The sequence below is a fragment of the Thalassophryne amazonica genome, chromosome 7, assembly GCF_902500255.1.
Source record: "Thalassophryne amazonica chromosome 7, fThaAma1.1, whole genome shotgun sequence".
NCBI classification, from domain to species: Eukaryota; Metazoa; Chordata; class Actinopteri; order Batrachoidiformes; family Batrachoididae; genus Thalassophryne; species Thalassophryne amazonica.
The window spans coordinates 74,494,412-74,566,500 of NC_047109.1; the positions used below are offsets into that span (position 1 = coordinate 74,494,412).

At 42.3% G+C, this 72,089-nt stretch overlaps 2 protein-coding genes and 1 long non-coding RNA gene across 4 annotated transcripts in view; all 3 read left to right on the forward strand.

Annotated features, from left to right (window-relative positions):
* Window positions 1–4,960: 4,960 nt before the first annotated feature.
* Window positions 4,961–44,658, forward strand: ptpn6 (protein tyrosine phosphatase non-receptor type 6). 2 transcript variants are annotated; one of them, XM_034174502.1, is made up of 16 exons: window positions 4,961–4,987; window positions 5,185–5,276; window positions 9,913–10,035; window positions 18,286–18,480; window positions 33,503–33,686; window positions 36,728–36,844; window positions 38,124–38,252; window positions 38,513–38,609; window positions 38,753–38,832; window positions 38,966–39,112; window positions 40,745–40,876; window positions 40,976–41,130; window positions 41,922–41,989; window positions 42,150–42,301; window positions 42,591–42,659; window positions 44,388–44,658. In XM_034174502.1, the coding sequence occupies exons 2-15, from the start codon at window positions 5,269–5,271 to the stop codon at window positions 42,657–42,659; spliced, it is 1,656 nt and encodes a 551-aa protein (XP_034030393.1). In that variant the 5' UTR covers window positions 4,961–4,987; window positions 5,185–5,268; the 3' UTR covers window positions 44,388–44,658. The 2 variants fall into 2 exon arrangements, with proteins under 2 accessions (XP_034030393.1, XP_034030392.1); XM_034174501.1 differs by having other exon boundaries at window positions 42,591–42,655.
* Window positions 20,421–28,641, forward strand: LOC117514178. The gene is made up of 2 exons (XR_004561826.1): window positions 20,421–21,193; window positions 22,312–28,641. It is a non-coding gene; the product is annotated as an uncharacterized LOC117514178 (long non-coding RNA).
* A 16,505-nt stretch (window positions 44,659–61,163) lies between the features above and the next one.
* The window catches only part of rbp5 (retinol binding protein 1a, cellular), a 14,602-nt gene continuing 3,676 nt past the window's right edge, over window positions 61,164–72,089 (forward strand). Inside the window, exons 1-3 of the mRNA XM_034174503.1 lie at window positions 61,164–61,459; window positions 69,825–70,009; window positions 71,637–71,738. Coding sequence (XP_034030394.1) covers window positions 61,384–61,459; window positions 69,825–70,009; window positions 71,637–71,738 — 363 coding nt within the window. The 5' untranslated portion in view covers window positions 61,164–61,383. The remainder of the gene's footprint in view (window positions 61,460–69,824; window positions 70,010–71,636; window positions 71,739–72,089) is intronic.

Sequence of the window (72,089 nt, forward strand, 5' to 3'; positions counted from 1 at the left end):
GAAGAACGCTCCTGGGTGAAGCGGAACTTCATCCTGGACCCGGCCCTCCTGGCCGATTTCTACCAACGACATCCCGACAAGCCCGGCGCCCGTTGAGGGGGGGGTTCCTGTTGTGGGGCCGCCCGAAGAGGAGGTCTGCTGGCCCAACACCAGAGGGCGCCCTGCCTGTAGACGGGCTTCAGGCACCAGAGGGCACAGTTCGCCGCCAGGAGCCTCAGGACCTCTGACAGCTGTCACTCATCACCTCATCATGCCATCCATAAAAGCCTGGAGAGACACCACACCCTGCCGAGAAATCGTCTGCATTATTCAGGTAGACTCTCAGCCGTCTTCATACGTGTCTCAGCTAAGCTTTGTTGTAACATACCTTTGCATCTGAGCTGGTAGCTGTGGTTCAGTGATCTTTTGAGTTTGCAGCTTTTCTATTGTAGCCGAGTCGGAGGGAGTTGATTGGAGTTGGCGTTCCCGCTCTGCACTCCAGTACTCAACAAGTGGAATTGGGGTCTGCACGGTAACACTCAGAACTTGTGAAAACAGGAGGTGGAGGTGTTTCTCCTCCTGAAGAAGAACTCTGCTGACTGTTTACTGGGTGTGTGCTCACACACCCACTCTTGACTGTTTCTGCTTCCTGCAGCAGTACCGATCTGACAGCTGGAGACGGTGGCCCCCTGGTGACTCGGGATCTTGGCGGCTCCGGTGTGTTCCAGATCCGTTGGCGGTGGAAATCGTGTGGGTCCCGACTCTTCCCTGGACAGGCGTCTCCTATCCTCGAGTCCACCCACACGACACCAACTTTCTAATTGACTGTAGTATTGAATTGTATCTGTATCCGTTGTGCACATTTCACACATTAAAAGTGTTACTTCTTATTTCCATTGACCGTCATTTACGCCCCCTGTTGTGGGTCCGTGTCATTACACTTTTCACAACATGTTTAAAACAAAACAACAGCAAAAAAAAAATCATAATAATATAACATTACAAGACAGCTCTGCAGTGTTTGCACAGGTACAGTGCTAGCGGTTGGATGCTTTGTAGCTTTTCAGCAGGAGGATAACCTCACGACGGCTGACCAGAATAACAGGTTTGATTTTCATTCGACCATACGATCGCAATCAGGAGGTGGTCGTGAGATGTTAAAGCTTGTTACTCCATGACTATACGATGCAGGAGCACGATTAACCTGAAACTCAGTCGAAAATTCCGCATGAAAAATCATCTCGCACAGTGTAAAGCACGTTTTACAACATCATAAAACGTGCGCACATTCTCTCCAAATGCAAAACATTTGCAATGACACTTCCAGGGCTCCGTAAAAATGCCTGTTTTACAAATAAAAAAAATGAACACCAACACACGACAGATGTCACATTAACGTGTTGGTTTACATAACGAATGACTGACCCAATCAGTGTTTAGCAGAGGCATTTTTACCCAGAATCCTTGCGATTTGTCTGTGTTTATTACTAACCTCAGAATTAGTGCATTATTCACATTAAAAGATATATGCTATATTTTAACTTTGTACAAATGACAGAATTGACATTAATGGAGTTATTCTATCGGTATTAATGTTATTTATAAATCAAAACCATAAGTCAGCATGACTTTATTTTTCAAGACCTCCGCCTGACCGGAGTGTTGTAATTGATAGAGAGCCGGCTTTAGGACTGCTCTCGTGCCTGTTTGGGAGCTCTGTAGGAAACAAGAGCTTCTAGCAGGGGCAGAATGTTCAAAGACAAAAATGTGGTCTCAGTGTGTGGTCTGTTGTTATTTTTAATATTAGTAGAAGTTATTGTGGCATTAAAACTTAAATTCGTTTAAATGTACCAGAGACAAATATTGGAATTTATCTGTTATCGGTTATCTGTAACTTCTGATACATTTTTGGGTGGTTTATTGTTTTATCTTAATTGAAGATAACTTTCAGTTATCTGATTATCTGTTATCAAAGTTAATTTTTTGGTTATCTGTGCCCACCACTGCATGAAGCACATGAGAAAAGCCACATCTGTAGAAAATTCCTCTGTGATTCCGGGAGTGATTGGAGGTGCTTTCATCACCCAAGCTCTGAGAGCAAATGATTAATCCACTATGAAATTATTACTTTATATAATGCAGCATCCAGTGGCACAAGGTACGGCATCCAGAGGGACAAAGCGGGTCGCATAGGCACCACGAATTGTGCGGCAGTGAGGCGGTTAAATGCATGCATGTGTCAAGGTGCCTTTACATTTTGTGACACCTGCGTTCACATTTTGGGAGATTTTTTTTTTTTTCATTATTCCCATTTTTGCAATTCACTATTTGTGGATAATTCACGATTTGCAGCTGATTCACATTTTGAGGGTGACAGCTCTCAATTATGTAGAGTTTTTTTTTGTCCTGATTTGTGGTTGTTTGCATAGAATGGCTGCTATGTGACAACTGAGGCAGTAACAGTTTGATCTGTTGCAACACATAAAGGATGAACAAATTTCTCTTTCTTAACTCTCTGAGGCCGTGAGAAGCTCAGACCTGTTGTGTCAGAAGTGCGACAAATGGCTTCATGTGTGAAACGTCGGAATCTGAGAGAGCAGAATACAAAATACTGTCGCAGGTGTTAACCATTGCTCTGAACAGAGTCAGGAGCTGCATTCCTCTGTGCACGTAGAGGAACGGGTTACACTCAAACTCATTTTTAGTTCTTTAAAATCTAACGCAAGGCACCAAGTCTGAGACAACCATCTTCAGCCTCCAAACCAAACTTACACACAGTAAACTTTGGGGTGCTGTTGGATTTATTGGGTGTTCCTATTTGTACACGGTGGAACTAATATGGATCCACATGTTAATTTGGTAAGTTTTACACTGTGTCCCCATCTTGACACAACAGCAGATGTAGTAGGAGATTGAGGAGTGAGTGGACTTTGAACCCTCAGCCTTTTTGCTGTCAAGGCAAAAGTACTACTCCTGTGCCACCGTGCACTAACAGTTATTAAAAAAACAGTTATATATAAAAAAAAAAACTCCCAGTGGTGTTGATGGCTGTGTGTGCCCTCTTTGAAGCCACATGAGGGTTGAGACTGGTGTGGTGGTGAAGGTGTCATTCTATAGAAGTGTGGTATGGGTGGAATATTTGCTCAGCGCCAGGATGGCACTTATCACCAGTGACATTCACATCGCTGGGTTCTCAGCCTCTGAAATCTTCTGCAGAACGATGAAGGTCCAAGTCTTTCCGGTCCTGGTGCTTCCTGTCTTACTGTATTATTGTGAGACTTGGACGCTAACCGGCGACCTAAGAGGGCACCTGGATGTCAAAGTCAAATTTATTTATATAGCACATTTACAGCAACTAAAGCTGCCCAAAGTGCTTCACAGATACAAAATAAAAGGGTATAAAATAGAAAATACAAGATCCAAACACTAATAAATTCAATAAAAGTTTAAAACAAAAGTGCAACTCTGCTTAAGTGTTGAAGGCCTGTGCAAAAAGATGAGTCTTTAATAATGACAAAATCATTTAAGGAAGACGCAGATCTAATATGAAAGGAAGGCTGTTACACAGCTTAAGAGCAGCTACAGAGAAGACCCCGTCTCCTCTGGTTCTCAAACATATTCTTGGCACGTTCAGAAGGAGCTGATTGGTGGACCTCATCATCCTTGGGGGAGCATAAGAGGACAACAGCTCAGATAGATAAGGTGGAGCCAAACCAATTCAAGCATTTAAATACAATGAGCAGGATTTTAAAATCAATGTGATAGTTAACTGGAAGCCAGTGCAGAGATGAGAGAACAGTCTTCAGTATTAAGTCTGCTTTGGATGATCCTTGAGAACCTTTGGAAAGACTTCATGCCAACGAGCCGTTACTTAGGGAGGCTCAGATGAAGAGTGTCAGCCACAGCAATTTGTGCTGGATCATACCGGAGAAGGGTATGATCCAGCACACAAGTGCCTGAGTGTTGAGGACACGCTTCACCTGGCTGCTGCAGACTGGTTGTCTGCCCAGGTGGTTGCCATCCAGGAGCCTGGGCGTTTCTGTGGTGCGGTATGCAGCAACACAGGAATGTAACAGTATAATGGAGCACTGAAATAACTTTTTAACTATTTTTACTCATGCGCACTCAGAGGCTGAAATCCTGCTGCCCTTTCAAAAATATTTTAATAGTAACATAAAACAAAGTACTGTTTCCAAAAACACTGTGTCTTTGTACTCACTGGGAAATGCCATTTGCAAGGTAAATGTGCACATTTACAGATGTGTGTGTGGTATTTGCAGCGTGACTGAGCCCTTCCCCATTCTTGCAGGTGTTTGTGGATTTGTGTTTTGTGGGGAAAAAAACTTTTAGTGGCAGTGCATGTGACTCTTATAGTGATGTAAGTAAAGTGAAACTGTTTGGTGTGTAGTTTTTGGCTGTGAGGTCCGATCCTGTGTTGCGTTGGAGTTCGGGAGTGGTGGCTGCCGTAGTTTGAGAGTGAAATGAGCTCAGCGAATGGTTTACAAGCTGAACTGCCAGTAAGGAAGTACAGTGTGACAGTGACCTTTGTGTACACACACGAGTAGATACCAGCAACAGGAGACAGGTGGGCAGAGAGGAAAAACTTCACCAGATGTCTGACAAAACACTCACAGAGAAGCTCAACCGATACACTGAGTGGATGTGGCTGTGGAACTACTGAAACGACGCTCAGTAATAATTCACCTGTGAATTGAAGCGCTTCAGCCTGTCTATGCACCTTTTGATTGGAATAGAAACCTGGAGGAGATGGAGCATCACTGAGCATGTTTCCAGAAGCTGTTCTGCACTTGAGATTGAATTTGTAAAAAAACAAAAAGAGAGAGAAAAGGCTGTTGGAGGAATTCCGGCCTGTCAGCTATTTTTGTTCCTGTCTTGCTTTCACTATTTTGTGAAAGAACCTATAAAAAGGAAGGAAGGGGTGAGCGAGTGAGAAAAACAGCAGAGAGGAGGGCAGAGGACACTCGAAGAAGAGCAGCTGACAAGAAGAGTAAGTGTTTACCTGCTTTCATTTTGGCACACCCCAGGGCCTGCCTGGGAAAGGGATGATGGATGGATGGATGAGGAGGAGGAGAGTTTGTGACAGACACTGGATGATGTGTGTGTGTGTGTGTGTCTGAGAGAGACAGATTCAGACAAATGAAATGAACGTTACATCTGTATTTGTCTTCTTTTACTGTGGAACAGATTGTGTGACAAAACTGTTCTAAGTTTGCACACGTGCAAGTTTTGACTTCTCCTTTTTGGCTACAGAAGAAGTGAAGCGACAACATGGTTCGGTGAGTCAAATCCCCACTGGTCACTAAATCACCATGGGTCAACTTTGGCTTTATCTTGTGTGCAAGTGGCGTATGCTACTTCTCTGTTTCCATTCCTCCTCTTTCTTCACCCAGCTGTCGTGTTGTTCCTCTATCAAGTCATCCGTAATGCCGTACTTAAAGCAGGTTAACTTTCCCACATCAAGTGCTTGTCAGTTTTTTTTTTTTTTTATATCTCAACTAAATTCCTTTCTAAGGGTAACAAGCCATACCTATTAAACAGACACGTGTGTTTACATAGTCAAAACAAGTTAGTCAGTAATTAATCCAGGCTGCTTTTATTTAACATGTATTTATTACATTATACTGCATATAAGAAGAAAAATATTTTTAGAAAGTATCTACTAAATTAGACTACAATAAAACGTGTTTTAATTTAATCTGACATCGGGGTGAATGTGAGACATTATTGTAAAGCCCTTTTAGCGTCTGATGCAGATGGAAAAGTGCTATATATAAGAGCATATTTCACCCATATTGGCTTCTCTTCATGGCTCCCTGTTAATTCCAGAATAGAATTTAAAATTCTTCTTCTTATAAGGTTTTGAATAATCAGGTCCCATCTTATCTTAGGGACCTCATAGTACCATATCACCCCAATAGAGCGCTTCGCTCTCAGACTGCAGGCTTACTTGTAGTTCCTAGGGTTTGTAAGAGTAGAATGGGAGGCAGAGCCTTCAGCTTTCAGGCTCCTCTCCTGTGGAACCAGCTCCCAATTCGGATTAGGGAGACATACACCCTCTCTACTTTTAAGATTAAGCTTAAAACTTTCCTTTTTGAAAATCTTATAGTTAGGGCTGGATCAGGTGACTCTGAACCATCCCTTAGTTATGCTGCTATAGACTTAGACTGCTGGGGGTTTCCCATGATGCACCCAGTGTACCTTTTTATTCACCTCTTTTTGCTCTGTATGCACCACTCTGCTTTTAATCATTGGTGATTGATCTCTGCTCTCTTCCACAACTGTTTGTTGTGATTTGGCGCTATATAAATAAAATTGATTTGATTTGATTTACCAATCTATATAATGTATTATTTGTGCTCTGAATCCCGAGTGGGGCATTACAGTGGATTAGTGGTTAGCACTGTTGCCTCAAATCAAGAAGGTCATGGGATCGATTCCCACCTGTGGCCTTTCTGTGTGGAGTTTGCATGTTCTCCCCGTGTTTGTGAGTTCCCTTCAGGTGCTTCAGCTTCCTCCCACATCCAAAGACATGCAGGTTAGATGGACTGGAAACTTTAAATTGTCCATGTATGTGTTTGTTTGTCTATAAATGGCCCTGTGACAGGCTGGCGTCCTGTCCAGGGTGTACCCCGCCTCACGCCCTATGACTGCTGTGTTAGGCTCCAGTGCCCCCGTCACCCTTAATTGGAGTAAACTGTTGGAAGATGAATGAGTGAGGATCTCTACATTAACTCAGACATAAGCTAATCTTAGTGACAACGCACTTTCAGATCTCAGACGAATTCTGGAAATAATAAATATCAAATATGTGTCCTGTGTTGATGTTATTTATAAGTAATTTTGCAGAGTTGTCTTTCATGACAGCGATCGACTGTCATATTTTTATGCAGCACTTTGCAAGGATTTCATTATTACTCCTGTTCTAAAAAGTCACATTAAAAGTTAAAGTTGTAAGAAAAGATGATTGTGCAGGTCTGTATGTGGAGCTTTATTGTGAAATAAGCAGAACAATGATTACTGCAAGACTCATTCGAGCCATAATTAGATCTCAACACTTGTAGGGTGTTACATGTTTCAGATATGGATTTTTTTTTTTAAGATATTTATTGTAAAAGTGATCTATCTCACTCCAGTTCAATCCAAAAGAAATTTTTACCGCTTCTTTTTTATGATAAGGAAGTTTTTTTTCCATCGGGTTTCATACAACTGGACTGGACTATTGTAATTCATTATTATCAGGTTGTCCTAAAAGTTCCCTGAAAAGCCTTCAGTTAATTCAAAATGCTGCAGCTAGAGTACTAACGGGGACTAGAAGGAGAGAGCATATCTCACCCATATTGGCCTCTCTTCATTGGCTTCCTGTTAATTCTAGAATAGAATTTAAAATTCTTCTTCTTACTTATAAGGTTTTGAATAATCAGGTCCCATCTTATCTTAGGGACCTCGTAGTACCATATCACCCCAATAGAGCGCTTCGCTCTCAGACTGCAGGCTTACTTGTAGTTCCTAGGGTTTGTAAGAGTAGAATGGGAGGCAGAGCCTTCAGCTTTCAGGCTCCTCTCCTGTGGAACCAGCTCCCAATTCAGATCAGGGAGACAGACACCCTCTCTACTTTTAAGATTAGGCTTAAAACTTTCCTTTTTGCTAAAGCTTATAGTTAGGGCTGGATCAGGTGACCCTGAACCATCCCTTAGTTATGCTGCTATAGACTTAGACTGTTGGGGGTTCCCATGATGCACTGTTTCTTTCTGTTTTTGCTCTGTATGCACCACTCTGCATTTAATCATTAGTGATTGATCTCTGCTCTCTTCCACAGCATGTCTTTTTCTTGGTTCTCTCCCTCAGCCCCAACCAGTCCCAGCAGAAGACTGCCCCTCCCTGAGCCTGGTTCTGCTGGAGGTTTCTTCCTGTTAAAAGGGAGTTTTTCCTTCCCACTGTCGCCAAGTGCTTGCTCACAGGGGGTCGTTTTGACCGTTGGGGTTTTTACGTAATTATTGTATGGCCTTGCCTTACAATATAAAGCGCCTTGGGGCAACTGTTTGTTGTGATTTGGCACTATATAAATAAAATTGATGAAATTGATGATGATACAAATTACAAGAGTGCTCCTGAGCAGTATTTTTATTATTTATTATTATTATTACGGTATATTTTAGTTCTCTGTATCGTCATTAAACGTGGTTGTGGACTGTAGCTTGCATAACAGTTTAAAAATGTAACTGCTTAGTTGAAAGACATCATTTCACTTTCAATTTATTTTCATTTATATCGCATCAGATCACAAAAAAGTTGCTTCAAGGCGCATCACGCAATTAAGTTCTAAACTTACCAGCCCCTAGAGCAATACACAGGTGACAGTGGTAAGGAAAAACTCCCTCTGTTGATTTTAGGAAGAAACCTCAAGCAGACCAGACTCAAAGGGATGACCCTCTGCTTGGGCCATGCTACTGACGCAATAGACAACACAGGAAATTATACAAGAAATTTTGGGAGATTTTGGGAGCCCATGCTGGTGCACAAGATGGGAAGCCTGCAGAAGAAAACATCCACTCCCATCTCTGGATGGAGCTGCACCTTAAACAGAGAGACAAAAACAGAATCAGGCATCAGAAAGACAACAATACAGTATAATTTATCAGCATTTAGCAACAATAAAAATGGAAGAAATAAAAAGGTGATCGCCGGCCACTAGTCCCAAACTTCACTAAAAGACTCAGAATTTAGATAAAGTTGAGGCCACGGCCTGGTCCGTTTCCTAATAAAATGAATTTAAAAGGGTAGAAAGCATAGTAAGATACTATGCCAGTATGCTAGCCATACGAAGGGAAAATAAGAAATAAGTGTGTCTAAAGTCTGGACTTGAAAGTCTCTACAGAATCTGACTGTTTTATTGATGCAGGGAGATCATTCCACAAAGCAGGTGCACGATAAGAGAAAGCTCTGTGACCTGCAGACTTTTTATTCACGCTAGGGACACAAAATAGTCCTGCACCCTGAGAACGCAGAGCCCGGGCCGGTACTTAAGGTTTAAGTAGGTCACCTAAGTAGGGACGTGCCATTCCGTGAATAATTTTATAGGTTAGTAACAGAACCTTAAAATCTGGTCTCACAGGGACAGGAAGCCAGTGAAGAGACACCAAAATGGATGTAATGTGGTCAAACTTTCTGCTTCCTGTCAAAAGTCTGGCAGCAGCATTTTGAACCAGTTGGAGACCCCTAATGCTGGACTGTGGTAAACCAGAAAATAGACAACCCAGTCTCACGGCAAGTCGTGATTCAGCAGCACAAAATATACATTAATCTATTGGTTTGTGATATTGTGACGAAAAGCGGCTCATTTTCGTCACGGCAGCACAAATTCATTCTAATTCTTTCCATGATGGCTGCACAAAATTAAAAATGAAGGCGGGGGGGGGGGTCGGGGTGGTTATGGTTAGGGTTGGGGGTAGGAGTAGGGTTAGTAATAGTGAGTTTTTAAAAAAAAAATCATGAAAATTTTACTCATTTTGTGACGGGAGCACAAAAAAAAATGTGAGACTGAGCTGAAATAGAACATTGCATTAGTCCACATAAACAAATAACAAGTGCTAATTTTACGGTCATAAATTTGCTTTTCAAGTATTTTAATTCACAATGACAAGTTAGGAAAAGTTTTTCACTTGTCTTGAATTATATAATGATTAGCATGAGGCTGGGAGCTGCATGTATCAGATTATTCTTTCTTATTCTTTCAGACAAATAAACAACACTTTGTTTACTCAGAGTGTTTCCAGAAGAAAAACAAATGACGTATGAAAGGTAGAGTTGATTGTGAGGAAATGATGAGCCGGCAGTGATGGGTGAAGGGTGTTTATGACTTTTGTGATGCTGTGTCCTGGGTGAAGTGTGTAATCTGTGTGGGTCTCGGTGCAGGTGGTTCCACAGAGACATCAGCGGCTTGGAGGCCGAGGCCATGCTGAAGTCACGCGGTATTCACGGCAGCTTTTTGGCTCGACCCAGCAAGAAGAACGTAGGAGATTTCACCCTCTCTGTCAGGTTAGAATCGGCTCTTCTTTTTCTTTTTTTTTTAAGTGGAATGTCCACCAAAAAACTATTTCACACTTCAAACATCAAAGCAGAAAAGAAATTACAATATTATGATAATGAACAAGATGCTAAAATTTTTCACATTATGCGGAATCTTTGTATTCAGAAAAGAATCGACAACATTAAGTTCTTTGCAATATTTTCCTCGCCTTATATGGCATTTTCATGTAATTCTGAAAGACAAGCTTTAATTTTTTTTGTTTATTACCCTTGATCCTAGAAGTAAGACACAGTGAGATGTTCCTGAATTTGTGGAAAGAAAGTGACATACAGATAAATAAAAAACAATTCACTACAATGTATAATTTGCCCAAGAAAACATGGGGGATAATAAATCAGTAAATGACTAATAGATCAACATCATGTGGGTGCAACATAATGGGGACTTTATCCAAAAATAATTTCATTTAGATGTGCAGATGTTTATTTCATTCGGCCTTTAAAACTGAAAATTTCTTATCTTAAAATAGCTGACATTTAGAAATTTAACTTTATTTTTTTGCAGCAGCAGCTTGTTTTGTCTTAATGCTCTCGATCTTGCAGTAAGTGAAATCATTGACATTCATTTTATTATACACAAAAACATATGAAGATAATATTTGTTTTAATAATTCTGAAACACGTACACATTAATTCAATAAAATGTGATTCCAGAAAAAACTTGCACATTTAAAATGACGTCTAGACCAAGATGCTGTACAAAAAAGACAAATGGGCACCAAGTTACACCCAATCATAGTAAATAAATAAGTTAAAATAACAATAAAACTGCAACAGGCAATAAATTATTTTAAAAAAAGTGTATATATATATATATATATATATAATATATATATATTATATATCTAAGAATAAAAACACCATATCTTAAGCATCAAGTAAAAATAAGATACCATTTTAAAACCTTTTGTCCTGTTGTATTTTTCAGGTGATGCCATAAGAGTTAAACTGATGAACATTTTTTTGCACAGTAATAACATAATCAATTGCTGCATCAATTTTTTCCAGAAACTGTAAGAGACCTCTAGGTGGACACCATTCGGAAAATTCTGTTGGCTTTCAGGACGATTTTTATGGGGATTACACAGATAGGTAGTGCTCCAGCCGGTTTAAAGACTGCCCCACAAACTGCTGAGAGCGCGCCCGCGTCCGAGCGCCGATCGACAGGCTGAATCAACCAGATCATTTCCAACGTGAAGGCTTTTGTTGATCCGGGACGTTGTCTGACTTACAACAAAAATGGCAGGAGACGTGGACATCAGTACTTTTTCGGCACATTCCACTGTACAGGAGTTTTTTTTCATGGAAAGAGGAGCGGACGGCTGCACCACCGTCCGTTCATGGCGCGGCACAAAACCACCCTCCGTGTGGTCTCACAGGACGGCTTTGAGATGGCTTTCAGACGGCTGTCAGTGGGTTTCAGGTCGTGTGACTAACCGAGAAATTGTGGATGAGCCTGACATGCCAGAAAATGTCCTGTTGAGGCTTCAATCATGGCATTGCCTTTGCGCCATGCGGCTCCCACCTCGACGCGCTTAATTCCTAAGCAAGGTCTGTCTCAATGTGTCCGAAAAACGTGCAAGATGTCCACGTCTTCCGCAATTCCTGTGCTAGTCAGAGCATGTCCCGGATAAACACAGCGTCCAGTTTGGAAATGACGGCACATTCCACTGTTACAGGAGTTTTTGGCATGGAAAGAGGAAGTGTAGGAATTACGCACGTCGCGACGGTGCCGCAATGGTGCAAAGCACCGCCGGGATGAAGCCTCACAAGACATGTTCGGGATTCCAGGCTCATCCACAATTTCTCAGTTAGTCACACGACTGAAAACCCCACCGACAGCCATCTGAAGCCATCTCAAGCCGTCCTGTAAGACCAACACGGAGGTGGGTTTTGTGGCCGCGCCATGAAGCGGCCACGGTGGCGCATCCGTCCGCTTTTCTTTCCAGAAAAACTCCTGTAACAGTGGAATATGCCGAAAAAAGTACTGATGTCCACGTCTCCTGCCATTTTTGTGTAAGGTCAGACGACGTCCCGGATCAACAAAGCCTTCACGTTGGAAATGATCTGGTTGATTCAGCCTGTCGATCGGCGCTCGGAGCGCGGCGTGCTCGGAGCGTGGCGCGCTCTCAGCAGCTGTGGGCGGTCTTTAAACCGGCTGGAGCACTCCTTAATCTGTGTAATCCCCATAAAATCGTCCCTGAAAGCCAACAGAATTTTCCGAATGGTGTCCACCTGGAGATCTCTTACAGTTTCTGGAAAAAAATTGATGCAGCAAAGCTCCAAATCGTTCAGACATTTATTCAGCAATAAAAAATCCGACGAGAGGGGTGGACCACTGCTCACACAAAGCCTGCTCACAGGCGAATGACGCAACTGACAGGCGTGAAAAAACTCACCCATGCGCACGAAGGTTCAAGCTTGGCTGATGCAATCACATGTGATTCAAATCCATATGGTTTTGAAAAAATAAAAAGGTCAGAATACTTTTCTAACAGACCTCGTATATCAATGTAGAGCAGGTGCCTGATGATGGAGATAATATCATGCAATAAAACAAAGTAGTTGGCACAAACGTGATGCAAAGTTATTTGGTTGTAAGGTTTTTGCAGTGTCCTGAAAGTTTAGCCTCAACTTGTCAGTGTAAATAAATATGTTCGTAGTTTGTTATATGGCTGGGGGGGCCTGGTCTGCCTTTTTGTTTCTGTCCTTTGTTTCTCCTTCCAGGTGCTTGCATTTGGGACTGAGTGGCTGTGTTGCTGAGGTTATCAGGACCTCACCCTGATCACCTGCGGCTCGTCAGGACTCACAGCTGAGGTGCATCTATATGGATTGGAACATGGTGGCATTTAAGACTGGAGTATACAGTGTGTATTTGCCAGAGACTCGAGACCTTGTGACCAGACGGGTGAGATCGTCGTCTCGGGAGCATCTCATCATCAGTGGATGCAGAGAACGTCCAGGGGTTGATGCACGGTCTGTGAAAGAGGAGGGGTGAGGTCTCACGCTCGTCAGCACACTTCCTGAGGTACATTAGATTTTGTGACTAACATTATACAGTCAGTAAATGTGGTGTCCCTCACACCTTTTATTGAGCTGTATGTTAGTCATGTATCGACTTCCACTGCAGTGGAGTTTTGTGAACTGGATGTTCCATGCCTGCAGGTTGGGAAGTTGATTAGTAATCAAGCCAGGAAGTGTTTGCTGTGTGTACACACCTTTAAGTGTTCTCTCTGTGTGTAGAGTGTGGACTCACATAATGGTTCCTTCTTTCACAGACTCGGTTTGTTGCGGCCACCTGGGGGGTGTCGGCGGGGTCCTTGAGTCCGAACAGCTTCTGGCTCCGGACCGTTAGCGCTGCTGGGAGCGCACCACGCCAGACCGCACTTTCTGTTATTTTGTATCAACTGTTATGTATTAAATTCAGTTAGCCTTTGTACCGTGCTCTGCTTATTTCATACTGGTCCTTCAAACGCTGGTCGGGTCTCCGAGCTTGCGTCCGACACATAACAGTAGTATTTTAAACTCATTTCCCAGTTGCATCATTTTTTCAGCATACTGCTGTATTTTTTTGACCCCTTGTTATTGTTTTTCTTGTTCCTTTTGTCATATCAGACAAGCTCAGCTACACTTTAATCCATAATTTGATGAAGGTAAATATGCTTTGACAGGTACGATTATATTGGCATCTGCTCAAAATAAAATAAAATAAATAAGCTATATTTACAGATATGTTAGTTTATTATTGTTTTTATTATTACATGTCTTTACAAATATTATTTAAATGGAGATATCTGGTGCAAAATTATGACAGAAACACCAAAGTGCATTGTTTGCATGGTAGAGTACACACAGATATGGAATACTGCAGGAACTACTTACTGTGAATATTAATTATCTTTGGAGATTTCATAAGGGAGCAAACATTACTTTTGCATCTGATGAAGTTAGGGTGGTGCAGAGCTGCTGGGCTGGTACAGCAATGATCCCACTGCACTACAAGGTTGAAGATGATCAAATCCTGTCTTTGAACTGATTCTGGGGAAAGTTCCGGTGACCGGGAAGTATGTTCTGGCTGCAGGGACAGTATTGCTGACAACTGGGAAAAACTATGCCTCTTGCTAACATAGTGCGGGGGTGGTTGGTCCTGATGACAGCATTGTTGTAACATGTCGGGGCTCCCATCGGTGGTGCAGGGCTGCTGAGGGTTGGTAGTGAGCTGAGATGGTACTACTTTGGGATCCACTGCACTGCAAGGTGTATGTAAGATATTTATTTATATAGACAAACCCCAAATAAAAAAAAGGTGGCACAATGTGAGGAAATGCAAATTAAAAAAATGTATTTGCTTTTACTTCTATGTTCATTGCAGCCAGTATGAACCAGAGTATTTACAGACCATCGATGTAAATTGATTCCCCAAAGTTCACAGCGTTGTCCGCAAAATGAAGATCAGTAAACCTTTCCCTCGCCAAAAAAAGCACCCAAGGTCACTGGTTTCCACAACCCTACCCAACACCAAGCAAATGCAAGCATTGAACAGTGTAACATCCAGAACACACACCTGATGAACACCAGTTTTCAATGGAAATCTCAGCGTCTCTGCCTCCACTCTGTACAGCACTCACAGTATCTGTGTATAGGCTCAGTATGGTGTCGCCTCTTCTTTGGGGAGCCCGCAAATTCTCAGATGTCTCAGAGCGCAGGCCAGCACCTGTATCAGATTCTTTGCAAAAATCTACACAGGCTACAGGCTACACATCTATATTCATGTGTGTGCTCCATGGGTACTCACAGGGCTAGAATGTTGTCGTCTTAAGAATGAAACCAGACTGTCCAGTCGCAGAGCAGCAAATAGCTGGATCTGAATCATATTAAGAATATCCTTGCAAACACCTTCCCCTGCACAGAAAACCAGTGTGATACCCCTAAGTTCTTCCATCCGCACGTCACCCTTTCTTTTCTAGTCTGGGACAATAAGTCATTTCTTCCTCTGTAGGGAGATACCTGTCTCCCAGATAGAAATATAGATTGTTTGCAGTGCCAGGAGAACAGCATCTCCACCCGCCTGAAGGATTTCAGCTCCAGTGCCACAAATCCCTGGAGCTTTCCCCTCCCTCAGCTGTTTCATAGCCTTTGTGATTTCACCAAGAAGACTGGAGAATCGGCTATGAAAACCCTGGTGCAAGAAATATCTAACTTCCCAGCAGATGGATCAGCCTTATGTAACTGCTCAAAGTGTCTGCCACCAGCGTGACAGGAGAGCAGATCAGTCCGTCAGGACTGACTGTCCTCTGCCATAACTGCAGTGGGATGAGGTGTAGGTTGGCGGAACAAATTGCTTTGATTCTTCTGTAAGCAGGTTGAGAGTCACTGTTTTTTTTATTTTTATGTATTATAGTAGCATATTAAAGAACTACAGTTTATATAAAATTATGTTGCTTTAACCTAATTAATTTACTTTTGCAAGTAGCATGCCATTTTCTTTTAAATAACGTTATGTATGATAGAATGGCACTTGTAAATTACACAAGCATCAGGAAATAATCATCTTAATTTTATTTATTTATTTATGGAGAACACACTACAATAGTGCACCTTTTCTAGCTTCCAACTCTGACAGTTATTTCCGTTTCCACTGTTTTCTGCACTCCCCAGCCCACTCACCTTTTGGGGCCATCATCTTATTTACAACCAACATCTTTCAACCTTTGTTCCACACAGCGCTCAAGTCATGAAACACCACAAAGATGTAGATAAACTGTGGCTTGGCAGCAACCAGACAGTAGGTTGTGGGCACATGCCTGTCAGTTCAGACTGAGTCTGATTCACAGACACACACTCTAAACCCAAATGTTTCAAATTAATTAAAAAGATTAAGTAGTGTAAACTCAAGTTTTAAAGAAGCGTTTGACTTACAACCCCATTCCAGGATGAAGTTGGACATTGTGTAAATGTAAATAAAAACAGAATGCAATGATTGCAAAATCCTCTTCAACCTTATATCAAGTGAATACACCACAAAGACAAGATATTTTTGTTCAAACTGATAACTTTATTGTTTTGTGCAAATATTGTGCACATTTTGAAATGGATGCCTGCAACACGTTTCAAAAAAGCTGGGGACAGTGGTATGTTTACCACTGTGTTACATCACCTTTCCTTCTAACAACACTCAGTAAGCGTTTGGGAACTGAGGAGACTAATTGTTGAAGCTTTGTAGGTGGAATTCTTTCCCATTCTTGCTTGATGTACAACTTCAGTTGTTCAACAGTGCGGGGTCTCCGTTGTTGTATTTTGTGCTTCATAATGCACTACACATTTTCAATAGGCGACAGGTCTGGACTGCAGGCAGGTCAGTCTAGTATCCGCACACTTTTACTACGAAGCAACGCTGTTGTAACACGTGCAGAATGTGGCTTGGCATTGTCTTGCTGAAATAAGCAGGGACGTCCCTGAAAAAGATGTTGCTTGGATGGCAGCATGTGTTGCTCCAAAACCTGGATGTACCTTTCAGCATTGATGGTGCCATCACAGATGTGTAAGTTGCCAATGCCATGGGCACTAACACACACTCCCATACCAATACTGGCTTTTGAACTTTGCGCTGGTAACAATCTGGATGGTCTTTTTCCTCTTTTGTCCGGAGGACATGACGTCCATGATTTCCAAAAAACAATTTGAAATGTGGACTCATCAGACCACAGCACACTTTTCCACTTTGCGTCGTCCATTTCAAATGAGCTCAGTCCCACAAAAGGAGGCAGCGTTTCTGGATGTTGTTGATGTATGGCTTTCGTTTTGCATGGTAGGGCTTTAATTTGCACTTGTAGATTGTAGCGACGAACTATGTTAACTGACATGGTTTCTGAAGTGTTCCTGAGCCCACGCAGTAAGATCCTTTACACATTGATGTCGGTTTTTAATGCAGTGCTGCCTGAGGGATTGAAGGTCACGGTATTCAGTGTTAGTTTTTGGGCCTTGCTGCTTACGTGTAAGAAAGTTCTCCAGATTCTCTGAATCTTCTGATTATATTATATCCTCGCCCCATCTTTGCTTGTGAATGGCTGAGACTTTTGGGGATGCTCCTTTTATAATTGCAGTTAACCTGTTCACCTGTGGAATGTTCCAAACAGGTGTTCTTTGAGCATAGGTGATGTAACACAGTGGTAAACATACCACAGTACCAGCTTTTTTGAAACGTGTTGCAGGCATCCATTTTAAAATGAGCAAATATTTGCACAAAAACAATAAAGTTTATCAGTTTGAACATTAAATATCTTGTCTTTGTGGTGTATTCAGTTGAATATAGGTTGAAGAGGATTTGCAAATCATTGTATCCTGTTATTTACATTTTACACGTCCCAACTTCATTGGAATTGGGGTTGTACTTAAATATTTCAGGTTTGTGTAACATGGTCTTGCTTTTTGAGTAATTAAGCTCAGGAAATTTTTGATTGACTTGAATTAATTGTATATTAATTATTAATTATTCTGCCAACTTGTTTGGGTTTACAGTGTACGCAAGGTGGTAAGAACAGAATTATCTGGTACGTACCTGTCATCAATCTGGTGGTAATTTTATGCACACGCTTTTATTTTATGTGGCGAGTAAGTGCATTTCAGTGCACGTATCAGTGAATGACACCAAATGTGATCATTTCCTAGTCCTACTTAAAACCGCAGTAGCTGTATTTTGAATCTTTGATGAGTTTTTGGGACTTTTATGTAATTGGCCAGAAAATAAGACATTATAGTAATCAGTTGTGAGGGACTCAAAAGCAAAATCAGCATCTCAGCATTTGCCATAGACAATGATTAGATCAAAAATTAATTTTTGGTTTTCTTCCTTCAGTAAAAATACTGTGATTAATAGTGTTGAATCCAGCGTTGACTGATAACTAAAGTAAGACTGACCTGAAATTTGCATCAGCAGGTCTTAACAAATTGACACTTTATTTAGTGTTGTTGCTTTGGAAAGATGTGTCCGAAAGTGAAATATTGTTTGTTCACGCTGTAAACAACACTCACACATCTGGATGAGAGTCCAAAATCTGAGGAAGTCGTGTGATCATGTTTGTGACCTGAATAGTGGTTTAATGTTCAAATGTCAAAACTAATGACAAATTTTCACAGGTTTAGATGTATTTTCTTTTGTGCTTTTTGCTATGGAGAATCAGTGATGTTCATTGTCTGCAGGGTGGGTGATCTGGTGACCCACATCCGGATCCAAAACACAGGCGACTACTATGACTTGTATGGAGGAGAGAAGTTTGCCACGCTGTCTGAGCTGGTGGAGTACTACACGATGGAGAATGGGATACTGCAGGACAGGGACGGCACCATCATTGAGCTCAAATACCCCTTCAACTGTTCCGACCCCACCACAGAGAGGTCTGTCCCCTTTCACCTCCACACTCATCCCAAACCCCCTCAGGTTACTGTGGCTTGCACATACTGGCTGCTGTGCACTGCCTCCGCCTACGCTCACGTTAAATGGAAGTGTTGATTAGGTGATTGAGAGCTGTGAGCTCTGTCAGTGAGTTACCTGTTAGACATAAGGGGCCCTATCTTGACAATCTGTAGTGCATGGTCTATAGTTCATGTGCATTTGGGGCTTGTCCAACAATACTGCTATTTACACAGTATAAAATGTTAGACCAAGGAAGGTGCAGGGCGCAAAGGGGTTGTATTTAATCACTTAATTAGTTTTTGCAGACACCGTGGGAATCGCTTGATGGCGTCGAGATGGTGGACCATAAGATGACTGAAAAGGCTCAGTCTTGATGCACACTGTTTCTGACGTATGCTGCATGTGGTTGCTGTGGGAAGCTTCTGCTGGTTGATGGCCTGATCCTGCTGACAATCATAGTACGCTCAAAAAAATGACTTGCAAAGGTGAACATGATAAAATTATGTAAGGTATTTTCACCCAAGTAAAATGTGTTAACTTAGTCAGAAACAATTTTCCTGAGTGACCTAAGTGAAAATTTGTTGGGCCAACATGATGAATTTACATTACTGTTACCTAATTACCATGGTTCAGGCCAAGTAGATTTGTAAGGGTAAATGTAACAAAAATAAAAAGTAGGTCCCTTCGGCTGCTCCCTTGTTTGTGCTCAGGGTCACCACAGCAAATCTGAGGTGGATCTGCATGTTGAATTGGCACTGGTTTTATGTCAGATACTCTTCCTTACACAACCCCACATTACACGGAGAAATGTGGCAGGGGTGGGGTTTGAACTGGGAACCTTGCGTACTGAAACTAAGTGTACTAACCACTTGCACCACCCTTGTCCTGTCAGGGTAAATGTAACACACTGATTTAATTTCCTTGGGCCATTCAAACTTGTTATGAATTACTTAATTTATTTGGGTAGTTACAACAACTTTTAAAATACTACAGTTACATGTCAACTTAACATTGCTGTGTTGGATCAGGACAATTTATGTTCCACCTTAGATTTGCTGTGGCGGCCCCGAGTGCAAACGAGCGAGCAGCCAAAGGGACTTAACTGGGGTTTTGTTTGTGACATTTACCATTACAAATCTAATTGGCCTGAACCGTGGTAATTAAGCAACAGTAACGCAAATTCATCATGTTGTTCCAACAAATTTATATTTAAGTTACTCAGCAAAAATTGTTTCTGGCTACGTTAACGCATTTTACTTGGGTGGAAATACTTCCCATAATTTTATTATTAAGTTAGATTTTAAGTTGTTGCATGTTATGTTAAAACTATATGATTTGAATGTGTTCACCCATAAAGCTTGATTTTATATTGTAGAAACTACATGTTAGACTTAGTTTCATGTAAAAGAAAAAAACAACAACACCCATGTTGGTTTTTTAGTGTAGAGGAGCAGACCAAGGCCCAATTTTTTGGGATACCTTGCATAATCTTATAAGATGAAATTGGTATGAAATTGTTTGTTAGGATGTCAACTTCAGGAAAATATATTCGTGAGCTTATACTCATGAACTCCTGTGCTAACGTGATTTTAAACCCTTGTTTGTGACATACCAAAAACACGAAGAAAATTTGTTGATTGAAATGTATTTCCATATATATCTGTTATGCAGATATTGGACAAAGATCACAATATTTATGTTCGTTAAGACCTATAGTGTTATTCTGACCGGTAATACAAAGGCAACAAATATTTTTAGGGGTCTGGGGAACCATTTCAGCCAAAATAGAGGGGTTTACTTCAGCAGATAAGTGAGGTCCCAGTGCAGAATATTATATATCATGAATTAAGAACATCCACATGGTTTCTCATGTTGGATTAATTGGTTTAATTGCTTTTCAGCCACATGCACATGTAGGTGCATCTCATTCCCTCCCAATACCCAAGTCACAACACATCCCTCAGCAATTATTGCCTCAAATGAACATTCTGATTACGGCCATCCAAAGTTCCAACTGGTTGCTGTACTTGTGCAGATAATTAGAAGATGGACTTATGTGTTGTATTTTGATTGTCCCTGTCTTCTACGTCCAGCACTGTCCGATTGTTTGGGTTGTCACATTCAGTTCCACAAGTGGAGATCTGAATGCTTGGTAGACCTGCAGTTGTACACCGACATTTCTGTGCAGTTGCTGTGTGAACAATACAAATGTGTGATGTCACGCACTACTTCTGGGGTGGATTCTTTAATGTAATATACTGGTAGCATCGATTTTGATTCAGATATAGATCTATATCATCCAGTGACTCAACATCTCTTCCTTTTTTGCCATACAAGAGTAAAGCAAATTTCCTCGTTGATTTTAATTAATTTATCCTTATTCGTGTTGTCACCGAGGCCTTGCAAGGGTTTTGCATTTTTCGTTGCAACATTGTATGCAGTGCGCTTTCCCATCCTGTTCAAGGAGCTGGTGGTATCACATCCTGAGAGGGCATGGATGGCTGGAAGTATGTTGCAAACAGTCTTGTTTAACTGTTGTGCTATGATTTGTATTGGCACTTATCGTTCATGACTGACTATCTTCCCCGAATGCCAGGAATGCATGAATACCTCTCCTGGTAAATACCCTCTGCTGTAATAGTAGACAAGTAGCACCATGACATCGGTGTCGTCACATTGTATTATGACTCGTGAGTGGTCCTGCAGTGCATGGATGCCATGCAGTACCAAACAGATCCGCTTCTTCTTGTGTTGAGTACAGGTCATGCATGTTGGAAACATCATGTTCACGAACAATTGTGACAACTTCTCCATCCCTGAACCCTCCAGCGACAATCACTCACTGGTCTTCCTTCAGTACTGCTCCAGCATTTTCGCAAAGGTTTCAAAAAGGTGCTGCCATCTGATTAATGAAGCTGCAATTAAAGAAAAAATTAGAATGGCATCCCGGTAATTGTTAGTCCACCTCCATGATTCACATCCCATTGTGTGCATTCATATTGTGCATATTTTGTATTGTGATTTGCTTCAGTTAAGTTGTTACCTGTACTTATAGCTTGGATCAAAGAAAGCAACTGTGGTCAAAGCAGTGAACTGATCCTCTACCGGGGTTCCACTCTAAATTTCAGATTAAGAAAGTAGTTAGCATTGTACTTACAGTTACATTCTTCCCATTGGGACTATTCTGTCATTGTCGAAAATTCTTAGAAGGAATGATTGAACTGAACAAAACAAAACAATGAAATTTGTGTATTACAGAAACAAATTGCTTTATTAGTACTGTTACCAAATTATGATGGACAACAACAACAACAACAAAAAAACAAACAAATCAAATCAAGCGTAATATTTAGAAAGTACAATAATTAGGCCTACCTCACTCCCCGAATAAGACCTGTAGCTCAAAGATGATGTTACACAATATGTAGTTTTGAATACTTTCTGAAATGTATATGAAAAACGGACTAAGGTCAAAATAAAGACACCTTCACACAGAACAGGTTAAAATGACTGAGTCAGTTCCTCTTCCCCCTGTAAAACAATTATTTCCAAGAGGTTTTAACAATATCCATCGAGTTCAACAACAATCAGAAGTAAGTGGAAAAAGTTTTCTTTTTAAAGATAAGGGCAGGGGTCACGAAACGTCTCCCTATACCAGTAGCGGCCAACACCCTCTTGGGTAAAAATGGAAGACCAAACCCCTAAAGTGTTATATTTTCCAAATATTCAAGTTGAAATGTGCAGTATACATCTCACCTAACATATATTTGGTGATTTTATTTGAGTATCTGAAAACTGAAATAGTTAATCAGAATTCCAAATGAACCTCATTATAACATGTTTTTGGTATGTCACAAACAAGGGGTTAAAATGACTTGTTAGTTAAAATCCATTTTGATAAAGTTGATATCCAAATGAACAATTTGATACTTAATTTGTCTTTTTGGAGGTCAGTCTGCTCACCTATGACATTAGTACTGGATGGAAAGAACACTTTGAAGACCTCCTGAACACCAAACCAGTCATTGAGGAGGAGGAAGTGCTCAGCCATTTACCAAGACAAGACATTGTTTAAGAACTCAGCTGAACCCCAACACTTGCAGAAACTCTTGTTGCCCTTTAAAGGTAAGAAAAATAAGAGAGCACCTGGGGAAGACAACAGGTCTTTAAATGAGGTCTTTAATAAAGGAGGTCCCTCACCAGCTGCATCAACTCATCATCAAAATCTGGAGTCAAGAAGAAATACTACCGGATCTGAAAGACTCAATGATTGTCACCATCTATAAGTGGAAAGGAGACAACTTTGACTATGGAAACCATAGCAGAATCTCCTTATTGTCTACCACAGGAAAGGTGCTTGCAGGCATTGGTGACAATCGTCTGAAACTACTAGCAAAAAAACATCCTTCTGACCATCAAGAGGGACAACAGACACAATCTTCACTGTCCATCAACTGCAAAAAAATATGTTGAGAGTAACACCAACCATTGTTTTTTGCCTTCAGCGACTTGACAAAGGCGTTCGACAGCGTGCCACACCCACTTCTGTGAGTCATCTCAGTATTTAGGGTGTAACATAAAATAAAAGAAACAGAGTGTCACTTGTAAGTGCCTTCAAGAGACAGGTGCACCAACAACCAGCACATTGCGTTTTAGATAGTGAACAAAGAGGAGATAATGAGAGGTTTTCTGGCACCAAGTGTTGAAGTGCACATGTAGGAGCATCAGTCATTCATAGATCCCCGAGGTAAAGCCTTAGAGTGCCTCCTGCAACACCTTCTCCTCATTATTCTCTGATTGCCTGATCTCCCAGCAGGCACAAACATCCCCCACAACACACACACACATATCGCACCTGTGCTAAAGATATAGTATAACTCAGAGTTATTAATGGTTATGCCATTAATGCCATTTGTGTTGACATGTATTTTGTTTTTAAATTTTGTTATGATTGGTTGCTGTTAAATACACCATTATTCATCCCTTTGTGTATAAGCAGCGTGTGCGTGTTGTGAACCTGCCTGTGTACAGCATATTTTGACTATTTCGCTGTATGAATAATAGACAAACTGTGATTTAATTTAGACCACATTTTGGTTGTGGAGAGCCACGATGCAAATGCACAGACACTGCACATGACAACACCTTATTTAAGACCAGCGCACTGCTGGGTGCACAAATGAGTGAAAGTAGATTTGCTCTTGAAGAGAATGTGGGTGTCGGCTGTGAAAATGACACTTGCATCAATTGCACACTTGCAATGGCAGTTGCGATGCGCCATGTGCTACTTTGTGCTGCTTTGTGCATTGGAGCTCAGTAAGTGGATGCATGAGTCTGACATTTCATAGAATAGAGGGAAGTTATTCAGACTCATTTGTAAGACAATAATATTTCTGCTTGGAGAACACCAATGGTTCTGCTGCATGTGCTCACATGTGCTGTCAGGGGGGAAGTTACTCAAGAATATGACCTAAATATTTCCATTTAGTCTCTTAGCTCTTTCAAAGGTGAATGCACTTTTTGCAATTACCAGTTCACTCTCACATTAGTTTATTTGAAACATATAATAACCTACGTTTTGTTGTGTTGTGTTTTAATTTCGGAATTTTTGCCTGCAGCATTTATTATCTAAAAATAACCTTTATAATATTAACTGTTCATTCACTACAGAGAAGAAAAACCACCTTCTCATTTCATGTTAGACGTTTGGGGTTTAGACCTTTATTTTTCTTGCCTACAGACTAAAATTGGATAATTGGGTGAATATGAAAAGATGTCAAACAGATTTTGCTACTTGGTTCCAGTGACTGTTTCTGGCATGACGTATGTACAGCCACTAAAAAAAAAAAAAGTTTTGCATTTCTACAAGGGATTACCAGATTCAGCACATTTTTGTTTCAAATTTGTGATGTGGGATTTCATTTCCTGCATCAGCCAAAAAATAAAAATAAAAAATCTAACATTTGTACTCAGATATTTCATTTACAAAGAGTTTCTTAACTCCACTGATGTTAAAACTTTCACATCCTGTGTTCAAATATTTTATTCATGTTTCCCTTCCTTTCTAAAAAAACAAAACAAAACAAAAAACTGCAATTTGGTGGATTTTCTTTCACAATTTCACAGAGGAACTGTGAATATCATTCAGAGTTGAACGCATTAGTCAAGTGCATTTTACCGATGCTTTATTCTTTATTTCTAATTTTATTGTAATTTTTAAATTATACAAAAATTTAACGTGGAGTGAAACAGTTTGCCATTTCCTTTGTGCTGTTGCTAGTTACACTTTGCCGTTGGGCATTTTGTTCCCAATTGCACTGTTGTCTAATATCCTCATGTGTCACCGTCTATAATCATCTTCCTCTCCCAGTTGCTCTTGTTGGGAGTCACCACAGCAGATCATTCAGATCCATTTCACCCTGTCCTCTGTAACTTCCTCTGTCACACCAACCACCTGCATGTCCTCCCTCACCACATCCATAATCCTCTTCTTTACCCTCCCTCTTCTCCTCCTGCCTGGTGGCTCCATCATCAGCATCCTTCTCCCTATATACCCTAAGTCCCTCCTTTGTACATGTCCAAACGTCTCAATTTTGCCTTTCTGACTTTGTCTCCCAACTGTCCCACCTCTGCTGTCCCTCTAAATATTAATTCCTAATCCTGTACATCGTCATCACTTCCAAAGAAAATAGCAGGATCTTTGAACTTGTACACCCTCAAGTTGTCCATCACACCTGGTCTCACTCTTGCCTTGTAAACTTTGTCCTTCACTCTTGCAGATATCCTTCTATCACAATTCACTCCTGCCACATTTGTCCATCCACTTCGCCCTTCCTGCACTCAGTAGCTGATATAACTACATGTTCAAGCAATTACCTTGGGAAACATTTATCAAGCATTACATGACAGAGTTACATTTACCAATGGCCCTTATAAATTTTACTGTGCAATAAAGCCTTATATTAACCTTGTTCAGAAGCAGCGTCAACATCTCTGGGTTCGGCATCTCCTGGGTTGGACCATCACGCAACAGAAATGTGCATTGTGGTCAGACAAATTAGTATTCCAGATCTTTTTTGGAAGAAACGGACCACATGTGCCGTGTACCAAAAACAGAAGGGACGATCCAGTCTGGTATCAGCAACAAGTCTAAAAGCCAGAGTCTGTCATGGTATGGGGTTGTCTTAGTGATCCTGGAAAAGGTAATTTACAGTTCTATGATGGCAGCATTAATGCAGAAAAATACATAGAGATTTTACAGCAACATATGCTGCCTTTAAGACTTCATCTTTTCCAGGGACGTTCATGCATTTTTCAACAATACAATGCAAAACCGCATTATACACACTTTACAAAGGCATGGCTGTGGAATAGGAGGGTACTGATACTGTGCTACTTGCAGCCCTGACCTGCCCTCAGCAGAGAATTTGTGGAGAATTTTGAAAAGAAAATGCAACAATGATGACCCTGTACTGTTGCACACCTTAAGATGTGTTTTCAGGAGGAATGGGACATTACACCTAAAACTCTTCATCACTTGGTATCCTCTATGCCAATGTATCTTTGAAGTGTTATGAGAAGGTATGGCAAAAAAAACAAACAAAAAAAACCTTTAGAGTTCCAAAATTTTTGGAATGTGTTGCAGGCCTTAAATGCAGGAATGGATGTTTTTTTAAGAAATGAAATGAAGTTGACCACATAAAACATAACCTATCTTGGGTTCCTACCATCTGCAATGAAATAGAAGCCAACGTAAATGCAAGAATCACTGCTTCCCCCCATCCTCCATACCATCCCAAACTTTTCTGGTTTAGCCTTATGATAAACAACACAAATTCCAAAATGGTACTATAATATTTTTACAAACACATGTTTAAACATTTAATATTACTTGAAATACTTATAGGAGAGAACCTCCAGCAGACCAGACTCAGTGGGTTGACCATCTGCTTTGGCCAAACTAATAAATAAAACAAAAGAAAAACACAGGTATTTGTAAAACATGCCATAGCAGAAATGTTGGAGCTGAGGCACCATACATGTAGTGTTTAAAATGAATGACAAAGCCTTTACTGTTGCACAGTTTTTTTTTCTTGATCTCAAACTTAGTGTCATTCTGGATCAACAAAATCAGTCAGTTCCACATATCAGCTTTCTGATGACTAATTTCACCGCTGTGCCTCAGTGACAGTCGCACTACAGAAATTATGTTGTAGATGTAGAAGGTGAACATGGCGTGTTGGTCAGGTGTACTAATACGTGATCTGATGGTGGGAACACAGTCGGCCATTTGTTCAGCCTGTGTCCTTGACTTCATAGCCTTGATATGGAAGAAAATTCCCCTAAGCAGCATGGTGTTTTGTCTTTTATTTGGATAAAACTGTGGTAGAATTCACATCAGTTTGATGCAAACCGTATTTAATGCATAGTCAAGTCACGTCTGGGAGCATGTGCTGGTGCTGCGCTTCACCACATCCACGACACCACAGAGCCGCTTTGGGTTAACAAACTGCAAAACAATAACCACCCAGACAAACAAATGGTCCATCCCCACATCTCTAAAATAACTATCTATCTGCCACAGCCAAATGAAACTTTGGTATCCCCTTCACCGTCTCCAGTCCCTGGAATCCTCAACACTTGGGCACCTGCGTGCTGGTTCATGCACAGAGAAACGCTCCACATGGCCAGAATATCAAAGCTGATGCTTCCTCACAATACAAGTGAGACTCCTCATTTTAGTCTTCCGAAGAAACCACACAATTGGCATAACGTCATTCCAGCGTTACTCAAGGATCCTCTGAAGAGATCTAGTTCCAAAGACATTCAGTCTTTGCCTTATTGACTAACAAGCAACACACAAACATCAGTGAGACAGTAAAATACGTGCTGTGAAATCTACCAGAAGATGTACTTTCATGGCATAAAATAAAAGCGTGCAGTTCTTAATACATAGAGACAGGATTATTCTACAAAATCAAGACATTGCATTGTATATTGACATATTTTTGTGTTTGACATTTTGGATAAAATTAATAATCATAACGATAATGAACAACTGGGAATGACATGTATGCAATTTGTCCTGCGTGGCAGCGTTGGAATGGAAAACATTACGTGACAGTAGATTGCTTAAAGTAGGTTAACGTCCAACTAGCTACAATAATGATAAACATATATAAGCATTGAAGCATTCTGCTCCATTTCTGAATCAGATGTTGGTACTCTACTTTCTGTCAAATGTGTAACTGACCTTTAACCAAGCTCGGAGCTCTACCCCCCTCCCTTCCGTGTCAGTTGTCTACTTCCCTTTCTTACAGTGGTTGGAAACTTTAAGTTTTGACACTTTTGAAAGCAATGGCCAGATCTTATTTGGCTTCCTCTATTGCACTCTCCATCATGTTCTTGCGCACTTACCATCTTCCTCACCCAGTCGCTCTCATCTCGTTTGTCACACGATTACACACATCAGCAGGTCCCGGTGTGGTTCATTTTTCTTTTTCATTTTTCTCATGTAGCTTTTGTCTTACTGAGTCTCTAAAAACAGAAAAAAAAACAGTCATGTCAAAAACATGCTCATATAGTTTACAGTTGACACTGTTGGTTATTTTTCTGCAAAGGTTCTCTGCACAATTGCAAAGACAACTTCTACTTTGAAGTCTTATTTAATTTTCTGTAAAGTCAAGTTATTTTGACAAGTAAATCAAGGAACTGAGTCTTCTGAAAATGTTTGGTGGGGGGGCTGTTATCTGTGGCTCAGTGTGTGTGAGGTGCTATAAATACGTTGTCCTCTTCAGCCATGAAATCTGTCATCAGAAATTTTCCGACCACAAAACAGGAAGTTTAGAAGAACAAATCGAGAACTGTGCCTAAAATTAAGTCAAAGCTCAACACAACGGAGTGTGCATTCACTTCTTCACATACCCACAGTGTAATGGACAAAAATACCACTGACCAAACAGAAACATCTGTACTGGACATTTTTAATTTACATTGTGCATCTGAATTTGTTCTGCCTTTTTGTTGCCACATGCTGTGCACATCAGTCTGCCTGATAACCACTAATGCGATCATATATGTACTGTATGGCCTATGTTCAGACCTGATTAACTGCAGGACAAACTCACAAATCAGTAAAAAAATAAATCTTTGTATGCCATGTAATCCATTGGTCTGTGTATGCTTGTGCCATGGTGTTAATTTTGGTGTCAGATTATTTGCATGATCCAAATTTCTGCAGGCTCTGTTGGAATGCTTTGTCACAAATGGAAGCATTACCAAGGTAGTGGCCAAAACATGAAATTTACCACGTCATTAAGGGGGCCCCTTCACACATAACACGACGGTGGGCAAAAGATGCAGAAACCAGAAGAAAATCCGTGGACAAAAAACAAAATGGGGAACCGTGAAACATTCCACCTGCTGTCGGGAGGGACACATGGCCGGACAGGCGTGCACGATACAGCGGCGATGGTTTCGTGCATGCTTGTGCACATGCACAAACACAGTGCGAGCACCTGGAGCATGTGACACCACATTGCGCCGCTGCTGTGGAGAAAAAAATAAAAACCACACACCATAAAAAACACAACAGGTTCTAATATTTAATCCCTCTTACCAAGCGGACAATACAAGTATGATCTTTCTGTACCTCTGTACAGAAGGACCTCTGTATATGACCCATGGTCATAGACGTACAGTCATGAAATGACATGAATGAAGCAGTGTGCTCTTATGTCCACATCTGCGGGGCCAGCAGATGTGTCCGCCGAGTGGCACGTCGAAGGACAGACACTGCGTTGTGTGGACCAGAGCTGACGTGGGTGACGTGGCATTCAGATCGCCAGCTGAGTGTACACATGATCAGACGGTCCTTTTCACCTGGCACAGCCTGCCGATGTGCGCGCTGTGCGGCCGGTGCAGCCCCTTGCAAAGGCGATATATGTTTTTATGTATTTCCACGTGAGGACAACAGGCACACACATGCACCCCCATGGTGGACAGTTGCAAGGTTATGTCCTTCAAAACATGGTACGTGTTCTCCAGTTGTGACATCCAGGTTCAGAGATCTCAACAGAAGCAGTTTGCATGGACACGCCCATCTGTTTGATCAGCACATTATTTATTGTGATTATTTATTTTAGTTATTTATGTATTTGTATATGTAGTTATTGTAGTATTTGTTTATGTACTTGTCCTGGCTGTGTTCTCATGATTTAAATTAACACGTCATGCACTGAGCCGTCATTTCCAGCTTTCAGTGAGTGGCTGGGTGGTGATCAGCTGAGAGGCCCCTTGCTGTGCCATGTGCGCTCAGACTTGGATGGCCGGTCCCCATGTGATCATGTCTGTCCATAATTATCAACATGTCATGCAAGTGTGCTCCTCCCCACATGCCACATGTTTTTTTTGGGGGGGGAGGGGGGGTTGGTGGTCGCCACAATCACTCCTATGTTACGCCACACTCTTGGGGCATTTAAACAGTTTTCACAGGCAGCTCAAATGTGGTCAGCTGCACTCTCCTCTCGTGCTGGGAATAACCACACATTTTCTAAATGCCCAGTGAGAGGTGTTGGATGTTCGTGTATGACACCTGGAATTTGGCCGACACCTGCCGAGAGAGGGGTGGAATAGGCTCTCGCAGGGCACTCGCTGTCTTTTGGCTCTGCTGTGTGCGAATGATTGAGGCAACAGCTGTATGAGGCGTTTGAGGCGGCGCCAATTTTTAACGAGTGGTATGCAGTTCCTCCTTCGTGCACTAGTTGGCTTCAGTCGTGTTATGTGTGAAGTGGTCCTTAGATCTGTGTAACTACTGAGTCTAGAAGGCAGATTTTATGCTTAAATTATTTAGTTTGTATTTTCTTCTATTGATACTTTTTCCAAAAAAAAAAAAAAAAAAAACAGACCAGAAATGACTGTTTTGACCTATAATCCCAAAGAAAGAACCTTATATAAATACTACAATGTAAAGGTGTAGTCACACTGTGATGGATTGAGTAAACTGATTAGAATTATTTAAATAATGTGTAAAAGTAAACCGCTCAGCTGCTCCCTTGTTTTACACTCGGGGTCGCCACAGCAAATCAGAGGTGGATCTGCATGTTGAATTGGCACAAGTTTTACGCCAGATGCGCTTCCTGACGCAACTCCACATTACACGTCAAAATGTGGCAGGGGTAGGGTTTGAAAAAACAAAAGGAAGATCCGCACAGCCAGTTAGCTCCCAAACAAACCTTTAATGAAGCACCAAAGTGACGTTTCGGGCCTCGCCCTTCATCAGACATAATTAACATGTCCGGATGCACCTGTATATAAACTCACAATGATTGGCAACGTGTGGGAAAAAAAAAAACAAAACAAAAAACTTAACACACTGTCATCAAACAGGGTTCATGCTGTAATGATATTGCACTTCCATGTATTAAAATATCTATTGCATAGAAAAAAGACAAATTTCAATACAGTTTAAATTCAAATAGATTTCATTCACAAAAAACTAAAGACACCTGTAATTCTTAAAAAAAAAAAAAATTCTATTACAATTAAAAGGTCCCAAATTCATTGCCAAATAGGCCAGAACCACCAATTAGCAAAAATTTGTACCACTCTTCACCAATTAAAAATGACATAATTAAATGATTTAATAATTTCATAAATTCATATATTACAATTAAGAATAAATATCCATGTAATAGCAATAAAGTCAATTAAGTCACAAAATAATAAAGACGTGATTGATTAGATGAAAATAGCATGAAAAAAAACATGCTGGTGATAGTCGATTAAGTGCTTTGAAAATGTCAAAATGATTAAAGAAGCTCAAATTTGCAGAAAAAAATAGGCCACGGCTACCAATTACAGATCAGTGCCTTTGCACAGTTCCAAAGCATCAAACAAATGAACAAACCAACAAAACTCACAGTTTCAAATCATCAAACAAACAAAACTCACATGTTGTATTCCTTTTACAATAGGCATCAGGTGTAAACAATCCTAGAATAATGTAAATAAACCAAAAAAAAAAAAAAAAAAGGAACAAACAGGTGCATCCAACTGGTGCAATCGACACAGTGCTAGAATTAAGCATCAAATTAATATAAACATTAAAAGAGACAACAGGGAAAAGATCGCATAAGAACAACTGCATAGATACTAAAGATGATGACAAAACTACAAAAAGAGTCACAAAACAGGTCTGATGTCAAATTCCTCATTACGTCCTTTAGCATTGAGAGTGTCCAGAGTGTAGATCCAATAACTTTCTCTTTTAAGTAAATACTGATTAATATCACCACCGCGGTTCGTCAGTTTTACTTGTTCTATCCCAATAAATCTCAATGTGCTCACATTGTGTTGAGCTTGTGTGAAATGAATAGCCACTGAACTTTTCTTGTCTTTGTTCCGAATATTAGATCTGTGTTCTGATATTCTAATTTTAAGAGGTCTTGTTGTTTTGCCAATATAAGCTAGGCCACAGGGGCATTTTAACATGTAAATAACATTAGCCGTGTTACATGAAATAGTGCCATGAATTTTGAAGACTTTGCCAGTCCTGGGATGTGAAAATGTTTGAGTTGTATAAGTAAAATTACATTGGGCACAATGGCCACAACTGTTGTTACCATGTGGTGATACTTGTGAAAAATATGGTTGACAGCGTGACGGCAAATTTGCACGGACAAGCATGAAACTCAAATTAGGAGCCCTCTTAAAAACGATACAAGGTAGGGGTAGGGTTTCAACCAGGAACCTTCCGCACTGAAACCAAGTGCACGAACCACTTGCCCACCACTCCTGCTTTATTTAAATAATTTGTCCAGTGGCAAAAATCCATCTGTCTCCAGTGGATTTGAGGCTCTGATGGAGTGAGTGGACAGCAGCTGAATGCAGGTGTGCAGCGCTTCCGGATGCGAACAGAAGGAAAACAGATAACGCACCGATAAAACTAACATCTATCAGATGTCCACTGCCAAGCTACAAACAAGTACAGGACAAAACAGTAAACAAATGTGCAACCACCGAGGAAGTTCTCTGTTTGAGCTGCCTAAAAAGAATCACTGTTGACTGTCTTTAAACTTACGACAATGTGATGAAGAAGAAAAGAGTATTTGTATGTTGGGAATAATTTGACACAAATGATGAACATACCAGCAGTTGGCTTTTTACACTTTAAGGACTTGGGCCACAAGTAAAAATAGAAGAAGTAAGTCCTATATAGGCCCTGAGGCCTATGTAGCGGATGAGAGTACATGACTCCCCCTGACTGGGAATCCAGTCCATCACAGGTTACTTCCCCAGACAAGAGTGGTGCCCAGTTACAGCTGGGTGAACTGGGACAATGCATGTGAAGGGTCTTGTCCATGGAAACAGGTGGTACATTTCTGCACAAGTAGGGTCATGAGTTAATTAGTAGTAAATCTTGATGGAAGTCGTGCGGGAGGAGCCATTTATGCAAAGTCCTTGTCCCGCTTCATGTGCCGCTGAGTGGTCACAAGCACCTTTGAAATGTCCATGCTATCATTACACATCATGATGACAATACATGGCAATTTATAGTGAGCACTGCACCTAATGATGCACCATGACCACACCAATAGTGCTTAAGAGTTACTATGAGTGTTGGAGGAATTGTCACAAAATGGCCAGGAGTTGTTTTAAGCTGACGTGTGGAAGTAAACCAGTGTTCAGGAAGTACCGTGTTGATACCAGGAGTGTCAGCTTGTGGCAACATGGCACCTGACAGGAGTTTTTGTATGACAGCGTGACGGGTTTTAGGGGGCTTTACCCCAGATGAATAAGTTCCCTGGTGCATGTGAGTGACTTTGCTCACTATTATAACTATGGCAGATTGTGACAAAGTTTTTGTAACATCTGAGTGAAAAATGTTGACACTAAAGACAGTTTTCTACAGTTATAACAATACCTACAATTATAGGACCATTCAAGTGTCTGTGTGTAGCAGATTTGTTCTTTGTTTTCTGAGGTTGTGCCTTCCTGTCCCAGGTGGTACCACGGTCATCTGTCCGGGCAGAATGCAGAGAAGCTCCTCGCTGCTCGATCTGAGCCGGGGACCTATTTGGTAAGAGAGTCACTGTCCAAACCCGGAGACTTTGTTCTGTCTGTGCTGACGGATGAGCTGAATAAAGCAGGAGGAAAGAGGGTCTCCCACATCAAGGTCATGTGCCAGGTAGGCACTGCTGTGGTGCAAGAGCACTTCAGTGTTGCACACTAAAACACACAGAGGCGATTACTGAAGCCGAAGTCAGGTTTCTCCAGTCTTACGCAAGGACAGAGCGTTGCTCAACTTTTAGCTCTGCTGTTGGTCCTAAATGCAATATTTTGGATGAACAAGGGAGTTTTACGTCAGACATTTACGTCAAGAACCACGGTTTTATGAGTCAAACAGAACTGATCAAACACATTCGTCTCTCTAATTTTCATAAATTATCTGCTTCCATCATCAGCTGCCCTCATGAGATTTGCATTATATTTTATTTAGCTGCAGTTTACCTCATAGAAATAAGCTGGAGGCATTTTTTGCTACACTACAAATGTGCAAAATATTAATGTGAAAAGACAGATAAGGTCACCAAAGAGTTTTTATGGGAACTTTTTTTTTATAAATCTTATGTGACTCTTGTCTGCTGTTAGTACAGAATAAATATATTAGAATACCCAGAAAAAACTTTTAGCCTCATCCATTAAATGACTTTGTTTTGTTTGAAGCTGGTTTTATTAATATGCACCCAATCAGACTAAACATACAACAAAAGGAACACGTTTCCCCGTTTTACATCTGCCATCCAGCCCACAGGAACCACCATCTAACTGCAAAGCCGCAACGTGCAAACTAGTACGAGAAAGACACAACACTGCAAAAACTCAAAAACATATATATGTGTGTACCTTCTTGTCAAAATATTACATTCCACTTAATATAAGAAACATTCACTTCAGCAAAATTTCAGTAAGATAGAAGGACTTGTTTTTAGAAAATACTGTACATCTGAAAAAGCTTAAGTGAGTCTTAGAAACATTTTGTTTTGACTTGTATCTGAGGCTAAACAAGGTTTTTTGATACTCCATAAGAATTTTAAGCAGCTGTTTTTTTTTTCTTAATTGCTTTATTTTATTAATTTATTTTTCATATTATTTGAAAACAAGGTCTTTTAACAAAGAAAAAAATCTCCATATTGAACATGAGAAAAATTACTTCACATTTCTTGAAATAAGTAGCTGAGGAAACTAATATTGATCTTTAATAGCATTTATGGCTGCAAATAACAATTATTTTTTGTAACTGATTAATTTATTGATTTTTTTAATCAATCTGTTGATTATTTTCACATTAGTTGATTGTTCTTTGGTTAATTTACCAGTAAATCAACCCAGTTATACTAAAAACGTTCAACCTTGTGTTCAAATATTTGGTCATAAAAATAAGAAGCTCAGCATATAAAGGGCATTAAATACCAAAATTTAAAAAGACACAAGGAAAAAAGATATGGAAGAAAATCTTGTGTACAACTTAACTCTTCCTAAGACACAAAATTACAATAAAATCTTATATTTCAATGTGCTCAAACTAACAGTTGTTTTCATTATCAGTTATTCTGCTTATTATTTTCTGTATTATTCCTTTAGTTGTTTTGTCCATAAAATGACAGAAATTGGTGAAACATATCAATCAGTGTTTCTCAAAGATAATGTTTTGTTCACAAACCAAAGCTTTTCAGTTTACTGTCAGAGACGAGTAAAGAAACCAGAAAATATTCACGCTTAAAAAGCTGAAATCACAAAATTTGGACACAAAATGATGAATTGATTACCCGCATAGTAAATATTGCAGCTGTGGTAGCATTAGGAAATGTTGATTCTTTTACAAAAAACAAAACAAAACAGCAGTTTAAAAAAAATTCTTCTAGTGAGTTAAAAAACTCACCTGGTTTTGTCTTAGATATGATTCTAAACATGATCATTTCAAGACTCACTTAACAAGAATTTTAAGATATATTATCTGAAAACAAATCCTAATATCTTACTGAAATGCTGCTTGTTAAGTGATTGCAGCTTGAATTAAGTGTACATAGATATTTTGAGAGGAAATTAGACTGATAAACTTGGTAAGATTTTGTGTTTTTGCAGTGTAGTTAAAGCACATTCTTCATGTCATGTTAACAAATTTAATTTTGTATTATTTACAATGCACATGTACAGTTGTACTTAATTTAAGCTCTAACTTAACTTTAATGTAAATCTTATTGTTGATATTTTATTGTATTGTCATGGCATATGCATATTTGCTACACCTTTATTAATTTTTTTAAAATTTGTAACACATTATTTTTCTCACTGTGCCTTGACAAACATCTCATCTTCATCTTCACCATCGTGTCAAATATTGTACTCAAAAATATAACTGTCTGTAGTGACATGACAATAAATTGTCTTTACTTAATAACTTCAAAATTGTCCTGTTTTCCCCTTTTTGAATTGATTGGTCTCTCTTCTGGATCTGGTCCAACCTCTTCAGTCAGGGATGTTTTGGGGGGAATTTTTCAGCGTTTATTATTATACAGACCTTGAAAGTGAGACGTGCAGCAAAGACTTGCCCCAGCTGGGATTCGAACCTGGGAAGACTGCAGTCTACAGTATGTGGGACGGGCCTTAACTCTCAGCCGCAAGCTTTTTCTATTTAGTTACTTTTGTGAGAAACACAAAATCGTTTTTTTCAGTAATCCTGCTTACATTTTCTCCAAGAAATTCTTTGCTTTGGTGTAAAGCAGTTCTAATGACTTTTGTTTTTGGCCCGATACAACTTTTCATAAAATGTATTTATGATAATAATATAATCAAACCAATAATCAGACTGTGAGGTATTTAGTGAACATAGTACATCAGTGGTGTTAATAAATTTATTAATGAGAAGCACGAGTTAAATCAGGTGTGTTCTGAACATATTTTTATATAGTTCAGACAGGATTCATAGGCTTAAGGTTTGCTGCATTAGTTTAAATCAGAAACTCAGTGTGAGAACAATTCCATTAAATTCTAAATCCTATTAAATTCATTTGAAAATATTTGTAAGTTTGGCCACCTTCGCAACAGTTGTTTTTTGCTTTTAAGTTTTGCACTTTAATCTGTTCGATATGACTGGTGAGTTTCTTCTTTATATTTTATCTTCTTTTATTTTGTTCCATCAGACATGTTCTTTATATGTGTGTTCAGAATGACAGATATACAGTGGGAGGATCGGAGACGTTCGACACGCTAACAGACTTGGTTGAGCACTACAAACGTGAAGGGATTGAGGAGATTTCTGGAAACTGGGTCCATCTGAAACAGGTGAAGTGGACTGACATATTTTTTTAATCAATAATGCACAGTAGATAAAACGTTTGCATCATGTTCTAGTTTTGTTTTTACCCACAATAAAAAAAAAATGTCAGTGAAATCAACCAAAACCTGTTGAATTATATTAAAATATTAACAGTACAGAACAGAGGTTACATCTTCTAGTTTGTTGGTTTAAGAGGTCATATAATATTGTACACTGTTGCAACAACCCAAGGTAGGCCACCAGCTGTAAAACACTAAAGCCCCAGTCACACATAGCAAGAATGTGCAGGAACCATGCACATTCTTGACAAATATTGCAGTAATCTGATGCAGTCGGGAGGAAAAGAGGCGTGGTCAGCAGTGTCAGAACGCATCCAGATGACCTCATCCACACCTGCATGATGGCATCCAAAGCACATGTAGAGAACAGGTGGATGACACAGACTGCTATCAGACGGCCATAAAAGGCGCTGAAGACTGCTCAGTTTCTGGAAGGCAAATACTGGACCAAAGCGGGAGGGAGCGCTGTGTCCTCCCTTTGCACAGTCCCTGTCGGTACTGAACATCGCAGTACAACCAGTGTATGGACCGGACTCACGCCATATGTGTCAAAGCTGGCATGGTGCGGTCACTCACTCACTCATGCAATCACATGTGCACTCGTCCTCCACTTAACCAGGAGTGTGAAACACTCCTGGACCGCTGTTTGAGGTGAGATTCATGTTTGTTAATGCTGTCACGGCCTGGCACAACAGCTGCATGTCATATCTCCTACAGAGTTAGAAGGTGATCATGTGTTACAGGGTGAGATCCGTTCAGCTTGACGCGTGCAATGATGCTTTACTCTGCACCACAGACAGACACAGCTACCACAGCTAGACACAGATACCAATACAAGCAGAAGTAACACATAAAATTATACAATCAAGGAAAAAACAGAAATGAAAGAAGTGATTAGAGGTCTGTTTTCAGTTGTAATCTTGTAGTGATTTTCTCTATAATAAAGGCGGTCATTATCTGGTCTCTCCAGTTCATTATGCTGGGATCTTGTGGTTTCAGTCAGGAAGAAATGATTGTTTTCTTTGCAATAAAAGCAGAATTCTCAGCATATAAATCAGTTTTCCATCGATCTTACAGTCAGGAAGTATAGTTAATATGTAAAGTGCTGGATCAAGAAGAAAAACTGAAACCCAAAATCTCTTTAATCTCCTTTTGAACATCCTTCCAACCATTCAGTAGTTTTGGGCAATCCCAAAATATGTTTTTTTTTTCTTTCTCCTGGCAGCCTTATTACTCCACTAGAGTGAACGCGGCAGATATCGACAGCAGAGTGAAACTGTTGGACCAGACCACACAGCAGCAGCAAGAGAGCGACGGAGGGAAGAGCAAAGCTGGTTTTTGGGAGGAATTTGATGTAAGATTTAATCTGAACTGATCAGATTTTATTTAATATCACTGCTTCTCAGAGAGCAGGGTTTATCTGCTGTGTAATGAACTGTACAGGATGTTCTTCAAGTGAAGAAAAATAAGTTATCCATCAAAAATCTTATTTCTATAAGACTGTAATGGGAAAGAGTCTGCTGTTTCTTCTAAAAATTACTACACCCCCATCTTGTGGTGGAGGAAAACATAATTAGCTTCTCTTCTTCTCATTCTTGCTTTTTCAACCACTAGGCTCTTCAAAAGTTGGAGGCAAAGGTGAAAAAGAGCAGAGAGGAAGGCCAGAGGCCTGAAAACAAAAGCAAAAACAGATATAAGAACATACTGCCCTGTAAGCATTTTTAGAAATACTACTCCTCATTTTCTTCTAATTCAGTAAATATTCTGAATAAGTCCACTTTCAGATGAACATATTTTAAAGTGAGTCTTCTTCTCACCATTTTCTTGCTTTGTTTCTTTATTTTATCTTAAAAGTCAACGACACCAGGGTCGTCCTGCAGAACGCTGATCCTAACGTTGTGGGTTCAGATTACATTAACGCCAACTACGTTAAAGTGAGTCTGCAACGTCTTCAAAACACACAAGGAAGGGGAAGCCCCCCCCCACGTTTATCCATATTATTCATTCAGATTTGGAGTTGTTGTTGCACTGATTGTGCACTTTGATTAAAGTGCATTGACTTTTCAGAACACCCTGTGGGAGTCAAGCAATCAGAAAGTTTACATCGCCACGCAGGGATGCCTCGCAACAACGGTCAATGATTTCTGGCAGATGGTGTGGCAGGAAAACACAAGGGTGATCGTCATGACAACAAGAGAAGTGGAGAAGGGGCGGGTCAGTATCAACAAAACACATCGTTGAAACTGTGTGTGTGTGTGTGTGTGTGTGTGTGTGTGTGTGTGTGTGTGTGTGTGTGTGTGTGTGTGTGTGTGTGTGTGTGTGTGTGTGTGTGTGTGTGTGTGTGTGTGTGTGTGTGAGAGAGACACAAGTGCTTCTATCCTCATCTTGGTCTGAGGTGTGTGATGCTGATATTTTAAGTCTCTTCTCTGAAAATAAGAACATATTTTAAAAATAAAATCCCTGTTGTTGTGATTAAATATAGTATGAAATCAGAATGGACCTGACTTGAAATGTGTTTCTTCTTTTAAGGCAAACATATCCATGCAGAGGTCAAATTATTCTGTGTTGGGTTTGGAAGGATGACTGTTCATTAGCTCTGACAGAAAACATGCATTCTGCCTCACACCAGATCCAATAACACATCGCTTCAATTGATACAGTGTAAATGGTTGATACAGGTGTATGTAATACCAGGAGACATAAATAGATATAATGGTGATGTACCTGATGTGTGTCCAAAATGCACAGAACACAGAGGAACATTGACACATTGTATGTAGTACTGTAAAAAAAAAAAAAAACTAATACTGTTTTGGGAAGAGATAAAAGATGTGATGGAAAAGATTATTTCCAAACATGTGATAATGGAGTTAAGTTGTTTTTATTTGGCCTCTACCCCGAGAAGCACAATTACACGAAGAATAAACGGACACTTTTGGATTTAGGCTAACTTAATGTCAAAAGATGTATATCGCTAAACTGGAAGAAATCCCAGAGACCAATAGCTACGGCAGATGACATCGACTGTCCCACGGGAAAGGATTACATATATGTTGAAGGACAAAGTGCATGAATTTGAAGTTATCTGGAAGCCTTTCATTTTATTTATTAAGATGATGTGAACAGAAATCTAGGTTTGGTACAACTTAATTATATAGAGACTATTAGGTTGCATGTTTGTTTGTTTGTTTTATTTTTCATTGCTGATGTTGTTAAGGTTCTTTTATGTGGTGAGTGATCTCAAAAAGAATTGGACAGGAAACGGACTTCAAAGTTTAGATGTTGTATTGAAAGCTGCCTACACTGATAACAGCATCATCTAAAGCAGCGCTGGGGCCTTTGAAGAAACATCACATGCACTGTTTGAACAAAAGCCCCGATGTTTCCATGCATTAACTTATTCCTGAGTCAAGGCCGGCCTCCATGTGGGTGGTCCTGAGCCTGTCATGAATCAGTGGCTATGTGATTGGCTGCAAAGTGAAGTAGGCAGGTATAAGCGGGTGTCGTGCTCACGTTGCATTCAAGGCAGTATGTAAATTATGTCGGCATGCCAAGCAACAAATCAGAGTGTTCCATCATGCCGTTCCAAATAGATGCAAACACTTTGGTTTTATTAATTAGACAGCTACAAAAAGCAGTTAGGTTAATATCAGATAGTAACACCAAATACAAGGACATTTTGGATGTGCGTCGGCCATTTTGTGGTATACATCATGGAACACTGACAATGTTGTTCCTTTTCGGCAGATAATATATATAGTGCACAATTTCTTTTTTGTACTTAAACTGATCTGAGATTTTAAAAAAGTTGAGGAAAAAAGAAAAAAACATTGTGTTTTTATGCAGAATAAATGTGTTCCTTACTGGCCAGATGAACAGGCCTCCAAGGAGCTGGGGTCATACGTAGTGACATGTAAGTCACAGAGGGAGGCTGCCGATTACAAAGTCCGAGTCCTGGAGGTTTCTCCTGTGGATCAGGTAACCTCCAAACACTAACATCTCATCTGATCACACTTACTGACCTCTGCATTGAGCTAAGGCTGACCTGTCTTCTCCTTCACGCTGCCTTTTTCACAGTCTAATCAGACCCGTACCATATGGCACTACCAGTACATGAGCTGGCCTGACCACGGTGTGCCCCAGGAGCCGGGCGGCGTCCTCAGCTTCCTCACGCAAGTCAATTCTAAACAGGTTGAATATCCCACTTCTGGACCGATGATCATCCACTGCAGGTACTGAACAGCTGGAACTGGACAACACGATAGATTTGGGGAATTCTAGTTATTTTTTTCCACTTTGTGACTACTACTATCATCTTAATTATCCATCTCATCCATAGGATCAAATCATTGTGATTATGCAATCCCTAATAACATAATTATCTCTAAATAATTGAATTCTAAAGTAATTAAAATTCATTTATGAGTCCTACACCAACCTTCACTGACATACAATCAAATTTTGCCACCTTTTATTTTCCCTAATAGCACCTTTGCACAGTTTGATCGGTGTAGATGGACACCTGACAGATGTAATGTGAAGCAAATTCTTTTCTCATGAAAGTAATTGGGTTTGAGTAACTGATCACACAGAATGAACACAATTAAAGGAGTAGAGCACGCTGTGCAGAGGGTGCTATCCGTGGCACCATCAATCTTTCTGCACGTGGCAACCACAGTATGTCAATCATACATTTATTTTAAATTAAAGTGTTATTTCATGAGAAACCAATGACAATGCCCCCCCCCCCCCCCCCCCAACACACACACAAAAAATTCTTCCTGCAATGTTTATAGAAGTTGAAAGACAGAAAAAGCTAACAACCTATGAACTGTTTGTTGTTGACCCTGGCCCCACCACACGATCATGAAAATTGGCGCAAAGGTTTTTGGAATGACAAACAGAATTAGTGGAGGCCAGAATCATTCTTCAGTTTTACTGGTCAAGCAGGTGAAATCAATTTTTCAATCTTAATATTCGAGAACTATATATCAGCCTTGATTCTGTTGTAATTTGTTTGTAGTGCCGGGATTGGACGGACAGGCACCATTGTGGTGATTGACATGATCCTTGAGACCATTGACACGCTAGGTAAGAGAGAGAGACAGAGAGAAAAGTCTTAAAAGAATTCATTCTTGAAATACAGTATACCCGTATATCCAGTAAAGACAATAAATAAATAAATAAATAAACTAGCCTGCAGACATTTTTCTGTAATCTTTTGAGGCTTTCCCCTGCTGTCCTGCTCCAGGTATGGACTGTGATATTGACATCCCAAAGTACATCCAGATGGTGCGGGAGCAGCGCTCCGGCATGGTGCAGACAGAGACTCAATACAAGTTTATCTACGTTGCTGTGTCTGAGTACATCCAGTCCATCAAGGTCAAAGACTACGCCTCCCTGGTGAGCCAGGCTGTGAACACAAAGACCACAGAACAAATGACGGCCGAGTATCAAACAAACATAGAATTTTCTTTAGCCTCACTTGTGGCTGAGCTACAGACTGATATTTTCCATACATATGAGCAATAAAGTGATCCGGGTGTCAGTAGGCCTTTGTACTCCCAAATGCTGGTTTAAACACTCCTGTGTTTTCCATTTGATATGTTATCTGTAAGCGAACATTGACCTGCAGATATTTGAGTAATTGTGCATTGTCATGTCTGAATGGTCTTGTTACTATTTGCACCAGGACACTGAAATGGAATATGGAAATCTGCAACTCAAACACCAACCAGTGGGCAGGAAGGTATCAAAGTAAGTGAAAAACAAATGACATCAGCTGGATGTGCCTCAAATGTTCACATCACTCCTTTGAAACTCACAACTGTGTGCCAGTAAATTCTGCAGGTCAAACCAGCCTGGCGTTACGAAGAAAGGGAGGCGGGTACAAACATCTCAAGACTTAAATGTGTCGATTTCAACACCATATTTTGATTAAAACAAACAATTACCCGCCTACGCAGTCAAAATCACATCAGGTCAATATAGGTCTTTTGGAAACACTATTCATATCAATTGTGATCTGGATCATTTCATGCTGATTGAGAGACGTCTGTGAACTGGTTCTATGCCCGGGCACAGACAGTCATGCAGAGTTGCACTGGTTCTGTCTGCTCACCATAATGGTTCTCTTCCCTCCTGTACTAGTTCAGTTATCCACTGTAGTGGTTCTGTCATCAGCATTGATTGTACATTCTCTCCTAGTGATGGTCTAATGGATAAGTGTTGGGCTGGAGACCAGAGGTTCCTCTGTTCAAACCCCTGTCATGCCAGAAAATCCCTAAAGCCTCTTGGGCAAGGTCCTTAATCCCCACATTGCTCTCGGTGTGTAGTGAGCGCCTAGCATGGCAGCACCCTAACATTGAAGTGTGTGAATGGGTGAATGCAAGGCATCACTGTAACGCGCTTTGAGCTTCTGATTTAGGTGGAAAAGTGCTGTATAAATGCAGTCGCTTTACCGCCCATATGGTGATTCACACACATCGGCACCGTGCCACTGATGCATCACACCCGTTACCGTTATAGAGTGCACAAGGAACAATGTCCACAATCTGTGAAGGGACACTGCCTCAACCAAAAAAATAATAAAAAAATCTTAGAATTAAACTGAAGGGGTGACACAGTGGCTTCGTGGTGACCACTGTTGCCTGACCGCAGGAAGGTTGTGGGATCACGTCCCTCCTGGCCCTTCCTGTGTGGAGTTTGCACGTGGGCGGGTTCCCTCCAGGCCTTCTGCCTTTCTCACACTTCCAAAGACATGCAGGTTAGACGAATTGGTGACTTTAAATTGACTGTAAGTGTGAATGTGTTTGTCTGTCTATATGCGGCCCTGCAGTAGACTGGCATCCTGCCCTGTGTGCCCCCTGCCTCTCACACAGTGACTGCTGGGATAGGCTCCAGCTCCCCCATGACCCTTAATGGGAATAAGTGGGTATAAAAGATGAGTGAGTAAATTGAGGACTGGGCATATGTACAGTGGCAAAGCAGACAGGGAGAGGTATTGTTTACAGTCATGTGTGTTCAACTACATCTTAATTGTTTGATTTCAAGTCGATTGAGGTGATGTAATGAGGCAGTATCACAAAAATCCAGTCACTGTCCAAATACTAATGGACCCTATACTGTATATTCGTGCTTCACCCAGTGTGCTAATGAAAAAGCACTGCACTACCAATGTAATCAGAGACAGAATCTGTTTCTTCTGGTCTCACAGCAGTCTCAGACATCTCTGTCTGGAACCACTTTGTACTTATTTTTTAAATCATTTTCCTCCAGCAGCGTTAAAAAGACTCTTTCACTTTGATTCCTTTGCCTAGCAGAAGGCAGGCAAAGGAATCAACTCTGTTTTCCACTTCATGCTGTATCCAACTTCTTAATAACCATGAAATGCAATGCTCACTTCAGCCACAAACACTATGAGCTCTCTTATATGTATATTTGAATGTTTGAAGATGTCACTAATTGACACTGTGTTCATTCCTTCCAGAAACAGCGAAGACGTGTATGAGAATCTGTCAAAAGGAAAGAAAGAGGGAAAGAAGTCCAAGTCGGACAAGAAAAGCGGCTCAGTGAGGAAACGATAGAAGAGGCTGTGATGTTTTACCAAAAATATGTTATTAGTTATATTTATAAAAGTGCTCCTTTGATTAAATGATTTGTCATTCATTGGAGAGCTCATACAGAATGACATTAAGATTTCTAAATGAAGTGAAGAAAACTCACTGATGAAATATTTAATCAAATAAAGAGCGAGTGTTTCTTCTTTGTTGTGTAATTTACTCATTTCTGGAACACTGTTTTTAGAAATCTTCTACTTTTATCAGATATGAACTTTTTGCACATCTACATTATCGTGGTTCTGCAGCAAAATATATCACTGAGATGAAAAAGAATATTTCACTCCTTTACATAGTTTAATGAAGTTTTTTTTTTATATATAAAAAAATGCACAAAGAGGATCATGATGTGGCTACAATTTAATATACAGTTGGTATGATGACAAATTGTGTTCAACCTATTTACAGCAAAGCTGTTAATAAAACAGGCCTCTTTGTAATAAATGACCCATTCATTTTTAGAGTATAATCTGGGCCAATTTGGACATCTTTCCTCATCATTTTTGGGTTCTTTTCTCTGCATCAGTAACTGGTACTCTGAAAAAATGATTCTGGAGGTTCAGGTCAAATTAAATGTAACTCAAAGAAAGATGCACACTGAATTTCTGTATATTTTCGTAGTTTAATGTGTACCACAGTAACAACGGTTGTCCATTCCTTCATTGGCAGCTGACTGTTCTGCAGGATCTATATTAACACCAAAGTGCTATCCTGTGTCTTTTGTTGATTTTCCTCTTTGGAACCCATAATTCCCTCCCTTATTAAAGGGATCGTATTGTCAATAATTGTTTGTCTACCCTTTACAGTTCAACATGGTTGGGCTTTTGTGTAAAATAGCTATGAAGTGTCATAATTCTGTATGCATGTAATAACGTCCCTGTAACTTGGAAAATTTGGAATTCAGTGACATATTTAACAGAACTCCATATCTGGAGGCAAAGTTTTTCCAGAGAGAATTGCTGTTCAGCTATTACATTGCTCCTGCCCCCCTGGTGATAAGGACTACTTCAGCAGGCAAAAGTAAAACTTTCTTGTTGGGAAAGTGTAACGACACGGACCCACAACAGGGGGCGTAAATGAACGGACAATAGATGAGCCAAAATACACACTTTACTGTTGTGAAATGTGCACAACGAGAATACAGACAAATATAGAATTTGGTTTACAATCAAAATGTACACGGTGACGTGTGGGCAGGCTCGAAGGTAGGAGACGTCTGTCCTGAGAAGAACCGGATCCCACACGATTTCCACCGAACCCGAAGGATACTGGAGCTGCCAGCAGGTCACCGTCTCCGACTGTCGGATCTGGTACTGCTGGCAGGATGCAGAGAAACAGATATGATGAGTGTGAGAAAACACACCCAGTAAACAGCAGGAACAACAGTTTCTTTCAAGGTGGGAAAGACACCTCCACCTCTGACACCGAATTACCACATACACCTCGCCTGAACCACACTTAAAGAGTTCTGCGTGAGGAGTGAAGTCCGTCACTCTAATCACCGGCTGCGAACCCCAGCCTCCAGCTGCACGTATGGATCAGGTATGTCTGTAAACAGTTCAAGAAAGATTACTTATGTTTGGTACAACCACAATGGCTGAGAGTTTACCCCGTAGGTAGACGATATCTCGGCGACGAGGTGGAGACGTCGTCCGGCTTTTGTAGTGTGGGTGATGACCTGGTGATTGGTGACAGCTGTCGTAGTTGATGAGTGACAGCTGTCACTCCCGGCTGTTCCTGTGAGGCGGCAGCACCCTCTCGTGCCTGAAGCCCGCACTTCAGGCAGGGCGCCCTTTGGTAGTGGGCCAGCAGTACCTCCTCTTCAGCGGCCCACACAACAGGACCCCCCCTCAACGGGCGCCCCCTGGCGCCCGACCAGGCTTGTTGGGATGACGGTGGTAGAAATCGGCCAGGAGGGCTGGGTCCAGGATGAAGCTCCTCTTCACCCAGGAGCGTTCTTCAGGTCCATATCCCTCCCAGTTCACCAAGTACTGGAACCCCCGGCCCTTCCGACGGACATCCAGGAGCTGGCGCACAGTCCAAGCAGGCTCCCCGTCGATGATCCGGGCAGGAGGCGGCGCTGGTCCGGGAGCACAGAGGGGTGACGTGTGATACGGTTTAACCCTGGAAACATGAAAAACCGGGTGGATCTGCAGTGAAGCTGGGAGCTGGATCTTCACTGGGGCAGGACTGAGGACTTTGAGAATCTTGAACGGCCCAATGTATCTGTCCTTGAGTTTTGGCGAGTCCACTTGCAGAGGAATGTCTTTCGTGGATAGCCATACCTCCTGCCCGGGCTGGTATGCAGGGGCCGGGGAACGCCGGCGGTCTGCATGGGCTTTAGCCCTCATCCGGGCTTTCAACAGGGCAGAACGGGCGGTGCGCCACACCCGACGGCATCTCCGCAGGTGGGCCTGGACCGAGGGCACACCGACCTCTCCCTCCACCATGGGAAACAATGGGGGCTGGTACCCCAGACACACCTCAAATGGGGAGAGGCCGGTGGCAGAGGACACCTGGCTGTTATGCGCGTACTCGATCCAGGCCAGATGTTCACTCCAGACCGTCGGGTGTGCGGACGTCACACAGCGTATGGTTTGTTCCAGTTCTTGGTTGGCCCGTTCTGCCTGTCCGTTGGTCTGCGGGTGATACCCGGACGAGAGGCTCACGGTGGCCCCCAGTTCTCGGCAGAAACTCCTCCAGACTTGAGAGGAGAACTGGGGACCACGATCGGAGACGATGTCAGTAGGTATCCCATGCAGACGCACGACGTGGTGGACCAGGAGGTCTGCTGTCTCCTGGGCCGTAGGGAGCTTCGGGAGGGCCACGAAGTGGGCCGCATTGGAGAACTGGTCCACTATCATGAGGATGGTAGTCATGCCCTGGGACGGCGGGAGGCCCGTGACGAAGTCCAGGCCGATGTGAGACCAGGGGCGATGGGGCACAGGTAACGGCTGGAGGAGTCCCTGTGCCCGTTGATGGTCAGCTTTACCCCTGGCGCAGGTGGTACAAGCCTGGACATAGTCCCAGACGTCGGCTTCCATGGACGCCCACCAGAAGCGCTGCTGGACCACTGCCATGGTCCTTCGCACCCCTGGATGACAGGAGAGCTTGGAACCGTGACAGAAGTCCAGGACAGCAGCTCTGGCCTCTGGTGGGACGTAGAGGCGGTTCTTTGGTCCGTTTCCTGGATCCGTGTTCCGTGCCAGAGCCTCCCGGACGGTCTTCTCCACATCCCAGGTGAGGGTGGCCACGATAGTGGACTCAGGTATGATGGATTCCGGCGGATCCGACAGCTCTGTTTTGACTTCGACTTCGTGAACCCGGGACAGGGCATCCGATCTTTGGTTCTTGGTCCCGGGGCGGTAGGTAATCCGGAAGTCAAAACGCCCGAAGAACAATGACCAGCGGGCTTGCCTGGGGTTCAGCCGCTTGGCGGTCCTGATATACTCCAGGTTCCGGTGGTCCTTGAAAACCGTAAATGGTACCGCGGCTCCCTCTAACAGATGTCTCCACTCCTCAAGAGCCTCTTTCACCGCGAGGAGTTCCCGATTGCCCACGTCATAGTTCCGTTCAGCCGGGGTCAACCTGCGTGAAAAATAGGCACAAGGATGGAGAATCTGATCGGACTCCCCGCTCTGGGACAGCACGGCTCCTATCCCTGAGTCCGAGGCATCCACTTCTACCACAAACTGGCGGCTAGGATCGGGCTGCACCAGAACTGGTGCAGTCGAAAACCGGCGTTTCAACTCCCTAAATGCGGCCTCGCACCGATCCGACCAAGTAAATGGTACTTTGGAGGAGGTCAGAGCTGTCAGGGGGCTAACTACCTGACTATAGCCCTTAATGAACCTCCTGTAGAAATTTGCAAAGCTGAGGAACTGTTGCAGCTTCCTACGGCTTGTCGGTTGGGGCCAATCTCTCACCGCCGCAACCTTGGCTGGATCAGGGGCGATGGAGTTGGAGGAGATTATGAACCCCAGGAAGGACAAAGAAGTGCGGTGGAACTCGCACTTCTCGCCCTTCACAAACAGCCGGTTCTCCAACAACCGCTGTAGGACCTGACGTACATGCTGGACATGGGTCTCAGGATCCGGGGAAAAGATGAGAATATCGTCTAGATATACGAAGACAAATCGGTGCAGGAAGTCCCGCAAGACGTCTTTCACCAAGGCTTGAAACGTCGCGGGGGCGTTGGTGAGGCCGAACGGCATGAACAGGTACTCAAAGTGACCTAATGGGGTGTTAAATGCCGTCTTCCACTCGTCTCCCTTCCCGATCCGAACCAGGTGGTACGCATTCCTAAGATCGAGTTTTGTGAACATTTGGGCTCCATGCAGGGGCGTGAACACCGAATCTAACGGGTAGAGGGTATCGGTTGCGAACTGTAATCTCGTTCAGTCCCCTGTAGTCGATGCATGGACGGAGGCCGCCGTCTTTCTTACCCACAAAAAAGAAACCTGCACCCATCGGGGAGGTGGAGTTCCGGATCAACCCGGCAGCTAACGAGTCCCGAATGTAGGTCTCCATTGATTCGCATTCCGGATGTGAGAGGTTGTACAGCCGGCTGGACGGTACTCAACGCCCGGGATCAGATCAATGGCGCAATCGTACGGACGGTGTGGGGGAAGAGTGAGTGCCAGATCTTTGCTGAAGACGTCAGCGAGATCGTGGTACTCCTCAGGCACCGCCGTAAGATTGGGGGGAACTTTAACCTCTTTGTTAGCGGTCAAACCGGGCGGAACCGAGGATCCTAGACATTCCCGGTGACAGGTTTCGTTCCACTGAGCCACAACCCCAGATGGCCAATCGATCCGGGGATTGTGTTTTGGCATCCATGGGAAGCCCAAAATTACACGGGAGGTAGAAGGAGTTACATAAAACATGATCTCCTCCCGATGATTCCCAGACACCACCAGAGTAACTGGTAGTGTCTTGTGTGTAATTAAGGGAAGAAGGGTGCCATCTAGTGCTCGCACCTTCAATGGGGAAGGAAGCGCCACTAGGGGGAGCCCTACCTACCTTGCCCATCTGCTGTCCAGCAGATTCCCTTCTGACCCCGTGTCCACCAGTGCAGGGGCCTGAAGGGTTAGATCCCCACTCAGGATCGTAATTGGGAGCCGTGCAGAAATACAGGTTTGTCCCACGTGAATTTCTTGGCCCACCCTTAGCCCAGTTTCTAAGAGCGGGCGTTGGTGTTTAACCATTTGGGGCAGTCTCTCTGCTGATGCTCGCTTGAGCCGCAGATAAAGCACTCCCCACGGGCCAGTCTCCTTTGTCTGTTAGTAGCTCTGAATTTAGCCCTGCTCGTGTCCATAGCATTGTCAGCAGTTGTCACACGGAGCGCTGAGGCAGTGGAGCGTGGGGAGGGCGGAACCTTTTCGGACCCGGAAGGGAGAGGGATGGCGCGTACCCGGCCACGTCCTTCGTCTCGCTCCCGACGGCGTTCCTCTAGCCGATTGTCTAATTGTATAACCAGATCAATAAGCCCATCTAAATCCCGCGGCTCATCCTTAGCCACCAGATGCTCCTTCAGGACTGACGACAGTCCGTTTACGAAGGCGGCGCGGAGTGCAGCGGTATTCCAGCCGGACCTCGCAGCTGTGATGCGGAAGTCGACCGCATACTCAGCTGCACTCCGACGCCCCTGTCTCATTGACAGCAGCGCTGTTGAAGCGGTCTCGCCTCTGTTTGGGTGATCAAATACTGTTCTGAACTCCCTCACAAACCCAGAATACGTCAATAGGAGCCGTGAGTTCTGTTCCCACAGTGCCATAGCCCAGGCGCGTGCCTCACCTCGAAGCAAATTGATCACATAAGCCACCCGGTTGGATTCTGACGCGTACATGACTGGACGCTGTGCAAAGACGAGCGAACACTGCATTAAGAAGTCCGCGCACATCTCCACACAGCCTCCGTACGGTTCCGGGGGGCTTATGAATGCTTCGGGATGGTGGGGGGGTTCGTTGAACGACCAAAGGAACGTCTGTATTCGGCACCAGGACAGCAGGAGGAGGAGCTGCAGCTGCGCCCCGTGCGCGCGCTTCCACCTGCGTGGTGAGAGCCTAGATCCTGCGATTGAGTATTAAGTTCTGCTCGGTCATAAAATCTAACCGAGCAGTGAAGCGGTGAGGATTTGCTGCAACTCACCTACCACGCCTCCTGCTGATGCCTGTGCACTCTGCTCTTCCATTGGTTGTTCACTCGATGGTTGCTGCCCCTCGGAATCCATGACGAATGGCCGAGATATCCTGTTGGGAAAGTGTAACGACACGGACCCACACAGGGGGCGTAAATGAACGGAGAATAGTATGAGCTAAAATACACACTTTACTGTTGTGAAATGTGCACAACGAGAATACAGACAATACAGAATTTGGTTTACAATCAAAATGTACATGGTGACGTGTGGGCAGGCTCGAAGGTAGGAGACGTCTGTCCCGAGAAGAACCGGATCCCACATGATTTCCACTGCCACCGAACCCGAAGGATACTGGAGCTGCCAAGTCCCGAGTCCCCCAGGTGGTCACCGTCTCCGACTGTCGGATCTGGTACTGCTGGCAGGATGCAGAGAAACAGATATGATGACTGTGAGAAAACACACCCAGTAAACAGTCAGCAGGAACAACAGTTCTTTCAAGGTGGGAACGACACCTCCACCCTCTGACACCGAATTACCACATACACCTCGCCTGAACCACACTTAAAGAGTTCTGCGTGAAGAGTGAAGTCCGTCACTCTAATCACACCGGCTGCGAACCCCAGCCTCAGCTGCACGTATGGATCAGGTATGTCTGTAAACAGTTCAAGAAAGATTACTTATGTTTGGTACAACCACAACGGCTGACAGTTTACCTCGTAGGTAGAACGATATCTTGGCGACGAGGTGGAGACGTCGTCCGGCTTTTGTAGTGTGGTGATGACCTGGTGATTGGTGACAGCTGTCGTAGTTGATGAGTGACAGCTGTCACTCCCGGCTGTTCCTGTGAGGCAGCAGCGCCCTCTCGTGCCTGAAGCCCGCACTTCAGGCAGGGCGCCCTTTGGTAGTGGGCCAGCAGTACCTCCTCTTCAGCGGCCCACACAACACTTTCCTATCCTATTTTAAGACAGCTGGTGACCTATATGTACACTATAAAAAAGTCTGAAATTAACAGTGAAATCCTGTAAAATCACAACACAAAAAACTGTAAAAAGAAAAACATTGGAGTAATGCTTAATTTACAGCAATAAGTGGAAGAAAAATGAACTGTGAATTTAACAGTACAAATGTTAACTAATCATATACCACTGTAGAATTTACAAATGACGGTAGTTAACACAGAAAAACCGTAATACCAAAAACTGTACAGTTCGATTTTACAGATGACAATTCTCACAAATATAGTATAATACTGATAATTAAGGTTTTGAAAAAAGAGGTGATGTGTCTGTTTAAAACTACATTTTGAGGATAATTAAACATAAGGGGACCATTTTAGAGATTTTATCATCTAAATAGACAATAAAATTACAACAAATTTTACACTGTAAAATTTACATATTTTATGTCAAACCATTTACATATTCACTGTAATTTTTTACAGAATTCTGCTGGTAACCACAGCTACCAGGATTTTTCTGTAAAACAAGGGAATTTTTTTTTTACAGTGCATGAACACATCAAGGAAATCAGTTATTTGCATTTGCTATTGTGTTTGCTGCCTCTTACTGGACAAAACTGAAATGCAACGCAGTATTGTGTATTATTTTTACAGTTTGAAGGTTGCATGAAACATTTCCATTAACATTCAGTCAATCATTTAAATGATTTTTTTTTTAAATTTTACTCTGTTTTTGTTTCTGTTACTGTAAATGACATGACCATAAAGTCATACTAAACCTGTAGTTCAAGCAGCTCTGACTTCTGCAATATGCAATATGTTCAAGTGTAATGAGATTTTATGTGGTCTTTAAAAATACTCACTTTAAAAATAGGTGACATTTAGTGAGCAGTGACAGATATCACAAGCTTGATGACTGGGATTAGTGTTATTTTTCCACTTCATCTCAATTTCAGGACACCTAGACTGCAACTCTGGCCATTTAGAAAGAAGGAGTTATCTGACTGGCAATCATATTTCACTGGATTATATTAATATATGCACTTGGAGCCATTCTGCTCTGTGTGTACCTGATCCCATCACATCTCAGAAGTTAAGCAGAGTAGATGCTGGTTAATACTTGTCCACGAAACCACCAGTGGCTGTGTGTGTTTCTCCATGCTGAAATAACTACAGCTGCAAAAGGAAGACCAGCAGGCGTAAAATTTGTGCCAAATCCCAATGCGGATCTATACTAGATCCAACGTGTTAACCCTGTGTAGCGGGATGAAAGTCTCGGGTCCCAATTGAAAAGATGTTCCCCCTAGCTTGGCTAAAGGGGAGTTCTCCTTGCTAACCTGGTAGAGGAACAGTCTTTTGGTGCGAGCCGCGTGGGTTCGATCCCCCACCGTCGTCCCGGCCACGAAGGTCCTGCTGCTTCAAGCTGGCGTCACGAACAGGATGTGGGTCACAGAGTATGCTAACATGCTCCTGTGACTTCGGGACAAAGTCAAAAATGGTGGGGAGATGTGTAGCGGGATGAAAGTCCCGGGTCCCAATTGAAAAGATGTTCCCGCTAGCTTGGCTAAAGGGGAGTTCCCCTTTGGCTGACCCTGGTAGAGGAACGGTCTTTTGGTGCGAGCCGCGTGGGGTTCGATCCCCCACCGTCGTCCCGGCCACAAAGGTCCTACTGCTTCACCCTGAATAGCTGGATGCAGCTGAAAGAGAATCAGTCTATTAATGCATGTCCTATGTGCTTTGGAGCAATGCGATGTGATCTTTATCTGCTGCTGCTTTCAGTCATCACCTTTTAATTTAAATTTTTATGGTTTACCACAGTTAATGAATACAATGGCACTAAATAAAGTAAGTTAAAAAAGTAATCACCCCATTACGTCAGATAGTTTTGCATGTCTTAACCTTGAAAATTGTTTTTTTTTTTTCCCTCAATATGTGCTGAATTTTAACCATAAAGTGTTCCATAAAATTACCCAAAGAGTCCCCAATAACCCCGGCTCTGAGATTATAGATACTTACACCAAGCCCAAACCTGCAACCCCTTCAAAAATGAAAATGTAAATATTCTGAAGATGCAAGACATGTGACCAAACAAGCAAGGCAAACAAACAAAAAAGTTAATTTATTTTCATCAGAACACTTATATATGGCAAATACAGATGGTAAAATAATTAATGAAGTTGCTACGTAGATTCTGTCATTCAAGTTTTGGAATAAATAATACAGTCATAGCACAGCTCAAGGTTCAGTCATTGTTAGTCACCTGCCTTTTTATGTTTTGATTATTTTTTTACAGTTTATTGTTTCTCTGTATTGTATTGAATTAGAATAACCCTGCCATGGTTCTACACAAAGAAGGTGGCTTGCATTCCACCAACAACCACAAAGAAGACATTTATTTTTATTTAGAAGTTTAAAGTTTATTTCAGACTATGGTTGAGAATCTGACCGAAGTGAGTTCCTTAAAGCAGCGATTCAAGATGGATTTAATATATCATGCGGTTTTGAAAATGACGCCATCTTTTAGAAGCCTTTAGTATCAACTAATGTGAATGGCTAATGTTAGCGTGAGCTGAGTGCGTGTGGTCCTTTCTGAGCATTTTACCCACAAATCTCTAATAATAATGGCTTGTGCAGTTAATTGTCCCCGATCATCTAACAAGAAGAATAAGACGTAATGCCTCTTGTAAGAAGTGTGTGCTCCAATATTTCTGTTGAGTGAAATTTTCGTGTTAGGGACATAGCGTGTAAGCAAGTAATTGTAGCTTAGCTGACATTAGCGCCACTTTACAATAACACTGGCACTCTATGTTACTGAAGCAATAATGCAGAAATAATTTTTAATACCACATCTCACCTAAGCCACCACCAAGTCTACAAAAATATACTTTAATACCCAAACCAAGGGTAGCCTGTTAGCTTTGTTTGTTTGATAATGGGCTTCATTTGTCCCGCCCAGGTCTTGCCCATGCTCTGCCTCTTTACCCATTAATGTGTTGGCCGTATGCCCTTGATGTTGGTTTAGTGGTTAACACGGTTAGCTCACATCAAGAAAGTACTGGGATGGCTTCACGCCTGGTCCTTTCTGTATGGAGTTTGCATGTTGTCCCTGTGTTGTGTGGGTTCCCTCCAGGTGTGCGGGTTACATGCTAACATGCAGGTTAGGTGAATTGGTGACTCTAGGTTGTGGCCCGGTGAGGTTGTGGCCCTCAACGGGCGCCTCCTGGCGCCCGACCAGGCTTATCGGGGTGTCCGACGGGTAGAAATCGGCCAGGAGGGCCGGAATCCAGGATGAAGCTCCTCTTCACCCAGGAGCGTCTCTTCGGGTCCATACCCCTCCCAGTCCACCAGATATTGGAACCCCCGGCCCATTCGACGGACGTCCAGGAGCCGGCACACTGTCCAGGCCGGCTCCCCGTCAATGATCCGGGCAGGAGGCGGTGCCGGACCGGGAGCACGAGGGGTGTGTGGTGTGTTTGACCTTGGAGATGTGAAACACCGGGTGGATCCGCAGTGAAGCGGGGAGCTGGAGCTTCACTGCAGCAGGGCTAAGGACCTTGAGGATGCGGAAGGGTCCGATGAACCTGTCCATCAGTTTTGGTGACTGTACCTGAAGCGGGATTTCCTTTGTCAACCACACTTCCTGCCCGGGCTGGTATGCAGGGGCCGGGGACCTCCAGCGGTCGCATGGGTCTTGGCCCTGTCCGGGCCTTCAACAAGGCAGAATGGGCGGTGCGCCACACCCGACGGCACCTCTGAAGGTGGGCCCGGACCGAGGGCACACCGACCTCTCCCTCAACCACAGGAAATAATGGGGGCTGGTACCTCAAACACACCTCAAACGGGGAGAGGGCCGGTGGCAGAAGACACCTGGCTGTTATGCGCATACTCGATCCAGGCCAGGTGGTTGCTCCAGGCCGTCGGGTGCGCGGATGTCACACAGCGGAGGGTCTGTTCCAACTCCTGGTTGGCCCGTTCTGCCTGTCCGTTCGTCTGTGGATGGTACCCGGACGAGAGACGGTGGCCCCCAGTTCCCTGCAGAAACTCCTCCAGATGTGAGAGGAAAACTGGGGACCACGATCCGAGACAACGTCTGTAGGGATCCCATGCAGACGGACGACGTGGTGGACCAGGAGGTCCGCTGTCTCCTGGGCCGTAGGGAGCTTCGGGAGGGCCACGAAGTGGGCCGCCTTGGAGAATCGGTCCACTATCGTGAGGATGGTGGTGTTGCCCTGGGACGGTGGGAGGCCCGTGACAAAATCCAGGCCGATGTGGGACCAGGGGCGATGAGGCACAGGAAGCGGTTGGAGCAGTCCTTGGGACTTCCTGTGGTCAGCCTTGCCCCTGGCGCAGGTGGTGCAGGCCTGGATGTACTCCCGGACGTCGGCCTCCATAGACGCCCACCAGAAGCGCTGCCGGACAACTGCCACGGTCCTTCGCACCCCCGGATGACAGGAGAGCTTGGAACCGTGACAGAAGTCTAGGACCGCAGCCCTGGCCTCTGGTGGGACGTATAGTTTGTCCTTTGGTCCAGTTCCTGGGTCCGGGCTTCGTGCCAGGGCCTCCGGATGATCTTCTCCACGTCCCAGGTGAGGGTGGCCACGATAGTGGACTCAGGCAGGATGGGCTCCGGTGGATCCGACAGCACAGTTTTGACCTCCTCTTCGTGTTCCCGGGACAAGGCATCCGATCTCTGGTTCTTGGTCCAGGGCGATAGGTGATCCGGAAGTCAAACCGCCCGAACAACAGTGACCAGCGGGCTTGCCTGGGGTTCAGCCGCTTGGCGGTCCTGATATATTCCAGGTTCCGATGGTCAGTGAAACCGTGAATGGCACAGACGCTCCCTCCAACAGGTGTATCCACTCCTCAAGAGCCTCTTTCATCACGCAAGGAGTTCTCGATTGCCGACATCATAGTTCCGTTCAGCCGGGGTCAACCTGCGAGAAAGTAGGCCACATGGGTGAAGAACCTTATCGGTCTCTCCGCTCTGGGATAGCATGGCTCCTATCCCTGAGTCAGAGGCGTCCACTTCAACCACAAACTGGCGGCTAGGGTCGGGCTGCACCAAAACTGGCGCAGTAGAGAACCGTAGTTTCAACTCCTTGAACGCGGCTTCGCACCGATCCGACCAGGTGAAGGGGACTTTTGGAGAGGTCAGGGCTGTCAGGGGGCTAACTACCTGACTGTAGCCCTTAATGAACCTCCTATAGAAATTAGCGAAGCCGAGGAACTGTTGCAGCTTCCTACGGCTTGTAGGTTGGGGCCAATCTCTCACCGCCGCAACCTTGGCTGGATCAGGGGCGACGGAGTTAGAGGAGATGATAAACCCCAGGAAGGACAAAGAAGTGCGGTGAAACTCGCACTTCTCGCTGATCCAGTGGTTTGTGCCGCATCGTCGCAGCTCGCAGCGCGGCGCACCGACCGTCCTTTAAAGGGTCCTTAAACCTGTAGTAAAGTCCTTATTCTCTGTGAAGCCCGTAAAATTTTCACTGAAAGCCAGATAAATTTTTCAAATGGTTTCCAGGTGCCAGTCTCTAACAGCTTCTGAAAAAATTCTGATGGAAAAAAAGTCCTTTTCATTCCGCCATTTCCAGACAATGAAAATCCGACGAGGGGGCGGGACCACTCCTTCCACAAGGCGTGCTCACAGGCGAATTACGTCACCGACAGGCGTGGAAAAACTCACGCATGCGCACGAGGGTTCAAGCATGTCTGACGTAAAAACATATGAATGAAATCCATATAGTTTTTGAAAAAAATAAAAAGGTACGATACTTTATGGACAGACCTCGTATATATATGGCATAACTGCTGCAAATATATATATGTAGTTTTGCAGATATAGCCCGTGATTCACTGTGCCTCAGTTTCCCCCTACTCTCCCTTAGTATAAAGTCAAGCTCTTTCTCAGTTTAAATTTATTCAAAGTTAAAAACAGGCCTGGATTCTGAAGAACTTCTCTCTCACAGGAGATCCATCTGTTAAGAACCTTGAACAAAGGACTACAACAGTTTTTATAAAACACGACATGTGTGTGACAAAGGTGGATCAGCCCTTGCCCATAACCCACACAATAACGGGACATATTATGATTTATATTGTAAGTTGAATCTCTTTGTTCTAAGTGGTAAAACCGGTTCAACCCAGTTTGACCTACACATTTAGATAAATAACAGACTAAAAGTATACCAAATATAACTATTTAACCTCTTAAACCCTAGAGTCCCCAAATTTGGGGACTTGCCCTGTTTTGGAACATTTGAACACTCATAGCTAACCAATGCTGACACCAACATACACTTATTATACATCAAAATGTCAAGTGACATCTCCTCTACAGAAGTATCCACTTCAATCACATATTATTTATACTATATATATATATATAATATATATATATATATAAAACCACAACATCCCCTAGGACCTGTCTTTTAGCTGATCCAAACGTTTGCATTTTTGACCTTGTACATGCTGAGAGATAAATCATAATGTATGGGAATGTGATTTTGGTGAAAAAGGCTCTAGGGCTTAAAGGGTTAAGTAAAGTAATTATGTAATACCAAAACAAATAGCAAAGAAAACTAAATAAAACAATATATAAACACACAAATATATCTAATAACCGCATTAAATTTGACCTTGTGTAACCTTGTGACCCAAAGACATATCTTTATGTTCGACTGCTTTCAGTAATGCTGGTATTTGGTTAGACTCTTTCTCTCTGATTGTTCTGTCTGAGTTATTTTCATTAGTTACTTCCTCCAAACCATCAACATGTCTATTAGACCCCATTCCTACCAGGCTGCTCAAGGAAGCCCTACCATTAATTAATGCTTCGATCTTAAATATGATCAATCTATCTTTATTAGTTGGCTATGTACCACAGGCTTTTAAGGTGGCAGTAATTAAACCATTACTTAAAAAGCCATCACTTGACCCAGCTATCTTAGCTAATTATAGGCTAATCTCCAACCTTCCTTTTCTCTCAAAAATTCTCGAAAGGATAGTTGTAAAACAGCTAACTGATCATCTGCAGAGGAATGGTCTATTTGAAGAGTTTCAGTCAGGGTTTAGAATTCATCATAGTACAGAAACAGCATTAGTGAAGGTTACAAATGATCTTCTTATGGCCTCAGACAGTGGACTCATCTCTGTGCTTGTCCTGTTAGACCTCAGTGCAGCTTTTGATACTGTTGACCATAAAATTTTATTACAGAGATTAGAGCATGCCATAGGTATTAAAGGCACTGCGCTGCAGTGGTTTGAATCATATTTATCTAATAGATTACAATTTGTTCATGTAAATGGGGAGTCTTCTTCACGGACTAACGTTAATTATGGAGTTCCACAAGGTTCTGTGCTAGGAACGATTTTATTCACTTTATACATGCTTCCCTTAGGCAGTATTATTAGACAGCATTGCTTAAATTTTCATTGTTACGCAGATGATACCCAGCTTTATCTATCCATGAAGCCAGAGGACACACACCAATTAGTTAAACTGCAGGATTGTCTTACAGACATAAAGACATGGATGACCTCTAATTTCCTGCTTTTAAACTCAGATAAAACTGAAGTTATTGTACTTGGCCCCACAAATCTTAGAAACATGGTGTCTAACCAGATCCTTACTCTGGATGGCATTACCCTGACCTCCAGTAATACTGTGAGAAATCTTGGAGTCATTTTTGATCAGGATATGTCCTTCAATGCGCATATTAAGCAAATATGTAGGACTGCTTTTTTGCATTTGTGCAGTCTCTAAAATTAGAAAGGTCTTGTCTCAGAGTGATGCTGAAAAGGTAATTCATGCATTTATTTCCTCTAGGCTGGACTATTGTAATTCATTATTATCAGGTTGTCCTAAAAGTTCCCTGAAAAGCCTTCAGTTAATTCAAAATGCTGCAGCTAGAGTACTGACAGGGACTAGAAGGAGAGAGCATATCTCACCCATATTGGCCTCTCTTCATTGGCTTCCTGTTAATTCCAGAATAGAATTTAAAATTCTTCTTCTTACTTATAAGGTTTTGAATAATCAGGTCCCATCTTATCTTAGGGACCTCATAGTACCATATCACCCCAATAGAGCGCTTCGCTCTGACTGCAGGCTTACTTGTAGTTCCTAGGGTTTGTAAGAGTAGAATGGGAGGCAGAGCCTTCAGCTTTCAGGCTCCTCTCCTCTGGAACCAGCTCCCAATTCGGATCAGGGAGACAGACACCCTCTCTACTTTTAAGATTAGGCTTAAAACTTTCCTTTTTGCTAAAGCTTATAGTTAGGGCTGGATCAGGTGACCCTGAACCATCCCTTAGTTATGCTGCTATAGACTTAGACTGCTGGGGGGTTCCCATGATGCACTGAGTGTTTCTTTCTCTTTTTGCTCTGTATGCATCACTCTGCATTTAATCATTAGTGATTGATCTCTGCTCCCCTCCACAGCATGTCTTTTTCCTGGTTCTTTCCCTCAGCCCCAACCAGTCCCAGCAGAAGACTGCCCCTCCCTGAGCCTGGTTCTGCTGGAGGTTTCTTCCTGTTAAAAGGGAGTTTTCCTTCCCACTGTAGCCAAGTGCTTGCTCACAGGGGGTCGTTTTGACCGTTGGGGTTTTTCTGTAATTATTGTATGGCTTTTGCCTTACAATATAAAGCGCCTTGGGGCGACTGTTTGTTGTGATTTGGCGCTATATAAATAAAATTGATTTGATTTGTATGCCTTCTTTAGTGAACTTTATCTTTAAAATATTTCCACTGTATGTACTGAATTTTGCCCCCCTTCCTACACCAGTAAATACATAAACAAATAAATAAATCCTCTAACACCAAATATATATGAAATTATACATTTCAGCATGTAACTTCCTTCATTCTACAACCCCTGGAAAAAATTATGGAATCACCGGCCTCGGAGGATGTTCATTCAGTTGTTTAATTTTGTTTAATTTTTTGTTTGTTTAATTTTTAATTTTGTAGAAAAAAAGCAGATCACAGACATGACACAAAACTAAAGTCATTTCAAGTGGCAACTTTCTGGCTTTAAGAAGCACTATAAGAAATCAGGAAAAAAAATTGTGGCAGTCAGTAACGGTTACTTTTTAGACCAAGCAGAGGGAAAAAAATATGCAGGGGTTGTAGTCTTCGAGCTGCACTGAGTTTGACCTTGTTTATACTGAATACATAACTGATGGTTAGTGGGGGAGTAGAGATGGTCTTTGTCGGAAAAAAATTTAAAGATTCATGTCTTTTTTTGTCCAGTTTTTGTCAAAACTACACGGACGCATTTCAGATCAAGCTCAAGCTTTGTGTTCTCAAAGAGCAGAACGTGTTGTTTGTTTCACTGCTTTGCGCGGCTCGGGAACAGTCGACGGAAATTTGCACTTGAATTGACCCCTCTTATCCCACAGGGATGTGAGTGTGAATACACAGCAGGCTGTTGGTTCTGACCCCGTCACCCACGTGTTTTTTTTTTTTTGTTTTGTTTTGGTTTTTTTCTTTTTTTGAGGCACCGCCTCTGCGCCTGATCCTGTGAATGAAAACGAACGCACCTCCCCCCGCTGTGTGCGCAGACTGCAGCCCCGCAGAGAACCAACATCCAGAAGAAAAAAGGACAGGATTCACTTTCAGCCCGGTTCCCCTTTGTCTCGACAAAGTTACGTAATTGAAAGTGATATCGAAGAAGTCGGCAACAGTGGAACAAAGTCTGCTTGAGCAAACCAGGAGGAAAAGTCGAGGATTTCTGCAGTTTCAGAAGGAAAATTCCTACAGAAACTAAACATGTCGAAACCTAATTACTCTGGAACCTATCATATGGTGGAACAGGAGAATATGGACGCCTACCTCACTGCTTTAGGTAAGACTGGCTCATTTAAACCTCTTAGTGTGCTCGTACTGTGGAAAAAAACCCCTCTTAAAACAGATTTATTAATGAGGGTTTCTTTTGCCTTCGTTAGTGTCAATAAAACCAAATCAGAAATCTTGCAGTGCCAACTTTGGGAAAAACAGAACTAATCATTTTCACATGAACAAAACCATCTGGTTTCAGTTCTTTCTGGTTTCAGAATCTCCCGATGAGCAATCAGGTTACTCAGTGGAAGATTACTCAAAGAAAACACATGATAAACGTATGTTGGAGTGAATGAAAATGTGCAAATTTTGCACGTAATGCACACATCAATCCATAAATAAAAACTCACAATTACTCAGAAATGATTGGGCTTCATCAGATTAAAAATAAAAGCACAAGATTAAACTAAAACACATGGAATCAATCCCAAGACCTTCTTGCTGTGAGGCAGCAGTGCTATCCACTAAGGCACCGTGCTGCTGTGTCTCAAATATCAGTGAAATCCAAATAGTTTGCATCATCACAGAGAGCCTTTAAAGTGTGAAAAGGGAGACTGTTCCGGAGACAATACCGTTCTTAGAAAAAGAAGATATTTCTAATCTTAAATTGACAGTAGTCAGCTTCAAACAACCAGTATTTTCTACAGTATAAGTTGTGTTTTTCTAGTTTGGGAGGTCCTGCAACTTACTTATTCCTTATTCAAAATAATAATATTACAATGACTGTTAATACGAGGTCTGTTAGAAAAGTATCGGACCTTTTTATTGTTTGCAAAAACCATATGGATTTGAATCACGTGTGATTGCATCAGCCAAGCTTGAACCTTCGTGCGCATGCTTGAGTTTTTTCACGCCTGTCGGTTGCGTCATTCGCCTGTGAGCAGGCTTTGTGTGAGCAGTGGTCCACCCCTCTCGTTGTTTTTTTTATTGAGAATAAATGTCTGAACGATTTGGAGCTTTGCTGCATCAAATTTTTTCCCAGAAACTGTGAGAGACCTCCAGGTGGACACCGTTCAGAAAATGAATATGGCTTTCAGGGACGATTTTATGGGGATTACACAGATTAAGGAGTGATCCAGACGGTTTAAAGACCGCCCACAACTGCTGAGAGTGCGCCGCGCTCCGAGTGCCGATTCACATGCTCAAACCCCGCTGAAACAACCAGATCATTTCCAACGTGAAGGCTTTGTTGATCTGGGACATCGTCTGACTTTCACAAAAAGGCAGAAGGCGTGGACATCAGCACTTTTTCGGCACATTCCACTGTTACAGGAGTTTTTTTCATGGAAAGAAAAGCGGAGGGACGCGCCACGGAGCCGTTCATTACGCGGCACAAAACCATCTCCGTGTTGGTCTCACAGGACGGCTTTCAGGTGGATTTCAGATGGCTGTCGGTTGCTTTTCAGTCGTGTGATTATCCGAGAAATTGAGCATGAGCTGAACCTGCCCCAACATGTCCTATGAGGCTTCATCACGGCGTTGCTTTGCGCCATGCAGCTCCACCGCGACGCGCGGAATTCCACTCCTCTTTCCATGACAAAAACTCCTGTAACAGTGGAATGTACCTTTCATTTCTAAACTGGACGCTGTCTTGATCCGGTATGTCGTCTGACTAGGAATTGTGAAAAGACGTGGACATCAGCACTTTTTCGGCACATTGAGACAGACGTGCGGAGGAGTTCCTCGCGTCGCAGTGGAGCTGCATAGCACAAAGCAATGGAGATTTTTTTTAATGAAAGACGTGCGGGCGGATTGCAGCATCGGCTCACAGCCGCCGCAACGCTCCGCCACAGGAAAAACACCTCCGTTGGAAGCCTTAAGGACAAGTTGGAACATGTCCAGCTGTTAAACAATTTCTCATATACTCACTCCACTGAAAGCCATCAAAAGCCGCCTGGATTTTACAAATGGTTATCAACACGGAGGTGTTTTTCCTGTGCCGTCGCACCGTGCCGGCTGCGTCCCGACGCGCGGACCCGTCCGCACGTCTTTCATTAAAAAATATCCTTTAACAGTGGAATATCCGGATAAAATGCTGAAACCGACTTCTTCTGAAACTTCTCTGTTCTCTCACGACGTCCTGGATCAACAGAGCCTGAAATGTGGAGGTTTTCAGCTTGAAACAGGCTGATGACGCTGCCTGAGAGCGCTGCACGACGTCTCGCTCCGTGGGAAGTCCTTAAAGCGACAGTATCACCTCAAAATCTCTCATCAGCCATTAAAATTTTCACCGAAACCAGCTTAATTTTTCGAACCGTGTCCACTTCGATGTGTCTCACAGGTTTAGAAAAAATTTTGATCAAACAAAGCGCCAGTCTCTCAGCAACTTCTCAGACAAAGGAATTCCGACGAGGGGCTGGACGACTCCTCCCACAAGGAGTGCTCACAGGCGAATGACGTCACCGAAGGCGTGGAAAAACTCAACGCATGCGCACGAGGGTTCAAGCATGTCTGACGTAAAAACATATGAATGAAATCCATATAGTTTTTGAAAAAAATAAAAAGGACCTATACTTTATTGACAGCCCTCGTATTTAACTCTATTTGGACTGGGACCAAATGTATCCCAACAGAGTAAATTTTATTCTGCAAAATTTACTGTGTAGGTCATTGACCTGCTGAAAGATGAACCCATCACCCAGTCTGAGGTCAAGAGCGCTCTGGAGCAGGTTTTCATCCAGGGTGTCTCTGTACATTGCTGCATTCATTTTCTTCAATCCATTGTCTCCCAGTTCCTGCCGCTGAAAAACATCCACACAGCATGATGCTGTCACCACCCATGCTTGATTGTAGGGATGGTGCCTGGTTTCCTCCAACATGATGCCTGGTATTCACGCCAAAGAGTTCAAGCTTTGTCTCATCACTGTGCGTCTCACAATGTGAGAGTCCTTCAGGTGCCTTTTGGCAAACTCCAGCAGGATCCCATGTGCCTTTCAATAAGGAGTGGCTACCGTCTGGATGCTCTACCATACAGTCCTGATTGATGGATGCTGAAGAGATGGTTGTCCTTCTGGAAGGTTCTCCTCTCACCACAGATGAATGCTGGAGCTTGGTCATGGCCCTTCTCCCCCAATTGCTCAGTTTAGATGGGTGGCCATCTCTAGGAAGAGTCCTGGTGGATCAGAACTTCTTCATTTACAGATGATTGAGGTCACTGTGGTCATTGGGACCTTCAAAGCAGCAGAAATGTTTCTGTACCCTTCCCCAGATTTGTATCTCGAGACAATCCTGTCTCAGAGGTCTACAGACAATTCCTTTGACTTCATGCTTGGTTTGTGCTTCTGACATGCACTTCAACTGTGGGACCTTATATATAGACAGGTGTGTGTCTTTCCAACTCATGTCCAATCAGCTGAATTTTACCCCAGGTGGACTCCAATTAAATTAGTTCAATAGAACTCATTGATCTCTTGAGAAAACTCCCTCGGGGAAAATGAGGTTCCAGCAACACTGCATAACAGTACACAGGGTAAGAAGCTCACAGAGTATCAAAAGTGAAAGTAAAAAAAATTGCAAGTATAAATACACAAATAGAAATACGAGAAATACTGCTCACTATTTGTTTACTGTCTACTACCCTTTCTCCTTCCTGTCCTCTGTCTTCCTGTACTCTCCCTCCCCCTGAGTGTGGAGTTGTGCACTCTGATGGGCTGAAGGACAAAGGAGGTTTTCAGTCTGTTGGTCCTACACTTGGGAAGGAGCAGTCTGTGGCTGAAGAGGCTCCTCTGATTGCTGATGACTGTATGCAGAGGGTGACTGACATCGTCCATAATGTCCAGCAGTTTGTCCAGTGTTCTCTGCCAGCGTCACCAGAGAGTCCAACTTCGTGCCAACCATGGAGCCAGCCCTGATCAGTTTGTCCAGCCTGGTTGTGTCATTCTTGGATGTGCTGCTTGCCCAGCACACCAAGGTGTAAAAGAAGACACTGGCTACTACGGACTGGTAGAACATCCACAGAAGTTCCCTGCAGATATTAAATGACTGCAGCCTCCTCAGGAAGTGCAGCCTGCTCTGTCCCTTCCTGTACAGGTGGTTGGTGTGGATGTCCATCCAAAGCTGTAGAAACATCTCAAGGATGATCAGCAGAAACAGGATGCACCAGAGCTCAAATTATGAGCTTCATGGCAAAGGCTGTGAATACTTACGTACATGTGATTTCTTAGTTTTTCTTTTTAATAAATTTGCAAAAACCTCAAAAAAAAAATGTCTTTACATTGTCATTATGGGGTGTTTTAAGGAGAAAAAGAATTTCATCTATTTTGGAATAAGGCTGTAGCAAAATGTGGAAAAAGTGCAGCGCTGTGAATATTTTCTGGATGCACTGTAGGACTTTCCCAGGAATCAAAGCACGAAACAAATGAAGTCCCAATTCAGAAAAATCTTGGACCTATACTCCAGTGCGACTTGTATATGGGTGATTCTTAGACTACGGGCACTTTTATGTCCCTTGATCATATTTTATGAAAAAAAGAAAAAAGGGGAAATTTCACACTTTTATAGTTATCTTTACAATGAAAGTGTTTTAAGAAATTTGTCCTAGTAGTCTATGATGACTGATGACTTTTTCACCTTTTTTTCAGCATCATTATATGCAAATATTGCCGTTTTGTGCTTGTCCCACACCCAGACTTATGATCTTCAATGATAAAAATGTATAGTAAACAAACATTTTTTTTCTAATGTTTTAAAATATCTCTGAATAAAATATCAGTAAAATAATCAAAACATAATTGGGGTATTCAATGTCATACAACTGTGTTATTTTTTTAAACGAAATGTAGTTGTCCCACACTATGCCGTAATTCCACCACAACATAATGTCCCTTTAAAAAGTTTGTATGAAAGATTGTGTGGGTAGTTTCTATGGAGATAAACAGTACATCAGAGCACATGTGTATAGCGCCAAATCACAACAAACAGTTGCCCCAAGGCGCTTATATTGTAAGGCAATGGTGTGGTGGGAAATTACATTTACAAGGCCAATAGTGCCTGTAGTTAAAGAATCACCCATATAGGTTTTTCCTCTTCAAGGGACATTGTTAACAGGTGTGACTTATACCTTCAATGCAACTTATACTCTGGAAAGTAAGGTAGATGTGTGACCTCTTTAGTTCAATTCAGTAGAGTAACCTTACCAACACACATTCACACCTCTCCACATACCAGCTATTGTTCCGGTGTAACAGTATCCCCCAATTCTCAGTTCTCTTTGTACCCCTTCCCCTTGGCCCTACCCCTACGCCTACCCCTTTAAACGGGGTAAGGCGAAGGGGTATGCCTCTAGCCCTATGAATTGAGACTCCCCTCCGCCTTAGGAGAAAAAAAAACTGCCCGTGTCAAACTGCCATCTTCACTGTTTCTTAAAATGGCAACGAAACACAACTTGTTGCAGTAGCCTGTTTACTCTTTTTATTTTCTTGCCTTTCTGCATAAATGCAAAGAAATAGAAGAAGTCGCAGATTTGTTCGACGCATCGCAATCATGTCATGTTAATTAATGTAATTAATTAATAATTTATAATAATAATTAATAGTATTAATTAATTCATTGGTAATTAATTAATGTTAATAATACTAATAATTAATCAGTAATAGTAATAATTGCTATTGTAATTGATTAATCATTAATTGATTGATTAGTAATTAATTAATTAGTAATTAAAGTAAATAAACACATAAATATATCAGCCTGTGTGGACATGAATGTATACATTATACAAGTTTCACTTTTTGATTGGAATTACTGAATTAATTACGTTTCCATGATGTTCTAATTATATGACCAGCACCTGTATGTATGTTAGGGCTGCATCTAGTCTGGTATATTTATTTTTCAAATTCTCCCATTTTTTGCATCCAGCCCTATTTCTTTCGAAATTTCCTGACAAATAATATCAGTCTATTAGGACATTCAGGTTATGTGCTTACACATATACATGGTGTGTATATATTTTCCAACCATTGGTGAAAGCTTATTAGGAGATGAGTGTGCTCAGGGCTCCTGTTTGTTTACAAAAATACACACGTGTTACAGACCTTTAAATCCAACAGCAGGGATCGCCATTATCCAAGGATTTAGGAACATACAAATTAACGTGCTTATCCTTTATCATGATTTTTCTCCATTGTGAGAAATAAGTGTCTTAGCGTAGCGTTCGTGTGTATATGCATTATACGCCTCAGCACACAAGCGAAGTTACGATATCCTTCAGAACGACAGTATACACAACATGCATCCAGCAGCATACACGTTGCTGTCATAGGCAATTGCCTGTAAAGTTTTTTGGCAAGTTATGACTTTCTAAACAGGGTAATTGTAATGAAAGCTGCTTCATTTGGCAACTCTTTCGGCGCCATGTTTGTGTCTGTGGAGACAGCGGTAAGCTCCTCCTACCCCTCCATACGGAGTGTGCATCCAGATTCACTCCGTTTGAAGGGGTTGGTAGCCCCTCTGCCCAACCCCTCTGCCTCACTCCAAAAAGAGAATTGAGACACCCCTCTGTCTCTCGTGCCCGCGCAAAACGGAGGGGAAGGGGTAAGTGGAAGGGCTGAGGGGTAGAATTGAGATTCAGCCTATATCTTACCCCCCGGTGGGACAAAATATCTTAGGATGTCCTTACCCCTCACCCTGTAAATCCCACCCACCCCTGACAGGCATCATTCCAACATGGCAGCACTGATTAACCCAAACTTTAAGGCCCAATCAGGACAACCTTTAAACTCTATATTCATGGATTGTTTATGGTCACAGATGAAGCAGTTTTGATTAACGGTGAAGATCTTGGTGTTCTTTCTGTATGCATCTATAGCTATCTACAATAGTAATATTTCCTATTCTGAAGTATCTTAAAATCCCCCTTCCAAATGTACTGTACAAATATTGGACCTGATTGGGAAATGTGATGGAAAATACTCCAATTTAGTTTTGCATAAAATATCCACAGTGTATGTATAGAACACCCAGTACCATACCATCTTTATTTATGAAGCACTTTACTACAACCAAAGCTGACCTAGTGTACACCAAAACATACAGTTAAAACATTAAGACATATATTTAGAAGTTAATAAATAAATATAGCATACACACAAACACACACACACACAGACACAATAGTATGCAAAGAAACATAATGAAAATGAGGGCCCTATAATGTCTGCCACCTTTCTCAAATCTCTTTGTACAAACTCGGTCATAAATATAAAGAGTGGCAGATAGGAATCAACAGAAATATAAATGTAGCATGAAACTGACAAATATTATTTGAAACAGTGTGATTCTCACTGGACGAGCAGCTCGGCAGGGAAAAGAATAAAGATGTGCTCAAATCATTTTTATCCACTAAATATTACAGCAAAGTGGTTTCAAGTTTTAGTATCATGAAGAATGAGTCAAACTTTAGCGTCCCAACTGGTGTTGAACTACATGGCAAGCGAGCTCACAATGAGTGAAGATCAAATGTATTCAAAAGAACGTCGTCCCCGTAACAGATTCTTCTCTACCCTGCAAAAATCAGTTTACTTCTTATTATACTGACAGTAGGATAATAAACAAACAACACATTTATGTTAGTTTTTCAACACCCAGTATGATAGCAATAGTTTGCTGTAATGAACACTTTACTTATAATTAAAGTTTTATCTATTTGTAATCATAACTATATTCTGCTAGTACTATTGTAATCATAAAATATTATTAATTTGGTGTATTACACAACATTTTTAACTGTAATCTGAAGTTTGACCTAATTTAGGTGACATTTGACCTCAAGTGAAACCCTGAAGGTCAAGGTCAATCACTTATCCAAGGTAATGGGCAAGGTCTATGACTACGTTCATGGCAAATTTGTAGGCAAAATTTCAAAAATTGCAACCAGGAAAGTTGTTTAGTTGAATTTAGTGTTTGACCTTCCTGTGACCTTGACCTTTGACCTTGAGCTTGAGCCTTTTGTGTACTGAAAGGTAGCTTACTTGGGCTGCTATATGTGAAGTTGCAAGAGTCTGCGATGTAACTGTGTGCTGCACAGCGAGTTAAAGGTGAAAAATGCAATGATTACAACAAACAAACATACATATTGACAAACATATGTTTTGGCAGGATATGATATCCAGGGTGGGAGTAAGATATCCTAGGACTCCTGATCAGGACCCTGCACTGTGTTGTGCTGGTAAACGATGTGGAGCCTTCAGGTTCATACCAATAGACACTTCATATTTATTCTGTCCATCATAAATGTGTGTCAGCCTGTAGTGATCTGGACCTTGATGCAGTCCCCCCCTCACACAGCAAGCTTTCTTTTTTCTCTACATGTGCTCCAGCTATGACAAACTGGCAGCTTCCATGTATGACACTTTAACATTGTCGCCTCTCAGATATTAATTTTGCTGTGAGGAAAATCGTGCTACTGCTGAAGCCCACCAAAGACATCAGCCACGATCCTGCCACAGGGGCCATGAAGATCCGCACGCTCACCACATTCAGGAACTTCATAATGGACTTCATTATTGGAGAAGAATTTACTGAAGACCTGGGCCCTGTGGACGGTCGTACCTGTCAGGTACACACATGCATTTTATCCATTTTATTATAAATGTACATTTTTGTCTGAAAAGTGTGAAATAGAATTCGTTGTTATTCTTATTATTTGTCATACAATAGAGCTGCGATGGTCAGGTGATTAATTGATTACTAATTGACTATTAAATAACTATTTTGTTAAGTGAGTAATCATTTTGAGTCATTATTTAAAGAAAAATCCAAATTCTCTTTTCTTTCAGTTTCATAAATGATAATAATCTCTGGTTAATTTAGTTAGTTTCTTTACTAATATCTGGCAGGATACTGATTATCTTGGGGTTGTGGAGAAAACAAGACATTTGAAAGCATCATGTTGGACTCTGGAAACCATTGATCAACATTTTCTCTACTCTCATATTTTATGGACAACTAATCGATTAATCGTCAAAAATTGTCAGATTGATTGATGATGAACATGGCCCTGGCTACCTGCATGGCCTCAAGCTTTAACAGATCCAGATCTTATCTCCAGGTCTGTATGAAATGACTTGATGATTGTTTCTTGTGGGAAAATGTGTGACTGACAGGTTTCATTGACATCAAGGAATTGATGCGTTATTGGGTATTAGAAACCCGATGGAAACACTCCATCCCCAGGATGTGGATCCAGATAAGACTGATCATTCTAACTAGTTGTCTGGCAGGTGACTGAAATGTTTTCCCACTAACAAACAAACAATCCAATGGAGGTGAAACCATAACCAGCTATGTGAATGTCAGGATTGCTAAGGCAAGTGCCACATTTGGTAGACTTCATGCCAGTGTCTGGAACAGAAGTGGGATCAGACTGGAGACAAAACGTAAGGTCTACGTAAGGTCTCGTACAAAGCCATTGTACTTCTGATGCTCCTGTATGCGTGTGAGACGTGGACAGTGTACAGACGCCATACAAAGAGACTCAATCACTTCCACACAGCCCGCCTTAGTAAATTGCTCAACATCAAATGGCAAGACAGAATACCAGACACAGAGGTACTGACCCATGCAGGTATGCCGAGTATTAATACCATCTTAGTGCAGTCTCAGCTCAGATGGTCAGGACATTTAGTTCGGATGCCAGACCATCGATTGCCCAAGAAACTGTTCTATGGTGAACTTGAAGATGGCACACGATCATGCGGTGGCCAGAAAAAGCGGTATAAGGACTTTCTAAAGGCATCTTTGAAGGTCTTTGACATAAAGACTGACACATGGAAACAATCTGCTAGCAATCGACCACAGTGGCGACGCGAAATCAGAGCAGGTGCGATTGCCTACGAGGATGCACGCAAAGCTGCTGCCCAGAAGAAAAAGCTGGTAAAGAAGGAACATGCAGGCAACCCCCCACAGAACACCACTCTGACCCCATGTCCACACTGTGGCCGACAGTTCCGTGCCAGAATAGGCCTGTACAGCCACTTGCGGATACATGCGACTCAACCCACTCAACCTGATGGCTGACAAGTAGCGGTCCTCGTTAGACTGATGGACGAAGCTCTATTTGTCCGCCACAAATTCAAAAGAAACCATGAGTGCTTCGGGGCTCGTGGTGGGGTTGTGATAGACCGTGTTGATTACTCTGCCTGGTGTTTGCACAGTGTAATCGTTATATCTGTGTGTTGATGCAGACTACAGTCAGCTGGGATGGGGACAAGCTGGTTTGTGTACAGCGAGGTGAGAAAGAAGGCCGAGGCTGGACACACTGGCTGGACGGAGACATGCTACACTTGGTAAGGAAAGAGAGAAAGTGAGGGTGAGGATGTGGAAGAAGGGAAACAAATTTGATTTGTTTGTTAATGGTGTATTTGCACTCTGACAATAAGCCTGGCCCACAGAGAGTTGCTTACCACTGTCCAGCGCTGAGTTCCACCAGAGTCCACAGGAACTAAGTCGAGGTCCGTCAAGCAACTCTGATGTTTGATAACTTTTAAACATGCTTAAAATCTTTCACTTAATGCTAAAACTCCAGTAAGAGCTGAGCTATGCTACCTCTTCTTCACCTCTGCTAGTACGCCATTACTGCTCTGTTGCCCTCTGCTGGCTTCCACTCATCAGCAATGGAGGCTCGACTGGAAGCACCA

Excerpts from the sequence above, each read along its gene's own strand:
- ptpn6 (XM_034174501.1), top strand. Across the intron at positions 38,833-38,965 it reads TTAACGCCAACTACGTTAAA|AACACCCTGTGGGAGTCAAG; the intron begins GTGAGTCTGCAA and ends TTGACTTTTCAG. Across the intron at positions 41,990-42,149 it reads TGAGACCATTGACACGCTAG|GTATGGACTGTGATATTGAC; the intron begins GTAAGAGAGAGA and ends GTCCTGCTCCAG.